The 65,325-nt window shown below is 42.1% G+C and overlaps 1 protein-coding gene across 3 annotated transcripts; it reads left to right on the forward strand.

Moving 5' to 3' along the window:
* The first annotated feature begins 9,115 nt into the window (after positions 1–9,115).
* PDXDC1 (pyridoxal dependent decarboxylase domain containing 1) lies at positions 9,116–60,337 on the forward strand. 3 transcript variants are annotated; one of them, XM_069983701.1, is made up of 24 exons: positions 9,117–9,363; positions 13,615–13,737; positions 25,767–25,840; positions 26,089–26,157; positions 32,184–32,264; positions 33,764–33,913; positions 35,051–35,240; positions 36,822–36,890; positions 38,713–38,791; positions 39,354–39,438; positions 40,741–40,789; positions 41,676–41,777; positions 42,721–42,846; positions 46,728–46,778; positions 47,231–47,294; positions 49,439–49,494; positions 49,605–49,710; positions 52,106–52,277; positions 52,551–52,669; positions 53,852–53,973; positions 54,601–54,693; positions 54,807–54,903; positions 55,033–55,134; positions 56,251–60,337. In XM_069983701.1, exons 3-24 carry the CDS (start codon positions 25,767–25,769, stop codon positions 56,475–56,477), a joined length of 2,283 nt encoding a protein of 760 aa, XP_069839802.1. In that variant the 5' UTR covers positions 9,117–9,363; positions 13,615–13,737; the 3' UTR covers positions 56,478–60,337. The 3 variants fall into 3 exon arrangements, with proteins under 3 accessions (XP_069839801.1, XP_069839802.1, XP_069839800.1); XM_069983700.1 differs by lacking the exon at positions 13,615–13,737 and having other exon boundaries at positions 9,116–9,363; positions 33,767–33,913; XM_069983699.1 differs by lacking the exon at positions 13,615–13,737 and having other exon boundaries at positions 9,118–9,363.
* The last annotated feature ends 4,988 nt before the right edge of the window (positions 60,338–65,325 follow it).

A 65,325-nucleotide genomic window follows, 5' to 3' on the forward strand; every position in this document is an offset into this window, starting at 1 on the left:
GCAGGAATCGCCGGTGGAGAAAGCGGCCAACAAGCAACACAAGTGTAAACAAGGTGTCACTAGTCACCAAACCACCAGTACGTAGAATGGTGAAAAGAGGAGGTACTTACAATATGTGCACAGGTGCTTCCTGCTAATTTGGATCACATGGGTCTTACAAGGAAAGGCTAGCACTCCTTGTAAGACCCATGTGACCCCAATTAGCAGGAACCACCTGTGCACACATGGTAAGTACTTCCTATGTCTCCCATTCTACCTCCTGGTACAGTAGTGAGTAGAGATGAGCGAACCAGCCGGATTTTTGGTTCGTATAAATCAGAAATCTCGGCGGCTGACTCCCGATGTCTGTCGGCTCCGTGCAGCGGGTGGATATATCGTAAGGAACGCCTGGAAAACTGGGATAAAACCATTGGCATTGGCTGTATCCCAGTTTTTTAGGCGTTCCTTACGATGTAACCACCTGCTGCACCGAGTCGGCAGACAGCGGGAGTCAGCCGCCGAGATTTCTGATTCATCCGGCAGGTTAGCTCATATCTAGTGGTGAGTAGTAACACCTTGTTCACTCTCGTGTTGCTTGGCGGTCGCCTTCATCACCGGCGGTGCCTGCAGGGTGTGTGTGTGGGGGGCAGTGGATTTGGTCCTGTGACATTGGGGTTGCAGGGCTATTCTGGGGCCCCCCTCCCGTTGTCGCTTGCCTTGCGGGGTTGGCGTTGGTTTTTAAATGTAGCCGAGAGGCATTAATATTAGCAATGGGTGTGAGGTGCAGCAGCTCCTTTCTCTCCATGTCCTGAATCAAGGGTAAGTTTTTCTCATTGGAAAATGGTCATGTAGCATATCAGAGAAGACCAGAGTTGTCACAGAAATCAATTGCTACAATCACATTTCCAATATCTTTTGCAGTTCAAAAGTTATCATAAATGGATAACAATTTGATCCAGTGCCTTTAGCTCTGGGTTCAGTAGAGCTGTCCCTGGTGCTGAACACAGAGCTGAAGACGCTGGATCCAATTGTTATGATCTTTTGACAACTTTTGAATTTATAATAATTTATTAATCAAAAGGCATATCGCAAATCTGACTGCAGCATCGATTTATGAGATAATTCGGTCTTCCTTGATATGCTACATGTTTACCTTTCCATTGGAAAAACTTACCCTTGATCCGATATAGTGGCTTTCAGGATGTTCTGGACATAGACTTAAAGATAGACCCCCTCACTTATTACTTGCTGGGGTATTTAGATGTGTCATTTTCCCTTTCACTTCTGAAATAAAAGGGTGTACAGAGACTTTTGACTTGCCTTGTACATTTCAGGGGAATAACATATGAACAGCCCAGCAAATTGATAAAAGGTGCTCTAGAATTGTCATTTTAAAGTGTTTATTGAAACTCCAGTCTTTAATCCCTTAAAGGGATTCTTCACCAAAAAAAAAAATCAACTGATCCCAGCAAGTGCCAGAGTTTTGTAATTTACTGTACTTCTATTAATAATAAAATAATCTTGTTTGCCAGTACTTATCTGGCTGCTGTATGTTCTTTAGGACGTGGTATATTCTTTCCAGTCTGACACAGTGCTCTCTGCTGCCACCTCTGTCCATGAGAGGAACTGTCCAGAGCAGGAGCAAATCCCCAGTACTTATGTGGCTGCTGTATGTTCTTTAGGAAGTGGTATATTCTTTCCAGTCTGACACAGTGCTCTCTGCTGCCACCTCTGTCCATGAGAGGAACTGTCCAGAGCAGGAGCAAATCCCCAGTACTTATCTGGCTGCTGTATGTTCTTTAGGAAGTGGTATATTCTTTCCAGTCTGACACAGTGCTCTCTGCTGCCACCTCTGTCCATGAGAGGAACTGTCCAGAGCAGGAGCAAATCCCCATAGAAAACCTTTCCTGCTCTCCAGACTGGAAAGAATATACCACTTCCTGCAGGATATACGGCAGCTGATAAGTACTGGAAGACTTGAAATTGTTTAAGAGATGTAAATCACAAATCTCTGGCACTTTCTGGCACCAGTTGAATTGAAAGAAAAAAATGTGGACGAACTAGCCCTTTGAGACTTTGCATCCTACATTTAGGGTATATTCACAGCAGAAAATATGCAAAACTTCATCACCAAAACAAAAGCACCAAAAATAAAACACTGGGGCAGGTTTATGACAACTGTCTAAGGGTATGTTAACAAGGGCAAAAAAATTTTTGATGAAGAATGTTTTTGCATCCAAAACATTGCAGTGTCGATGTCCAGATCCCAGACAACTCCTTCTCCATGCAGTTCAGCATTGAAGCTTTCACTGAAGTCTATAGGAGTTTCAAGGCTGCCCTGTGATGCAGACTCAGGAAGCTGATCTGTTGTAAAGGCAGCCCCAGGCCTCTGCTACGCCTTGGATGGTGCCATGGATTGGTGGTTGCTACAGGCTGCTAAAGACAGCCTGTGCCGAAACAGTAATCAATGTATGTACTGCATTGATATCGACTGCATTGTACTGCATTGATCTCTATGAGCAATCATGGTATTGCTCATAGAAGTCCCCTACAAAAGTGTGTAAAAAAAATTTTTATATATGAAAAAGTCCATCCCATAATAAGTTTAAATCACCCCTTATCCTGTTTTTTAAATAAACCAAATATAAACAAAAAAAATAATAAACATATTTGGTATCATGCCGAACTATAGAATTATCACATTCCTAATCTCGAATGGTAAGCAATGTAAGTGCAATAGACCACTAAAGTGCAAAATTGCTGTTTTTTTTTTTGTTATATCACATAATGTATGTCACATATATGAAAGTAAGGTACCAACGAAAACTACAGATCATGGTGCAAAAACTAGCCATCAAATAGCTCCATAGACCAAAAGATAAATACATTATAAGGGCCAGAATAGAGCAAATTTTAAACACTATGGGGGAGATTTATCAAACATGGTGTAAAGTGAAACTGGCTCAGTTGCCCCTAGCAACCAATCAGATTCCACCTTTCATTCCTCACAGACTCTTTGGAAAATGAAAAGTGGAATCTGATTGGTTGCTAGGGGCAACTGAGCCAGTTTCACTTTACACCATGTTTGATAAATCTTCCCCTATTCTTTTATAAAATGTTTTTAAAAATAGTAAAATAAAATAAAAGTTATATACAGTGCATACTGTTGTAATGGTACTGACTTGAGGAATATACATTAGATAACATGTCAGTTTTACCACCTGGCAAACAGCGTAAAAAGGAAACCACCCCGAAATTTTACTTTTTTCGGTTTTGAAGCATATTTTATGGAAAAGTTGAACTTTGAGAGAATAATTTGAAATATTGTGCTTGCTCTGTGATCAACAAAACACTCCCCCCTTATTTATTACTGGGTCAGTATCCTAGTCAGACACCAGATCACTCCATAGTGAGGACTAACAATCACAATCAAAACAGGTTAAATATATTTAATTGAAGTTTTGACTTTTTCTTTGTTTAAATGCAGGAGGTAACAGCCAGTGGGGCAAGATGATAACTACAATGGCGTCATCCACCTATGTGGTTGTTATAAAGCCTATGCTGCTTTGGTTGGATCCACTTTGTTTCTCCATGTAAAGAAAGAATCTTTTACTCTTCATATCTTAGCAACAAAGAAACATAGTTTGTAAGACCGGAAAAGACATGAGCCCACCCAGTTCAAGCAACTGCACTGCAATGATGGCTGAAGCCAATTCCTTCCTTACTTCAAATCAGAACAAATCTTTGGATCAAAGACTCTTACCAGAAACTTATTACTATAGGTTGTCCCGTGATACCATGAAAACTTCCTTTGGCACAAAGTTCCAAGGCCCCAGTGCTCTAATAGTAAAAAAAAAAATCAGTTTTCTAGTTTAGAAAGATTACAAAACAATAGAATGAAAGCACATCCAAAGGTCCGACAGCTATAGTCTATTGCTAAGAAAAAGAAAGCACTAGACAGACAGCCTATTTATTTAGATGTGTAATGCTTATGTTCCCCCTGTAGTGGCGCTGCATTGAATTTAAACACTTCGTAAATTCAAACACTTAGCTTATAGCAATGGCTCCAAGCTGGTAGGCACCATGAACGGCTTATTACCAATGGACTTTTCTAGTAAGTATTGATTGTCCAATTCAAGAAAGCCCTTTAACATGTCAGTTCTTAGACAGATAAACAATACATATTATATATGGTTAGTAAGCACATTAATCAGTCTTAAACAGGAACAAATCTAACCTGCTGATAGCGCCCTATTTCACACGGGGCGCTGATGATGAATATATGTCTCTTACCTTCATCCTTGTTACCATTCCCGTTTAATGTAGTCCTGTGTCCGGTAAGGCCATTTGGAGCAGTGACCCGCCCCCAGAGGGCTGATTCGGCTTGCTTTACTGATAATCATTAAAACAGGCGGGCCAGCCAATGGCGGATTGGCTCCCTGGGGACAGGGCAGTGCTCCAAATGGCCTTACCAGACTACATTAAAACTGCAGGGAAACAGCAAAGAGGATAATGGTAAGAGTCATACCTTTATCATCAGAACCCTATGCGCAAAAGGGAGCTATCAGCAGGTTAGATTTGTCTAACCTGCTGATAGTTCCCATTTAATCATGGTGCTAAGTCCCTATGCAGACAACCATGCAAAATCATCTGTATACTATCCACAATTCCTGGGTTACAATTAGAGCCCAGTACATTCTATGGGCCATTGCATATGACTTTGGATTCCATTGTCTGTGCATTTGCCCGGAGCCCAGATATCATAAAAATAGGATATATCATTATATGGTCAAGATGGGTGATCCAAGTTCTTACAGTTCTATTGTGTGAATGGTCCATGGCTGTGGATATCCTGCGACTAACACTCCGTGGGCTGTCTGTGCCAACAGATCAGTTGTTTCTAGAGCAGCAAAACCACTATGGTTGTTTGCAGGAGGCCTAACTTCTGTATCCAGTTAGAAGAACTGTGTGTGCCATGTTAGGCATAAATGGTGTCAAATGTCAACCTTCACTTGCACCAATAATCCTAATGTACACTAACAATATCTTTTAGGCATTAGTGGATAATCCTTGTTTGAAACCTGTGCAGTGTTTGCTCATAACCCAGTTTTCTTTTAAAGAGAGTCTCCTGCCAGGTCTGACAGAAACTGCTTGGATTGCTGAATAGCAGAGGTTAACCCCAAAATCACCTTAACGTCCGCAACAATTTTCAATTTAGCGTTTTTGTTTTTCCCTCCTCGCCTTCTAAGAGCTTCTAACACTTTTGTTTTTCCATCTACATGGCCATGTAAGGGCTTGTTTTTTTTCATGAATAGGTGTACTTTGTAATGGCCCCTTTCCATCTACCATAACATGTATGTCGGAACCCCTAAAATATTATTTATGGGGTTTAATTGGCAAAAAAATACAATTCTGCTAATTTTGGGGGGGCTCCATGTTTACGGTAAAACTGACATGACTACTGACATATTTATTCTATAGGTCAGTGAATAAAGCGATATGCAGTTGACATACGAGGCAAGAGTTTATTTTATTTATTTTTTTTATTCCCCCCCGGCCATCCCATTTGCTATTTTTAGTTTCCATGGGACTTCTCCTTTAATTCCCAAATTAGGCAAATCACTCCGTGTAATAGGGCCAGTGATCAGCCAATGAGTGAGCAGACGTTTGCTCATTGGCTGGTCACTGTCTTTCAACATGTTAAAAGATAATCTGCTGTTGGCTGTGTAATAGCTGATGCACAGCCATTAGCGGAAAGGGCTGCTATGATTATTGCTGTAAACTACATGATCATGCCTGCATGATTATCGAGCCTTGTAATAGGCCTGGTAAGCAAGTGCCGATCTAGCACATTGCTGCTCAATTACCTCACAGTTTGGATCCTTTAATACGGCCTTAATTTCTTCTCATAAAATCTGAACAAAGCAATGTCCCATTGTGTTCAATGGGCACTATCTATAGTGTACCTGTAGCTGTATGAACAATGACCATTGGCTGGCAATACAGAGGCTGATTCACATGTGCGACCCACTGCTTTAACGGGAGACTCAGGCCCCTGTTTTCAAGATTGCACCCAGTTAGACCCTCTGCGATCAGATAGGTATCCCCTACTCTGTGGAAATTCACTATAACTATCACTATCTTAAATAGAGTTATGCAAGCCTTGTAAAATAGTCCGCTTGGCTTTTTTCAGCTTTCCAAACAACTCTAGCAGCAGCAAGCAGGCCAAAGAGGGTTGAGGGACCCTCAACCTCAAGATAAATGGAGGTTGGAGCCATGCCTATGAGACATTTATGGCATATCCTGTGGTATACCATAAATGTTCTATTTGAGATTACCCCTTTAAAGCCCACTATGTATACTGCCCTGAAATGGTGCTATTAAATAATATGAAAAAACCACTGAGGCTAGGCTGACCATGTAATGCAGGATCTCCCACATGTGCTGCACACCAAGGGGCATGTCAGTTTATCATAGCGTTTCTCATCCTACATTCAGTTATTAAAAGCGCTCCTGGTGTAAATGCCTCCGTGTTACATTAGCTTGGTGCATTATTGAGTATATTTAATTATTAAATATGCTTTATTATTTATTACATGCTCCATAACGGAATCTGCTGTTTTTAGATGTAACGTCTACTTCTACCAGTGTACAGATAATACTGGGCAGACAGGAGATCACTGGGCACCTACCACTGACAACAGGACCACAACAGCTATACCTGCAATAGTAAAGTCAAATTAGCTTATACTAGGGTTACATTTCTGATCAACTTTCTATTGAATTGAATAGCTCAGAAAACATCAGATTTGGCTTCTTTTTAATAAGGATATTATAGCAGAGAAGTTAGAATGAAGGCCAACTCAGGACTGCTGTGTCCATGATCAGTGGGGGTCCCAGTGTTCATTCATTTATCACTTGAAGATGATCCCACCTTTGTAATGTAATAAAAGGGTTCTGTGTCAAATTTCAGCTGCATTATGCAGCAATTTTAAAGGGGTACTCTGCAGGAAAGGTTTTCTATAGAGATTTGCTGCTTAAAGACTTGAGATTTTTTGACAGAAGTAATTTACAAATCTATATAACTCTCTGACACCAGTTGATTTAAGTTTGATTAAGTTGATTTTTTTTCAGTACCTCTTTAAGCCTTAAAAATGGCTGCGCAGGCAGATGAAATGTTGTTCTTGGATATACGTTGATGGAATATAGCTGCTTTTTGCTTCTATAATATGGTATGCTGCAAAGATCTGGGGGGACATTTATGAATCGTCCGCCTGAGGTGTACGCCAGGAAGAAGGTGCAGATTTGCCCCTTCTCCCTGGTGTACGCCTGCTGTATGCCCTGCTGACCCGATGGGCAGGCTGGGGGAGATTGGGGGAAGCAGGTGTAGATTTAGTACACCGGGCGCAGGTTCAGGCACCCGGCCGGCCAGATTTACTAAGAGGTGCACGCATCTTAGTGAATCCTGCCAGGGAAAAGAGGGCGGGCCTAATATAAGATCGGCATACTTTTATGGCGGTCTTCATAAATCCCCCATGTGTCTATCTTGCTGACCTCTGATCAGGGTCAAACCTCTGCCTGCACCCATGGGGGGAGATTTATAAAACATGGTGTAAAGTGAAACTGGCTCAGTTGCCCCTAGAAACTAATCAGATTCCACCTTTCATTTTCCAAAGAGTCTGTGAGGAATGAAAGGTGGAATCTGATTGGTTGCTAGGGGCAACAGAGCCAGTTTCACTTTACACCATGTTTGATAAATCTCCCCCATGGTGTATACTTTATATTTGGATGAGCTACTTCCTTAGATAGATAGATAGATAGATAGATAGATAGATAGATAGATAGGAGATAGATAGGAGATATGCTGCGTTTACACGAAACGATAATTGGCCCGATCGTACGATTAACGATGTTGGAGTAACGATTTTTTTTCATAACGATCAGCGTTTAGACGGTACGATATATCGTACGGAAAAATTGTTTTGCGATCGCACGCAGCCCGGGCCTCCGTTCATCTGCAGCCCGGGTCAACCGCAGCCCCCTGCGCCGCCCCGATCGTCACCCCCGCCGCCGCTCCGATCGCCACCCCCCCTGCCGCTCCGATTGCCCCCCCGCCGCCGCTCCGATTGCCACCCCCCCATCGGCGGGGGGGGGGGCGATCAGAGCGACGGCGGCGGGGGTGGCGATCAGAGCGGCGGCGGCGATCGAGCCGGCGCAGGGGCTGCGGATGAGCGGGGGGACGGGCTGCGAGCGGAGGGACGGGCGGCGGGCGGGGCTGCGGGACTATCGCGCACCGAACAATCGGCAACTTTTTCGCGAACGACGATTTGATAACATGTTGAAAGATCAAAATGAATGATTTCTCGTTCGTCGTTTGATCGTTCGCTGCGTTTACACGTACGATTATCGTTCGAATTCGTGCAAATTTGCACAATAATCGTTACGTGTAAATGCAGCAATAGATAGATAGATAGATAGGCGATAGATAGATAGATAGGCGATAGATAGATAGATATAACAGATATGAACAAGATAGACAGATATGATATACATGATAGCTACATAGATACCAAATACATGATAAGTAGATAGTAGATAACAGAATGTGACAGATAGATATAGCTATTAGACAACGATGATAGGTAAATAGATAGATATATAGAGATAATAGATAGATAGGAAAATGATTAAATACATTGCCAGATACATACATAAATATGATATATAGATAGACATAATAGATATGAACAAGATAGACAGACATGATATACATGATAAGTAGATAACAGAATGTGACAGATAGATATAGCTATCAGAAAACAAAGATAGATAGGTATGTAGATAGACAGACAGACAGATAGATAGGAGATAGATAGACAGGAGATAGATAGACAGACAGATAGATAGATAGATAGATAGATAGATAGATAGATAGATAGATAGATAGATAGATAGATAGATAGATAGACAGAGATAATAGACGGCTATAGAGCAGACAGTAAGGGCCTCGGTGCAGCAGCCTCCATTATCACCAGCAGATCTAACAGAGCGGCGCTAGTAGACACGAAACAGTTAAGTGACGTCATCCACTCCATCCCAGCTGTTCCGGCTTCTAGGTGACAGTTCCAGTACAGTGGCCGACAAAGACCATATTATCTGTATTTGAATATTCTGCGCGTTCACATGCTCCGAGCAGTAGGCGCTGTGGACGCGCAGAAGCGCTGCTTGGTAACGTCAGCGCTGCCAGCGTGGAGACAGGGCTGACCGGAGCAGGGAAGGGAAGGCGGAAGTGCTGACAGGGAAAATACGGCTCTGAGGAGGAATAACAGCAGCACAGGCATCGACGGTGAGGAGAACATGCAGAGCCGGAGAGCCTTCCCCCAGGTCGGTGTGCTGTGGTACCTGCTGCCTTATGTGTGATCAGGGCTGGATGAGTCCATGTGTGGGGGCTGGGGGTGTGTGTACATATAGGCGGTGTGTGTACATGTGTGCGGGGCTGTCAGGGAGGTGAGAGGACAGCACACTGTGGTTATTACTAGCATCTCCATGCAGTGTTATTCACTGGGGAAGTTGTGTAGGCATGACATGGTGAGTCAGGATGGTATACAGTATATACATGATATACAGCTGTAACCATACACAGCACTACAGGCCTGGCTGTCACCCATTGGTTTTTTCAAAGGAAGATGTTTCCTGGTTCTGCACCATAGTGCTCCATGAAGCAACAATAAAATGGAAATTTGAGGCTTATTTTCCTTGATATATATATACATATATACATACAATTTTTATTAATTTTTTGAGCATCAAAATACACAGTGCGACTATAGTAAGTCAGGGATGTGGAAGCTTGGGCCCTCCAGCTGGTGCAAAACTACAATCACCATCATGCTTGGACAGCCAAAAGCTTTGGCTGTCCATTTATTATGGGAGTTGTAGTTTTGCACCAGCAGGCGGGCCCAAGCTTCCCCATATGTTTTTAGTCTGTGGATATGGATGCGCTGGAGGCTGCGCCTATGTTTGTATACAGCACCAGTGTCCATGGACAGAGCATCCATTAAACCATTAAATCCCCTTTAGGGTACAAACACACACAGCAGATACGCAGCAGATACGCAGCAGATCTGCAGCAGATTTGATACTGTGTTCAGTTATTTAGATCTAATCTGCTGCGTATCTGCTGCGTATCTGCTGCGTATCGCAGCAGTAAATACGCAGCGTATAAGCTGTGTGTGTTTATACCCTTAAGAGGCGTACCCCCAAGTGGTGGCTTATTACCCGACTATGCCGTCCCCTTATGATCAGTGGCGGTCTGATTTGAGACCCCCTGTAATCCTGAGGACGGAGGGGCTGCAGCGCTGACTTGGCATCGCACCACGGTGGGGGCAGTAGTGGCCATCTCTAGGGGATGCCCCTTCTCTTTCATTAGGCTGAATGTCTACAAACATTATAACCTGTAATTTGCTCCAGACCAGGTAAACCAGTATGGTGGCCTATTGTACATGTTTCCTGTTGAGGTTTGGTGACACTCAAGCTCTTGATTGTAATCTTTAGGAATGTCAAACATTTAAGCTAAACCTCATCACCCCTGACATTACTATTGGGGCATATGGCCATCTTCACCTGTTCATATAGCAGTGACATTATTTGCAGAATAATGTGACCTGGTTAAGTCGATAAATGGAAGCGTTTACACTGACATCATGACTTCCATTTATAACAACCCCAAGAAAGTATTCCTCCATATATACCACCAATGGAAGACTCTCATGTATTGCCTTACTGTGGGGTATGACCCCATTGTATAGACCCTAGTTTTAATATATATACATATAGATCAGCTTAAGGGTGCCTTCACATGTGCCACATCGCAGCATATTTCTTCCACAACAAAATTCGCTGTAATCCTGTGTACTGTCAATTTCTATGGCTCTACATTCCCGCAGCAGATTTTTTTATTCTGCTCCGAGAATGTAGCCCCTACATAAGGGGCTACATTTTCAGAGCAGAATGAAAAATCAACTGAGGGAATGTAAAGCCATAGAAATTGATAGTACACAGGATCACAATGGATTTTGCTGCGGAACTGGCAGAGAGAAATCCGTTGTGATGCGGTACATGTGAAGGCACCTTACAGGGTTATTTCCATCTCAACTAACATAATTATACTTGTAGAACTTATCAAGTTAAATATTCTTACCAATACATTCATTTAGTAAACTTATGTCCATCTGATACGCTGCTCTTTTCCTTACGTTGTTGACAGATCATTGTCTAGGTTACAGACCATCACTCTAAAAGCAGTGGTGTACCTGGTATATAGATGTGTGTGTGTGTGTGTGTGTGTGTATATATATATATATATGGTGGTGCCTTGGATTACGAGCATAATTCGTTCCGGGGCCGTACTTGTAATCCAAATCCACTCTAAAACCAAAGCAAATTTTCCGATAAGAAATCATAGAAATGCAGACAATTGGTTCCATGCCCAAAAACTAAATATTTATTATTCTGAATAACACTAAGTAAACACTAAAACAGATGAAACAAACATTCAGAAACAGCAGAATATGTGATGTTATAAGTTACTGTACAGTAATAGAGAGGATGGTAAACACAAGGGCAGACAGAGAATGCAGGGAGCAGGAAGGAATGAGCAGGACAGATGTGGGCACATACATGCAGTGCTCTCTGTCCAGGGAGAGAGGGGTTACAGCTATGGAGAGATTAGCTCCACAGTCCTGTCCCCTGATGTGAGCCCCAGCCTGAAGTGGATCTGCTATGATTTGGAAGGTGAGGGAGACTTCCTGGGTCACAGTACAGTGCTGTAGACCACGCTATGCAGATCATGCCCCTCCTCCACTCGCCCTCCCACCCAGTACAGGGAGCTCTTAAACCAAAGCAATGCTCTTAAACCAAGTCACAATTTTAAAAAACTGTGAGCTCTTAAACCAAAATGCTCTTAAACTAAGTTACTTTTAAACCAAGGTACCGCTGTATATGCTTATACTTTAGCTATGTATAGACTAGCCATAGTTTTCTCGATATTGATGCAGGGTGCAGACATATCCATGTCTTGGAAGGTACAATCGTAGTGTGAACCCTACCTTACATGTAGTGACCTGTCATCCATATTCCACCTCTCCCGGCTGATGGCCAGGGCCTAAAGGGGCCACGGGCCTGACTCCTGGACATTCTCGCAATTTTTTATTTTTGGCATTTTCATTGTGAATTCTGCAATGATCTACATTACAATTCATGTATGGCTAAAAATGTCCTGAGGCTGCCATCACACATGGCAGTCTTTCTTCTTTTCTTTCTTTTCTTTTTTTAAAGCTAATACTATTGTTTTTGAGACAAAATTAGCATTGAAACCAAAGAGAATGGGAAATATGAAGGACATACGCATAATGAGGTATCATGTATGATGAAACTGTAGTCATAGTCCCTGCTGCTTCCTTGTGATCTTATAAGCGGAGTACTTCCTTGTTACAGTGGGTGGGACACATCATGACACCCGGATCAGTTACTTGTTAACTAAATGCTATTCATAATTCTAGCATATCTAGCCGCTTTGATGCAGTCTACTTCCTGTGTAAGCGTTATCATTCATCACTGGATGGATGGCTTATCAGCATATAATCGTATCGCAGACATAGACTGGAGCTCAGTATATAGGTGTTTTGCCCATATCTTATTCTGCTCAGCTCCTTCTGCTATAACATGCACCTTTAGAGCTGACTGCTTTTTACACATGACAGAGTCCCTTTAGCACTGTATCATACATCTGTTCAGCGTAGAGAACCCTCTGTAACACGTGTTTGTGTGGTTGATCTTGATGGCCTTTTGCACAGGCTGCTTTTATACTGTATAAGCTGCTGACTGTAGATATAGTAACCCTTCTTTAACACACCGCATACCTGGCGATTTTTCTCCATGGTACTGTGTTAATCTTGTGCTAGAGATGCAGTTTTTTATCCATCTAGAACTGCAAAATGTGAATAAGGCTTTACACAAAAATATGAGATCTATAAGGGTGTATTCACATGCAGCAGATTTGTTGCAAAAATTTCGGCGACTGTCCCTTTTATCGAATAGGGCTTGTAGAGGTCCATGTGCTTGCCGCCAAAACAGTCATTAAATCTATTGTCTAGTAAATGATTGTCCCCACAGCACTGTAGTGTAGTGTAGCAGCAGTGCCGCTATTTGATAAAGTGCCCTAAAGTGAAACAACTGCTGCAGACATTTGACTGAACTCCTAAACCCCCATGAACCCTGGCTGTCCTTCTAGTCACATGATCTGGATGAGAAGCGATTTGGCTGTAATATTACACTTGTCTCGATGTATTACATGTCCTCCTCTTCTTCCTGAGGATCCACTTGACTTCATAGGTCCACACTTTCCTGTAGGTAACATTTAGCTGCCAGTTATTGCTGCATATCAGTTGGCACAGACTGCAGATCCCGGAGCGGTAGCCCTGCCAGGAAAGTGCCATGTTTCCTTCTGCCACCCAAGCTGTAAGTGCTAATAATGGGATCAGATGGGAATTTGAAGGGTACAGCTGTGCCCAGTAGTCCATCTCAGATGCCGATGCGTGGGCTACTATGCAAATACTGTTCCTATTTCCTTTCCAGCTTATGCCAGTATCAATAATGGAACCAGGGCTTACTCTTGTGGCTGGAGTGTATTTTTTCCATTTGACCTGGACAAGTACCGACCTCCCATAACCGCCTTAATGCTCCTGACCAGACCCACAGGTAGAGTTTTTATAAGGTGCATACTTCTTCAACACCCTTTCTTTCTGTGAAGACTCTTAGCATCAGCCAGTTATTATAGAGCAATCCGCTGCCTGCTAAGTCGTCCTTCCCAAACCTGTTTTGCTCCATGTTCTGCGGTTTGGATTATCTGCCTTTACCTGAATTATTCATATTTTCCCTCCTCTGTATGTAGGTCACTGTATTTCCTGCTTTATAAAATACCTATGCAGTAATACAGTTTACAAGGCTAAGCTTACAGCCCGTAAACCTGATCACAATGCACACATGATATAGCCTCAAAGAATGAGAGGAGGTTGGCCTCGCCCGGGGTTGGGTCTGTGTGCCCATAGCCGTCCCTCCAGCTGTGCGGCTGTCTTCTTTCATACGTTTCCACCTACATTTACAAGTATGCGTTTTCAGAACACAGCTTGGGAAATGAACGTCTTTGTTCTTATTCTACATTGTGGAAATTTCTAAAGTAGGAACCAGAAAGAAGAATGTACTGTATATCAAGTCGACAATAACTTATGGAGGCCTCGTTCACATGTTCAGGTTTTTTTTGAGGGTTCAGAAACATCAGTATCTGCTCAGAAAATCCTTCAGCACTGCAGATTACATGTCTTAAATCCATGCATTATTGCTATGTGTGTACTTACCCTTAGGCTGGGATCACATGTCATATTTTGGCATAAATCGTAGATTAAATCTATACCAGAGCTGGCAATGATTTTATTGGCAGATTTATTAGGAGGCGTTCACCTCTTAATAAATCTACTAAATATAATAGTAGCGGGAGTTCATTTAAAGGGGCAGTTCATCAAAAAATAAAATTATTTTAAATCAACTGATGCTAGAGATTTTTATTGTACTTCTATTAAAAATATAAAAGTCTTCCAGTACTTATCAGCTTCTGTATGTCCTTGTTTTATGGTAGGTTCTAAGATGCGGGAATAAATATGTCCACACACAATAATTGGTGAATAAAGTTTACTTAAGTATTAAAAGCAAGAAAAATATAATACAAGATACAAAGCTAAGTCAGATACAGAAGATACAAATACAAAGCTAAGTCAGATACAGAAGATACAAATAAAGTGATGACTTGGATTACGAGCATAATTCGTTCCAGTACTGTGCTTGTAATCCAAACCCACTCTTAAACCAAATCAATTTGTCCCATAAGAAATAATTGAAATTCAGAAAATTGGTTCCACACCCCAAAAATAATTTTCTTATTCTGAATAACATGTAAAACAGATGAAACAGACATTAAGTCATAGTATAAGTTACTGTACAGTATAGTAATCAGCATGTGGAGTATAATGTACAGTAAGTGCATAAACCTGTAGAAACAGGATGGAGCCGCAGATCCCCATAATGCAGGGAGTATGAAGGAATGAGCAGGGCAGATGTGGGCACATACATGCAGCACTCTCTGTCCGGGGAGAGAGGGGTTACACTAAGGCTACTATTACACGGAACGATTATCGGCTGAATCGGCCCTATCCAGCTGATTTATTGTTCCGTGTAATAAACACAACGATCATCAGCTGATCGTTGATACAGGTTTGGACCTATAATTGTCGGACACCGGCTGACTATTGAAAACTGCATACATTACCTATCCATGGTCCAGGGCTCTTCCTGCGCTCTGCTTCTCCCCGGGTCCCGCGCTGCAGCTCCAGGGCGGCCTGTCTTAGCTGACAGGCCACTTGGCCAATCACTGTCTGAGCCCTGGACCATGGATAAGTAATGTATGCAGTTTAAGCAAGGGCTGCAAGGACATCGGTAATGATGTCCATGCAGCCCTTGTTAAACAATTATCAGGCCGTGTAATAGGCCCAGTAAACAAGCGCCAATCTAGCAAATCGGCGCTTGTTTACAGTTATAATCGGGCCCCCATTGGCCCGTGTAATAACACCTTGAGGGTATGTTCACACGTACCGGATCCGAAGTGGATTTTCTGCTGCGGATCTGCAGTTGATCCGCAGCAGATCAGCAGCAGATTTTATCTAAATAACTGAACACAGCATCAAATCTGCTGCAGATCTGCTGCGAATCCTGTATGTGTGAACGCACCCTAAGGATGACCAACACTCCAGCAAGGCACTTAGCCCCCTGTAATTTGGGCAAATGTAAATCAGCATCATGTATTCATTGGGGGAGAATGTAAAGACTCTCACAAACACAGTTATAAAACATCTAGTTGACAGGTAGCTAATATATGGAGTCTCCATAAACATTAGGCCAAGAAGAATAGTGAATTGAATGAATTGACACTTAAAAGGGTAGTGCACCCCGTGTACCCGGAAGTGTGGTGCGCTATACATACCTGTCACGTTCCGACTCGTCTGCGATGTCGACTTCGGGCGGCCGGGCCGAATCCCTCCGTCCGTCCTGAGTGCCGACGCCCTCTTCAACGTCATCAGATGCTCAGCCGCGATTGGCTGAGCACAGTTATGCTCAGCCAATCGCGGCTGAGCAGCCGATGACAATGCAGAGGGCGGCCGGCACTCAGGACGGACGGAGGGATTCGGCCGAAGACGACATCGCTGACTGAAGATCGGAGACGAGTCGGCATGTGACAGGTATGTATAGCGCACCACACTTCCGGGTACACGGGTGGGGGTGGTGGGACACGGGGAAGGGGGCGATTCACAGACATAACATACATTACAAAGTTGTATAACTTTGTAATGTGTGTTATTCTGTGAATAATTGTTTACCGCCGCACTACCCCTTTAATCCAGGATGACTGTCTCAAGTTCCTATATACTATACTACACTACACATAGAGCTTCACTGTGCTAATTATTTAATTGATAAAACCACACAAATATGTATAGAGTATACGGTCCTTCCAGGAGGGGTGTATTCTTTCCAGTCTGACACAGTGTTCTCTGCTGCCGTGAAAAGAACTGTAGCCGTAGCAAATCCTCAGAAAACCTCTCCTGCTGTCCAGACTGGAAAGAATAAACCACTTCCGGCAGGGCACACAGCAGCTGATAAATACTGGTTGACGTAATAATATATTTTTTTTAATAGAAGTAAATTACAAATCTCTGGCACTTTCTGGCATCAGTTGATTTGAAAGAAAACATTTTTTAAGACCGGTGTAGTGTTAGTAAATTCCCCCTACATGTGAGCTCAGCTTCATGATGTGGACACAGAGTGCCAAAACTGCACTGACACTGCTGATTTATAATGGCCAAACAATTTTGCAGGATAATAGCAGAATCACCTACAAAACTGCGTTTTCATTAACATTTCAAGAGTTTATGCACTAGTCATGGCCACTAGCGCTGCATGTGTATGCAAAATTTTACTGCTAAAACTATGTATTAGGTCTGAAAAATGGTGATCTGTAGTGAACGCCATCTGTATTGAATCTGTTTTGGAGATCCTCAATCGAATAGAAGACAGAAGTAGGCTTAAAAAAAATCTGTAAATACAGATTACATGCAGATCTATTCTATGGGTGAATCGGTTCCACAAATAGGGAGTGTAAGTACTTGGTCATAGACCACCTAATGCTAGGCCTGTAGTTCTGCATTCATCCCACTTTTGCCGATATGTGTTTTTTTTTTTTTTTTTTTTGTGTTCGGCAGTATGGTGATATTGTGCCAGCGGGTGATATTTGATAGTGTAACCTTATGTGAAGGAATGGACAGTGTCAAGATTACAATTGCTGTGAGATCCTAATATAAATAGCATTAGTCATGCTCTATTCACAGGCTTCTGATGGTGTCAACAATTGCTGTTGAGCGGAGGGTGGAAGCATCGGATAATTATGTCAGCACCTTCTCAAGTTCTGGTGATGCTGCATGTCAGCAGTCCGTATATTGTTCATGTCTGTTTGCTACAAGGAGACCCTTAAAGGAGACGTCTGGGCAAAAAAAAAAAATAGCAGGACTGGTAGGGGGTGGGAGGAACTAGGCAACAATTAAAAATCCACGGGGGACAGAGGGTGGTTGGATCATAATAAAGAAGACCTATCTGCCCATTCCTGTGCCTCTGCTGCTCAGCGTTACTACTCATGGTACCTCGCGCCCCCCGGGCTCCCGATCCTGTGATGTAGTGGCTCCACTCAGAAATGCCCACTCAGCCAATCAGTGAGTGAGATGGGACACAGCTGTAGTCACTGACTGGCTGAGTGTGTAGCTCCTGTGGGGATGCAATGATTCAGGAGCGTGGATGCTGATAGAGAGCTGATAAGTCAGGGCCTATGGCTGATCCCTCTCTATCACTATGGATGACATCTATATCACACGTATCTGGCATTGTTAGTAGTTTTTTGTTTTTTTTTTATGTACGGTGAATATTTAGTTAGAAAGATAGAAGATTGTCAGCAAGAAAAGACCACCTGCTCCATCTAGTCTAGTTCTGAGTTGTTCAGGACATGGAGGCTGGAGACTGGCTGCATCCACTGCACACACACACACAGGAGAATCTGCTTTATATCTTTATATTCACTCAAAAGTCGCCCCAGGATAACGTAGGACATTAGGAAGAAGCTGCTCAGCCAGATCTACTTTACACCAGTGTAATAAATATCTCCCCGTGTGTCTGACCATTTATGAAGGAGCTGCCAGCCTACCGACTCCACAGCCCTGCCTGACACAAGTTCACCATTGAATGCATGGCGAGATTATGTATTATGATGTAAATATATGTATTACAGCCAGATGATGCACACTATAACCAAACCGTCTGGAAAACCTGTCTGAGCAGTGAAAATGGCTTTTATTTGAAGCACGAACCAGTGTTTCCTGTTCTGGGTGTGAAGGGGGCAGAGTACATGGGGAATAGTGGAGATAGTGTCCCTTCCCTTAGCTCTGCACATGTGCTATGGCAGGGGGGTGGTTCTACACCCCACAATACGGTAGATACAGTGTATACATCAATATATATATATATATATATATATATATATATATATATATACTGTGTGTGCTTCTTAGGCCATCACTGGAGCTATTGTGTAATCAGATGGCGAGCAAATACTGACTACATCCTAGATCCTCTGTTTACTGAAGGTGTGAGAATATTGTTTGCGGCCTCATAAGGATATGGCTTCCTTGCCTTGTTCCATGTGACCAGCTGAGTACAGTGTCACAGGAAAGGTCGCATTGGCAAAACCTTATCTGTGATTCAAGAAGAATCAGCAATACAAAGCAGCAAACAGACTAGAAGCCCTGTTATTATACTGTTTGTCATTTTCCCCAAGTTTATTGCTGATGTAACTGATAAAATCTTAAAGGGGTTATCCGGGATTAGGAAAAGCATGGCTACTTACAAAAACAGCACCACCCCTGTCCTCAGGTTGTGTGTGGTATTATACTTTAGCTTCATTCACTTCAGTGGAACTGACCTTCAAAACCCTATACCCGAAAACAAGGACTGGAGAGATGCTGTAAGAAAGCGGCCATGTTTTTCTAAGCCTGGATAACCCCTTTAAATGAACTGGCCCTTTTGTCCTGATGGTTTCATATCTCTAGATGTTTAGAATTAGTTATTTTTTTGTTTCCTTGCAATAAGCTACTGTTGAGAGGTTTGTTGTTTTTCCATTACTATTTTAGTTTTTATTATTGTGAACGAGGTTTAGGTTTTAACCCTTTTTCGTTTTTGCACGATTTGTTTTTTTTCCTCCTCATGTTTACAATGGATTAGCTTTTCCATTTTTTCACCTACAGACCCATATGAGGTCTTATATTTGGCGACACCAATTATTCTTTTATTATTATTTTTTTTTTTGTCCCCCCATAAAATATGCTGGAAAACTGCTTATGTTTATTTTATTTATTTGTAAAATAGGAAAAGGGGGGTGATATAAACTTTTAACATGAAAAGGATTTATTTATTTGTTTATTTTTCTTTAGGGGATGCTTATGAGCAATACTGTGATTGCTTATAGGGATCAATGTAGTACCTATGTATTGCATTGATCAATTTTCTCTTCATTCGAATGTTTCAGGCTGCTGCAGACAGCCTGAAACAATCACAGATTCAGGGACTACGACGGAAGCCAGAAGGGGACCCACACTGTAAGTTTGATGGATTAGCTTGCTACGATGCGATCGCAGCAAGCTGATCCCATCACTAGACCACTGGCTATAGTGTCATTTAAAGGCATTTAAATGGTTAATTATCCGGCACAAACAATTGGGTCATGGCGGCTAATAACTGCGGATGTCATAATGTGTTAAGGGATTAAATTAAAACAAACCTAAACGTGTTTTCTGGGATAAAAATTTTGAGAGTTTATCCTCTTGATAAGCCATCAATATCAAATTGGTGAAGGGCCAACTGCTGGCATCCCTACCAATCTGCTGTTTGAAGAGGCCTGGACCTGTTAGTGGTTTACATGGCTCTGTGCATAGACTAAGGCTGTGCAGGCATAATAGGAATTATAGTTCTGCAACATCTGGAATGAAGATTCCAGCTGTTCCTCACCACTGGTTTAAAGGGTAAATAAGCACCTGTCCCCTTTTCTTGCTTGCGTTTCTTTGTCCAGTCTTTTTATCCTGTTATTCAATAAAATGAGTATTTTTAGATTGACCTGAAAGTCACTTGTGAGTCATTGTTCCTGTTTTAAAGAGAAACTGATCAAGGCTGCAGTGCAGCCTTAGGCCAGGGACATATATAGAGAAACACACCCATCACATAATCACAATCTCAAGTGTCCACCCCTGGTGCCAATTCAATCAACAACATCCTCCCACCCCAGGACAGAAAGGCCAGATTTGTGCGCTACAGTACAGAGGAATAGGTTGAAGCTTCTTGGTCCCAGTGCAGAATCTGTAGCCACCCCAACCCCCTGAATTAGGCTATGTTTGCCCACTGTTTTTAAATCTTTTTGCTTATATAGTGCAGCATGGGATATTATAATGTAGAGGTTCTTATGCTTACCTTTTTCATAGCTGATGTGCTAGGCATGGGTTTTTAGCCATACTGATTTCTATTTCCCCACTGATTTTCTAATACCTACATTTCCCATGAATCCACTGTATTTGCTAAAAGAGGAGGGTTGAGTTTCATCACTGTAGCACCCCTGAAGAGATCATCTGGTGATCTAATCGCTGTCTGCTCAAGCTTGTTTTGAGTTGTTTTTTTTTCTCTTAGGGTAGCTTCACACGGGCGGGCTCGCAGCGAGATTCTCGCTGCGAGCCCGGCAGGTCCTGTCAGTTTCCATAAACTACATACTTGCTGCGGACCGCAGCGAGTATGTAATTGTACCGCGCTTAACCCCTTCTACTCCCGCCCGGCTCCCCCGCTGTAAGCAGCATACATTACCTGTCCTTGCTGCACGGGTCCGGCGTCCTGCTCTCCCGCCCGGCCAATCAGTGGCTGCGGCTGGGCAACACACTAATTGGCCGGACGGGAGAGCAGGACGCCGGACCCGAGCAGCAAGGACAGGTAATGTATGCTGCTTACAGCGGGGGAGCCGGGCGGGAGTAGAAGGGGTTAAGCGCGGTACAATTACATACTCGCTGCGGTCCGCAGCAAGTATGTAGTTTATGGGAACTGCCAGGACCTGCCGGGCTCGCAGCGAGAATCTCGCAGCGAGCCCGCCCGTGTGAAGCTACCCTTATTCAGAATGTTCTTTAAAGAAATATTGCCATGAGCTGAAGTGATTTTACCTATAATCACTATTAACATGTTTTATAAAGTCTCAAAAAGTAAAAAAAAATATGTTTTCAATGTGTGCAATTGCAGTAAAGAAAAAAAAACTATTTCCCTGCAATTCCAGGAAAATCTTGTCAAATACACAATGTGTGAATACAGCATTTGAGGAGGCTGATCCCATAGAGATAGCAGCAGCAGCAGCAGCAGCAGCAGCAGCAGCAGCATACAGATCCCAGTGGAGAGAGCAGGGAAGAGGAGGGGACTTGGAGCAGGTGATTATATCATCCTGCAGTTTACAATTGGCAGAACCTGCAGAGACCACTTCCTCTGACACATGAAACACTGTGATTTTCAGTGGGTCAGGCTGTGATTACATGACCCAGGACTATTGTGCATGATATGGGCAAGAAAAAAGTTGTCTTATAGCCCAGAATACAGTGTGGGGTAGAGATGAGCGAATTTACTGTACAAATTAAGGAAAGCACTTTGTTGGCTCAACAGTCGGCTTAGCAGTTGGTTGCCTTTAAATGCCGTGCCACTCCAGGTGCCTGGGAAAGCTGGATCCAGGGTGAATAGCTCATCCATACATTTTTGCCAGATATATAAACTGTAATAGTGCAGGACATTAAGTTTGTGAACATCCTATCCTGACCGCACATGAAATAAAAATAATAATAACCTTTACATTATTAGTTATACAGTAATGTGACCCAGATACCTGCTACAGATAATCCATCTATTTTGTGAGTACAGGATGGCCTGAGAAAGATGAGCCATAATTACTGTATTATGTAAGCTATGGTAACCATTCTGGTGACTATATATTTAGACAAGAAGGTTCACATTTTATTTTCTTAGTTTTCTGTAGATTATGGTTCATGTGTTATGTGTATTATGAAAAAAACAAACATTTTAGCTTATTATATATGTCAGATTTTTTCTTGTTCTTATAATTCAGCGTGCACACTGATTGAACTGGGATTTAAATGGCACTAAAGATTATTGGCATTGCTTAAAGCGGCTCTGTACCCACAATCTGCCCCCCTCCCCCAAACCACTTCTACCTCCGGATAGCTGCTTTTAATCCAAGATCTGTCCTGGGGTCCGTTCAGCAGGTGATGCAGTTATTATCCTGAAAAACAACTTTTAAACTTGCAGCCAGTGCCAAACGGGAGTATCTGTGCCCTAACTTTGTACCACCCCTCCATCCCTCCTCCCGACCCTCTTCATCATTAGGAATGCTCCAGGCAGATTGCCTCCTTTTCCCCATCTGTGTCAGCCCGGCACATGGGCTGGATCGTTAAGCACCTGTGCAATGTTCAGCATGGAGAAAATGTTCCAGTGGAATTCCTAATGATGAAGAGGGTGGGGAGGAAGGACTGAGGGGTGGTGCAAAGTTAGGGCACAGATACTCCCGTTTGGCACGGGCTGCAAGTTTAAAAGTTGTTTTTTAGGACAATAACTGCATCACCTGCCAAACGGACCCCAGGACAGATCTTGGATTAAAAGAAGCTATCTGACGGTACAAGTGATTTGGGGGGAAGGGTCAGATTGTGGGTACAGAATCGCTTTAAACTAACCAATCACATTCCAGCATTTATATTATTCCTGTTCAGGCATGTCCAAAGTCCGGCCCGCGGGCCATTTGCGGCCCGCGTTCCAAACTTTTACGGCCCCCCCAGGTATCCGGCAGCAACAGATACCTTGCGCCACGCCACTCTAGTGCACAGAAAAGGAAAGCCGAAATCTCGCGATGTCCGAGATTTCGGCTTTCCTTTCCCGTGCACTAGAGCAGTGTTTTTCAACCAGTGTGCCGCGGGCGCCGTCCCCCTCACCTACTGGCCCGGACGTGCTCCTCCAATCAGGGGAGACCAGGAGCGTGGTGCGCCACGCACCACGCTCCCGGTCTCCCCTGATTGGAGGAGCACATCTGGGCCAGTAGGTGAGGGGGACGGCGCCCACGGCGAGCATCTCAAGGAAGGTGAGCAGGGATGGGAGAGAAACAGGAGAGAAGCAGGGGGGAGAGAAACATGGGGATGGGGGAGAAGCAGGGGGGAGAGAAACATGGGGATGGGGGATAAGCAGGGGGGAGAGAAACATGGGGATGGGGGAGAAGCAGGGGGGAGAGAAACATGGGGATGGGGGAGAAGCAGGGGGAGAGAAACATGGGGATGGGGGAGAAGCAGGGGCAGAGAAACATGGGGATGGGGAGAAACGGGGATGGGGAGAAACAGGGGAGAGAAGCAGGGGGGAGAGAAACATGGGGATGGGGAGAAACGGGAGAGAAGCAGGGGGGAGAAAAACATGGGGATGGGGGAGAGAAACAGGGATATCCCTTTTGTGTTTATCGAAACAGGCCCAGGTTTCACACTGAGTGAGTATAAATACATTTAGAATCTATATTATTAACTATATGTATAATATGTACTGTTTTAGTGTCATTTTGTGCCATTTTGGTTGGTGGTGTGCCCCGGGATTTTTTAAGTATAAAAATTATGCCGTTTTCAATAAACTTTGTAAAAAAAAGTTTATTTGCATTCATTTTAATGGTCCAAAAAAATGTCAAGCAAAATGGTCGGCCCTTGCACATGTTCACTTCATCAAATTTGGCACTCTTCGAAAAAAGTTTGGACATGCCTGCTGTAGTTGGAGAATGGAAGAAGGAATCTGATTGGTTAATATAGGCCACAACATTTTTGTTTACATCAGGTTTTATATGTGATGGCTGATATTTCTATACAATCCCAGAAGCCAGACAGCCAACATGCTTAGAACATTGTTACTGACAGCTGGCACCCAACCTGTTTTTTCTTTTAAAGTCTGCGCCTACACAGCAGCCTGGGGTCAACAGTCATTAGGTAAGAATGAGTTTTTCACTTCCTCATGGGAGGTTGAGGGAGGAAAAGATAGGGAGGGGGCAGATAGGTGATTGAAGCATATTAGGTGCTTGACCCCCGGACGAAGGCAACAAACGCGCGTCGGGGTGGTGGCGTCTTGGAGGAGTTACATGACAAACGGACCTCTAAGGTAGTTTACTTGCTGGATCCCCAGAATTTGTGGGGTAATAACAATAACAAATAGGTGGACTATAGGATTAATGTTACGACATATGCTAACTTAAATTATATGCACTAGCACTTTGGCATTGTAATATAACATTTTTTAGCAGTATTTATTGTGTATTGCACGTTATCCATCTATAAGATGACTTATGTTGTAGGTCAGGGATTGCAGCAAATAGTATGAGTAAAATAAATTAAGAACCACCTCCGGGATAGCCACCGTTCTTTTTAATGTTAGGTTTTCTCTCTTTTTATGAATTGTTTTAAATATATGTACTCAATAAAGATCAAATTTTCTTGCTACGTAAGTTCAGCATTTTACTTTTTTTTTTTTTTTTTGTGAAAATTGTTAGTAAAGCTGTAGTAGCAGCAGGGTGGCTGCATGCAAATATCTGACCATAGCATACACAATAAAACACAGGATACTGCATTTAGACAAAAGTGTGAATAACTTTGTAATGTGTTTCAATTACTGGGAAAAAGCTTTTCGCTGGAGTACCCCTTTTAAGGGCTGTATTTCATGGCACAATAATCACTGTAAATGAGCGCCAATCCACTAGATCAAAACTCATTTACTGAGCGCCTATCACAGCTCGACCATCATGCAGCAAGGGCTGTGTGTGTGTGTATAATATATATATATAATCTCGTTGGCGATGTCCATACAGCCCTTGCCTTTAGTGTAAAATAATAAAGTATATACACACCCTTCCACGCTCCCTGGTGCTTATGCCTGCTCCATGGTATCTTCCTGGCTTCTGCCTGGTCCTTGCAGCCACCATGAGAGCTGCAGAGCTGATCTCTGAAGTGACAGGCTGCTCATTCAATCAAAAGCCACGGTGCTGTCCCTGTTGGCCAGTGATTGGCTGAGGGGCTTGTCACTTCAGAGACCGTCTCTGAAATTCCATCAGTGGACAGTGGACAAAAGCCAGGTAGACACCAGGGAGCAGGCAAAAGCGGGGAGAGGTATGTATATACTTTTTTATTTTCTATACTATTTTCTTTACACAATTATGAGCTGTCAACCACACATCACTATTACACGTACCAATGCGCGGACGGCGGCCAATGATTTCAGGCCAGGACCAGAGGGCACAATCAGCCGATGATCGTTGTCTTTATAACATGGAGCGATAATCGATTATCACTCGTGTTATAGGGCTCTAAGGACACCTATCACGTAGAGGCTTATGAGGGCAAAAAAATCCTGCACATATTAAAGAACCTGATAGTGTTCTGGTGATTTGCTTTGCTATTATATTGCTATGCTGTTACTGTACCATATGCTATGATCTTCTTACAAACTATATTCAATTTTACCCTGTTTTTAACCTTTTGTAGATGATGGATCCAACCTTAGCAGAAATGGGGAAGAATCTTAATGAAGCAATGAAGATGCTAGAAGATGGACAAAAGTTTGTATATTTATATATACATGTATGGGTATATATGACTGGGTATAAAATGATTAAGTCTAGCTTTACGTAAGTGTAGTGCTGCTGGTCCGCGTGTTGCACAGTCCATCCGGGATGTATGAAGTTGTCCTTGTAAGGGTAACTTGGGATGAAGTGAAAGGGTCATAATATAAGGGTCTACCACGTACTGAATACTTGCACAATGGTTTTCTTCAGATGTATAATGCATTGTATCATGTTATTAATAGGTCGGCAGAAGAAGAGAGAGACACCAAGAAATACACAAGAAAAGATATACCTGGACCACTTCAAGGAAGGTGGGTAGTAATGCTTACTTCGGGCAGTGTTGGGCACCCTAGAGTCTGGTGACTGTATGGCATATATTGCAGCCTTAAAACACTTTATTGGCATGGGTTTTCACTCTTTGTATCCATCACCATCCAACATTATCCAATCTTCCCATCTTTCCGCTCACCGTGCACATCTGTTTCCTCTGTTTCCCACCAACAGTGCTCCAATACCAGATTGCTTTTTGACAAATTGAAAAGCTTTTATTACAATTCCAAAACTATACAATGCTGATTTCACTGAATACTATGACATACTGTGACAAGCAGATATCATGATCTGTATGTACTGATCTTAGCTAAGCTATAAAATCTAGACTAAACATCTGAAATAGCCCACAGCATTGTCCAAGCTTAAACAGAAAGGTAAGAAGGCAACAGAAAATGAAGAGTCGGCTGACCACCTTTTTTTTCTGTTTTTTTTTTTTTTTCTGTTTTTTTCTTTGAGTTTCCCAATAAACATCATACTTGGATTGACCAAGCATTGAACATGTCTGATCTTTCTCTTTCCTGCATACCACATGTTGAGTGACATTGAGGTGCCCTCTATACATACATTGCAGTATTTTCATGCCAGAAAGGAAAAAAAGGGATGCCATTATTTATTTATTTTATTTCTAATCGCATTATCAAAGATGGTGTTGCTGATGCTTGGATTAGTTCTCCAGTGATCAGATGTCTACCCTATGTACTGCACTGTATTGGCATTACCATGTCAGCACTGTTATGTAATCCCTATGTCCTCATCTTCTGGATTGGCTGACATGTAAGGAAAAAAGTGGATAGGAGAAATAATTTACATGCTAACCATATAGTGTGATTGGATCTGTACTGAATAGCCCCACTATAACCTCTTTTTGCATTATGAAGGCAATAGATTTAGGGAAAAGTCAAGAAGATTTTTAATATGGTGTACAGTAATAACTCAGTGTTCGAACCCATAAATTTTTGTCCTGTACTCGAACATTGTTTAGTATCTTAACAAAATCAGGGGGGATAACTGTAGTTCAGCTGACAGTTATTGATGTGTTCAGACACCAAGGGTACATGAGTGAGGATTCTCATCATAATGACAGGAATGCCTGCTCTGAAAGCGGTGGACTTTGGCCGGGCATTGGGGGGTGCCCTTGGCAAATGGTGACCCAGAGCTCCTACACAGTAATTTCCTCCCTGTCTGTGAAGGGAAAATGTCACTGTGCACAGAGCTCTGTGTTGGCCCGATACACTTGCCAACAGCCACCTGACAGTCCACTGGCCCCCAACAACTAGCAGATATGCATAAAACTGTTCAAGCAGTCTATTTAGTGCAGGAAAGCAGCCTTGGAGCGCCTGTATGGTAAGGTCCTCCCTCTCCAGGCAGCCTGCATGCTGCATAGAAGACATGCCAGCTGCCTGTAGAGGGAGGATGTCATTGTGCAGGAGCTCCGGGGCTGTTCCCCTGCACTAAATGAACTGCTGGTACAGTCCATTTAGTGCAGGAGGAGGAAGGACATCACTCTGCAGCAGCTCCAGGTCACCATTCGCCAAGGGTACCTCAAAATGGCAGGGAGCCCCTCCCTGGCTGCCAACTATTTGGTTTAGAGCGATGATTCCCGTCAATATGACGGGAATCCCCGCTCTGTTGGCCCAGGAGCTCTGCACCTCACCCATGGAGTGTAAAAAAAACGACTAAACACATTTACATTGATCCTATGGTAACACACAGCTCTCTTCTGGAACTGCTTGGTTCTGGAACAGATTGTGTTCAAGAACAGAAGTATTGCTGTGTGTGTGTGTGTGTGTGTGTGTGTATACATACAAACACATATATATACATATAGTATGTGTTTTGGCTAACAATCTAAAGGCTTGTTAGCCAAAAATTGTCCACTGTTTTCAGCATCAGCTAGGTTGAGGGGAAAAAAATATATATATTTCACTCAGCCAACTGATGCTGATAATGACCAACGCTCATAGACTTTAATTTATTTTCATTTCGTACAGCGTAATAGCTATATGGAGGATGTGTTTCAGCTAATAAACCTTCATCAGCTCAATGCCTTCGGCTTGTTTGCTAAAACACGTCCACCATGTATCTATTGGATTTATGCTCCACTGAATAAATAAGCATCCACGAACATTGGTGAGTGCCTAGTCTCTCTCTTTACTACTGTTTGGACTTTTCTACCTCCTGCACCACAGCTCCACAGAGTACTGTCTCTCTCCTATACATAGATGCTAAAAATTAGTCCCTAAAAATTGTGCTTGACTGAAATATCTAATGATCGGGTTGAGGTAAGCGGCTGCTGTGTAACACTAGTCTCCTGTGACCGTTCAGACCCAGAGGGGATATACACCACACAGTAACCAGCAGCCAAATGTTTACTTACAAAAAACACTAGAAAAACTGAAAGAACTTTTCTTTCTCCTCTCTTTCTCTGACGGTGGGTTGTGGTGGGGAGGGTATGGGTACTAATTATGTGATTTATGAATTATTTACAATGTATGTATAATATTTGTGCATGCATGCCGTTTTTAATTTGATTTATAAAAAAAAAAAACAGAAAAAAACCCTGATTTTTAGAGGCTGCTATAAACTATATCACTTGCTTAGTTTTCTTTGTTGTTATGTTTGTGATGGAGGGATAAACCACTGCTGCATGAAACCTTTTACGGTGCTGAATAAAGGCTATATCCACCTTTGCGGACATTTTCTTTCTTCAAGATGAAGCAACCTCGCAAATAAGCTAAATATGCCTATGTAGTCTGATCCTGCAATAATGCTGCTTTTTATATGTTTGTCAGACGAAAAGAGAGCATGACTGCATGATCTGACCGTAATTTCCTGCATGCAGACTCTTTGTACACCTCCTCAGGAAAACTTGTCTCTAATAATATAGTGATTTAAAGGAGAACTCTGGGCTGTAATTCTTTTTGGCAGTGTTCTCCTTTAAAGAGACAGTGGAGGTTACAGTGATTGGGATTATGGGGAGAGCTGGTTAGAGCACACTGCACATTTCTACAGCTCCATCTAGAGAAGAGCGCACTAACTCAGCACAGGTATAGGGAGGAACCAAACATTTATGCCCCTTTCACACCTCTGTGGCCATTTTAGGAAAAACTAATCAGGGCGCCTTTCAGGAGGCTTTAGGAAGCCAACACTGTTTCCTTATTGTAAAAATAGAGGAAAGAAAAACATATTTGTCTGCAGCGGTGACCTCCTCCAGCTTCCTCTGTCTCTGTCTGACGTCACTCTTGCTGCAATGCTGGGGGGAAAAAGTGGCCTCTTGTGGCCAGATGCATAATGCTGCCCCCGACCAGAAGAGTGATGAGAGGGTCGGGAGCCAATGGTTTCTCTCAAACATAGCGCCACATTTAACTATATGCACTCCTGATTAGTGTAAATACAGTTAAAGGGCTGTCCTCAACATTCCGGACAGTTTCCGGATGCGCATCCTATCTGCCATTTACACTTTTTTTTTTTTTTTTTTTTTTTTTTTTTTTTTTGGGGGGGGGGAACCCCTAAAGGTTGTATGTGCCCAATAGAACACTATGGCTCAGGAAATCCTGAAATGTGAAAGGGGCCTTAGAGTTCCTTAAAAAAAAAAAACTAAATAAAAATGAATGCTCTCTATGCAGACACGGTCACAGATTTTTCCTTTTTAGAAATCTTTTTATTGAGTATGTAAATGCACACAATCATTGTGCTACAAGAAATCTGAATCATTTCAATCTCTGCTAATGCCAATAGTGTTTACCCTAACAGGATTACGTGGACAATATTATAGACTGCACCAAAACTTCTGCTTAGCACAGATGGCTACAAAGTATAATTACCTTTTGGTTTGTTAAAAAAAAAAAAATAGGATATATATATGGTCACAGATTTTTAATGACTGAAAGAAGTTGTTTCAGGTGCTTTTCACAAATACTCTCCTTGTATCTGACATTTCAGGAAGCATATTTTAGCCAAATGTCTCCTATATGGGTATGTTCAGTGTGACACTGCTTCTCTGTGGGAGAGATTACGCTCCTCCGCTGCTGCCGCTCTCCATTCAAGGAAGTGACATGTCACTTCCTTGAGCGGAGAGCAGCGGCAGCAGAGAAGCATGCTCTCTCCCATAGAATAGCAGTGTCACACTGAGGTGGTAATGACATGTGATAATACAACAATGCTGCCATCTTGCTGTGTTCTTGGCATCAAAGCCTTTACACCAAGGCCAGGTCATTTTAATTGGGTCAGTGGTTTTCTATTGTTTGAGAAATAAACAAAACCAGAAATGTAATGTTTCTTTTCCTATAGGACATGTCCTTGTGTGATGTCTGCAGAAAATGCTGACTGACTGTCTAGTTGGAGTTATTATATATTGTGTAAAAGCTTTGACGTGACTGATATATGACCCACTTGGTTTGCAGAGTTATATCATTTAGCTTGATGTATGGGATCAGATGTAGTCAGGAGATAGCGGCAACTTCTTTTGTAAGTAATTTTTGTAAGACCTCTGATCTATGACAGGTGGTCTGAAGTCACACAAGCCAGGGGTGTTTTCTATCATGGATGTGGTGCTGTACAGTTTATTTTCACAGGATAGGAGATGACTAGCTGATCAGTGGGAGTCCTCTGTTCTCGGGACCAGTGGGGGTGGCACCCTCACCAATCGACTAGTTATTACTTATCCACAAAACTTTTTGCATCTTTTAATATGCTGTATCTTACTGTATTTACTGTACAGTCCATGGAGCTCCATTTATCTGACTCAAAAATAGACTGGTATTTAAAGGGAACCTGTCACATTGAGTATGCGGCTCAATCTGTCAGCAGCATGTTTTACAGCAGGAGGAGCGGAGCTAATTGATATAGATTTTGTGGAAACGATTCAGCATAATTTTTTACATTTACTGTTCGAAACTCCTGCTCTCTATCTATGCGCACGAGTGGGTGGCCCAAATAAGTGAGTCTTTTCTATGTGAGTAACACCACCCACTGGACTTTTCAGCATAGAAAGAGCAGTTTTATTTATAATGACTTTTTGCACAAAATAACAAAGTTGTATAGAACAGGCTGCTCAGCTTCTCCTGCTGTATAACACGGTTCCAATAGTTTGGATAGCATTTTCATGGTGTCAGGTTCCCTGTAAATAGGAAATGTTCTGGTCTCTAAGATCTGTTACTAGAGAGCGCGTATTGCATGCAATGTATTAAAGAGAGTAAAGAGGCTCTGTCCATCTTCTGACCTGTACTTTGTAGTAAATATGTCTATTCCAAATGCCCTAGTAGACAGCCCTCCCCCCCCTCCATGTAGGCATCTGACCCTGTAGACGGCCCCCGTATTTATAAAAAAAAAAAAAAAAAAAAACACTCGCCTGGCTTGCAGTCCTCAGGCCACAAGTTATTTTCAGAAAGGGGAGCCTATGGCTCCTTGCTTTGTCAATGACAATGCTGCATCATGTCAGAGCTCATTACAAGCGCTTGAAGTTAAAACGCAAGGCCTTGGTTAACAGGGTGATGCCGCCAGTTCTGCTGTCTCCCTTCTAACTATAGGGGCGCCGTCTTAGGCCACAACTTCATGTAGCCTCATGGCAGAATCACCCATTGTAGGACCTACCAGAAATCTACAAGTAAATTGACAACTGGATATCACTAGATGGTGGTTGGCGTCTCTGCATTCTTACATGAAACATGTCCATCTGATGGGGAATTCTCCAATCCATTTGTTGAAAAAAATATTGGCACAATGTAGTTATAATCTAAAAAGATGCTCCAGCATTGTTGTTGAATGGGGAATACCAGTATTTACTGAAAAAAATGGGTCTGCAGGTCCAGTAGGTCCAGTATTTATATGTGTTCTCCGGCTCTCCCTAGCAGTGACTACTGGCAACCAGAATTTCATTTATTTCTGTCTCCTAAGGGATTTGTAGAACTCCTAACAGCAAAAAATATTGGGCATGAAAAGGACCTGATGTCTAAAGTTCGGTACTCATGTAAATAATAATTTTTTTTTTTTCAACCCATTTCAGTGGTCAAAACATGGTGAGCATTCTTCAGCTGGTGCAGACCCTTATGAATGAAGATGAAGAGGAGGAGTCACAATCTTTTCGGTAAGCATGGTGGCAGGTGAAGACTCTTGTGTGGCTGTTATTTGTTTTCTCAGCTAAATTTATTTTATTTGTCCTTATAGAAAACCTAGTTCTCTTAACAGCAGTATAATAATATGGCCTGTTTGCCCTCCTTGCGAAATGGTCCCATCTAGGTCTCACAGACACATACATAGCGGGGAGAGAAGCATGTGGTAACTCAGTTGTCTCCCTGATTGTTCTACTAATCGGTCAGGGTCTGAACACTCACTCTGTCTGATTTAAAAAACATGTCATGTCACTAGGACATGTCAAAAGTTTGCATGGTTTTGTTAGATTATCCCTTCAGATTGGTGACAATGTGATTGGAACTCACTGCTGTTATTGAGCCCCTGGGAGGTCCCCTCCATGGTGCACAGCAATTTCTCATTCTCACCATTTCAGGTGGTAGGACCAGAGCTGGACTGTTTGCCTCTAGCACACACACTTATTCCCTTTCTTAGTTGCCTGTCAAATCACAACACCGCACAGGACCTACTTATCTCTGCTATTCCAGGACATAGAGCGGGAGCACAAAACAGATTGGTACTGTGCTAAGCTGATTTACACAGTACATTACTGTAAGAGGCATGTGGGGGGAGAATGGGTTACAAATGCATTGGCTTTGCAAGTTGCTATGTGAGTAGAACTGAAACAGACAGCAGCACAGCAAGGAATGGGTCACTGAAATGATGCTGAGACTAAAGAGAGGGGTAGGTTGGATGCTCAGTGCAGAACTGATTGCATGTAGGAGCACAGCAAGCAAGGGGGTTACACTAGGCACTAAAACAGCTTCTACTACTGTTGGTGTGTGTGTCTGTATGTGGTCTCTTATTTTCCCTCTGCAGATACTACCCTCTGTGTACATTGAGGGTGCTTTGGTTTGTGCGATCAGATCCTGCTATGGGTTCAGTCCTCTCTGGCACTACACACGATGCGGCCTGTGAAAAATGATGATGAACCAGGCAGCCTGCTAAATAAGCATTGCAGGGAAATCAATAAGGAGTTAATATTCCCCAAACTAAGAAGGATGGGCACTGTAACATATTACCTCTGCCCTCTTATCTGTCTGCTCTCCTGGAGAGGGGGGCTGATTCCAGCATAAATAGTTCAGTTCTGCCACCGTGTTCAGATGGCATAGAAGTGCTTTGTAATCCCATATATTATTAGATTTATGTGTCAGATTTACAGAGCTTATGTGCCACTCTAGTCCTCGCGGGCCTGTAATAGGTCAAGTATTAATGATATATTTGCCGGAGCTCAGAAATGTCAGTCACCGGGGCTGAGTCAATGACTCATCGTCCTATGCTCTTATCGGATGTATTGTTACAGTATAAACCAGGGATAAAAGGAACGTCACACATCAGGTTAGAGCCTTTGGCTCCCTTGTCTTGCCGCCTTAGTTACTCTGAATTTGATGTGTTGTGGAAGCTGGATAACTGCATTCAGGATGTAATATTTGTTACTGTGGTTTTATATTTTAGCAGAATTCAGAATGTCGGTGAACAAGGTCACATGGCGTTGCTGGGACATAGCCTGGCAGCATACATCTCTGTGCTGGACAAAGACAGGCTACGGAAACTCACTACAAGAATTCTTTCAGACACCACTTTATGGCTCTGTAGACTTTTCAGGTACTTTTACTGTTTGCCATTTATATGTGAGATCAGTACCATGATACATAAGGGCACTATTACACTGAGCCATTATCTACCAAATCAGGCAGATATCCCTGTGTAATAGAGATGGGGATCAGCTGATCGATGTCTTTAAACATTTTTAAAATCATCAGCCACCGCCCATGGATCTCCCTGTATGACAGGAGAAGCGCGGGCGACGACTGATTACAGGAAGGCCTGCACGATACTCGGCAAGTAGGCTCGGTAAGCAAGCACTGATCTAGCAGATTGGCGCTTACTAACAGTGCGGGGCTGGGAATTCAGGAAACTTAGGGCAGTGCTGCTCAAACTGTGAGGCGGGTCTCACCAGTGAGGCGTCCCTAGTTGTTGGTGAGACCCAGCTGGAGAGCCAGTTTTCACAAAAGTAACTATGATTTGCTTGGTCCTTTTGCTGTTTGCAAAAATCTCCATTTTAGCAACATTATTAATTTATTTTGTACTTGCTTAATTAGTATATAGAACGTGGGAGACGGGTGAAAGCTAGCCCTAGCATTATTTTTAGCTTTTAAATGGACTTTCACCACATATGGTGAGTCCCAGGCCCTATTAGTCAGTCTGGTGAGGCCCAGGCATTGCCTTGGTCTGTTGGGTGAGGCTCCAGTAGAAAAAGTTTGAGAAGCACTGACTTCCCATACTCAAGATTGCTGGGGGTCATGTAATCAGTTGAATCCAGCTGGAGAGCACTCATTGAAATGTATGTAAGCGAAGATGATGGGTTGGTGAGTATGATCCTTGTGTAATAAACCCTTGAGCCTCATAGACAGAAGAGTTAAAAGTAAAGCTTTGTAAAGAATACCCTATATTTGCAAAGCATTTACCAGGCTGCAAGCACTCCAGGTAACTATTTCTAACAGCATGAATGTTGGTGGGTTTTGTTGTAACAAAGAGCACAATGATTACTCAGGCTGGAGCTACTCATGATAAATTATACGGCAGTCCATCCTGAGTGCAACCCTAAGGTAGTATTATATAGTATGAAATAATTTGGTAAAGCAGATAAATATATGTAGCCACTGTATATAGGTATTGTGGATAATTCATGTTGGGTTACCGGGAATTAGGACAATTGACTCACTTGTTACTGTTTTACAGGTATGAAAATGGATCTGCATATTACCATGAAGATGATCGAGAGGGCCTGCTCAAAGTGTGCAGACTTGTCATTCACTCCTGCTATGAAGACTACACAACAGAAGGATTCAATGCTCTCTATAACAAGCAGCCTGTTATTTATATGAGTGCTGCTTCACGACCTGGACTGGGCCAGTACATCTGTAATCAGGTGGGAAGATGAGCTCATGGATCCTTTTCCCCCCAGTTGCATTCATGGCTCTTATGGGGCTTATAAAGTGAAATCTTCCAGCATCCATCACTAATACAAAGTTACTGAGCTTAGACTGGGTTCATAAAACACATGGACAGTACTTTTCTGGTGCATGTGGTGTTATGAAGCAAAAAGGCATGCCATTGTTTGAACATTTACTTGTGATTTTGGTTCTTTAAAGTAAATGGGTTTGCTGACCAAGTCAGTCTTGATCATGTGCGTACATTTAGCCTGCTCCTTCTAGCAATTGGTTGGGGTTTGAACACCTGGACTCTGACCTATTAAAACTTTTGACATGTCTCTGTGAAATGTGAAGGGTTATTAAAGGGACTGCACCCTTGTTAGTAGTCAGAGCTGGATGCATCATGTAGAAGTAAAGACATAACATATTTGGAGAGATTTACTATTGCTCACATCTCTGGCTTACTCAGGGGTGTAACTGTGACCTAGAGTAAGCTTTCTCATACGTGGTGTAAAAATTAATATGCAAAAAGAGAGCGCATGGAGCCTCATTCAAGAGTCTCAGGACTAGTCAGATATCCTTCTGGGAGGGACCCAGCCAAGGGGTGGCTCCTGTAGGGAAACCACCATATTAAGTGGTCCTACAAGACGAGGGAAAAACCAAGGTCAGGTATCTATCCACAGACAGCTGTTTCAGGGTGTTGCCCCTCATCCGCGTGGAGCAGAATTCTGACTAGGTAGGAGCAATGCCTAGTAGAGCCATAAGAGAAACAGATCACCGATCATAGGTGGTGTGACCTGATATTAGTATGAAGTGCACCAAATTTATTGAAAAGGGTCTAGTCTAAGTTTACACTGTCTAACCGAAGCAAATCTTTTGTTATAGTCTTAACTTGGTGCTTCTTGCCAGAAATGTTATGGTGCCCATGTAAGCTACTCCCTAGCCCTTCCAAACCAGTTCTTCTCAAATTGTGAGGCGCCCCCAAGTTGCTGGTGAGGTGCAGCCAGGGAGGTGGCTTTCATAAGTGACTATAAGCTGCACAGTCCTTTCCCTGGCTGCAAAAATCTCTTGTTTAGGAACATTTTGACCCATTTTGTACTTATTTAATGTTCTACAGAGATTAGGGGACATGAAGTGTAGACTGATCAATAGTTATTATTTTTACATGGACTTCGCCTACAGATGGTGAGGCCCCATTATCCTCTCAGTCAGTCTGGTGAGGCCCAGGTATCACTTAGCTCTGTTGGGTGAGGCTCTAGTAGAAAAGTTTGAGAAGTGCTGCTGTAAACCAGGCCCTCTTCTCTAAACTCTTTCCAGAACTGTCTAGTAAGATGCATAAAGTTTCTAATATATACAAAATGAATCTGACACAAGGCATGTATACTGGCTTACTTGGTACATATTGATCGAGATGGAATTCTCCCGCAATTTTTCATGAACCATGAGGAACAAAGGGTATGAAGAGTGTGTAAAAGGCTACTATAAAGCTACATATTTTAGATGTAGACATATAGGTGACATACATATACCATAGCTTTTTAGTAACAATACTTACATTTTTTTTTTGTTCTTTACAGCTTGGACTCCCATTATCATGCTTGTGCCGTGTGCCTTGTAATACAATGTTTGGATCCCAGCATCAGATGGTAAATTCTTGGTGCTTTCTATTAATTGTAGTACATATTTTGTTCATCTTTCATGTACAGTAGTATAGGGTCTGTTTTGGGTCCTGTTTAGAGATGAGCCCAACTTTCACATGCTTTGGTCCGTCTGAGCCTGAGTGTTTTTTGATTACTGGTGACTGAAGAAGTTGGACGCAGCCCTAGGGAGCCCTGGAAAACATGGATACAACCATAGGAAGAACTCTCAGGCTCGGACAGACCCCAGCATGCTTGAGTTGTGCTCATCTCTAGCCCTGTTTATTTTTATATGTTTGTAAGTGACATAGAAGGTTTGGTAGTTAAGGTTTGTCTGTTTGCTGATGACACAAAAGTGTGCAGTAGGGTTGATATTCCTGGTGGTGCCAGAAATACAGAAAAATTTTTAGCTAGTTTGCATCGGTCGGGATCCGGGTGCTGAGATACAATCTGAGTTCAGTTGGGGGAAAAAGCTGAAAATATTTCTTTACAGAAATAGTAGTAGATGCTGGAACTTCCAGCAGAAGTGGTTGGTAAATCTACAGTAAGTGAATGTAAACCTGCCTGGGATAAACATATATCAATCCTAAGATAATAAGAAGGGAAATACTAAAAGGGCAGACTGGATGGACCAGGGGTTCTTTTTTTGCCAACAGTCTTCTGTTTGTATTCAACCCATAGAATCGCAATTCTCTCTGTTAAAGGGGTTATCCAATGCTACAAAAACATGGCCACTTTCCCCCTACTGTTGTCTCCAGATTGGCTGGGGTTTTAAAACTCCATTAAAGTTCCATTGAAGTAAATGGAGCTTAATTGCAAACCACACCTGAACTGGAGACAACAGTAGGGGGAAAAAGTGGCCATGTTTTTGTAGCACTGGATAACCCCTTTAAAGATAATATAATGGTGAGGAAGCTGTAGGTTGGTATAAGGTGCAGGAATATACGGTTCCCTCCCTTTCTGCGCTATTCAGTGATTTTTGAGAGGGGATGCCACTAGTACAGCAGCAGATATGTGTATAAAGTGTTAGGAGTGTATCCTGTGACCTTACAGAGCCGGGTATAGTTCACTTTACAGCTTGATGGATGGGGAAAATGGATGTTTCTCTTGTTGCTTGACCTTTGCAGGGATCAAGCTGCAGAAACCAGTTATGCTTGGCAGTGTTAGGTCTCAGTTGACTAGTAGCCACATCTTATATTTGAACAGGTCTAAAAACTTAGAGGGAATCTGTCAGCTGAAATTCATGTTCAGAACTGCTTAGGTCAAGGAGACACAAGGTACCTTTTATACATCCAGCTGTGCTTCCAGGATGTATAGACATGCTTATATTCTGTGATACAAAAGGCTTTTCCAAGCTCCTGAATAGCTACAAGCTGGAAGGCCTCCTCTCTCCCTTCAGGATCAGATATGGGAGAGAGGAGTAAGGAGGTGTGACAGCTGGCTGAACTTGAGGAGCTCCAGGAAAGTCTCTGACTCTTTGTTCTATACTCTATTGAATAAAAGCATATCTTTATGTTCTGGAAGCATAGAAAGATATATAAAAACATTATATAGATAGAACAATTTGGAATTGTAACTTACAGATTTGCTTCAATGTCAAAGTTGCAAATTAAATGAATAGAAGTGTGATACAATGGACACAACTACTAACTGAGACTACATACTGTACAGCTAACGTTTCAGTTAAATTTGCTGGTATGCAAGATTTAGAAGTAGCTTAAAGTTTTCAATTTTTTTTTCTTTTTCACATATATTTATGGCAAAGTTGAAATGGCAAAGCAATCATTTTATTAGTCATTGATTGATTTCTTTTATGTCTCTGTTATTTTAGGATGTCGCATTACTAGATCGTCTTTTGAAAGAGGACTGTCAGTCTGGCAAGTTACCTCTCCTACTGGTGGCCAATGCAGGTGAGTTCACTTTAGGTCCTATACACTTTATACTTCTGTCGACAGAACCTGCTACTAGTAGCGTGTTCGGATGTCCGTATAAAGTGTGTGGGGAGATGTGGATATAGCATCGGAGGGAGTGATGGAATCATTGCTTGACCCCTTAGTTCTCAGAAAGAAAAGCTATTGCCAGAGTAGTCTGGCTGCAGCTTACTCTGCCCCATATAGAACACAGGCATATCCGTCTGTGTTGATTGTTCATGTGTATTGTATGTATTTGTGTATAAAGCCCTATTTAGAGACCTAGGTATGTCTTTATCCCACAGACTTCTCTGCATTGAATGTGTCTTTTTCGTGGACACATCCTAGCTATTTTCCTGATGCGTAGTGCATACAGTTAGTAGTAGTAGTTGTTGTTGTTGTTTTTGTTAGTGTGTAGCATTGTGGCCGTGATGGGGAAGGTGTCATTTATTGTATTAGATATCATGTCAGGTCTTTGTGGGAAAACTGGCTACAGGCCTGGGCCAATGATCCATTTTGTACACAGTATCTTGTAGTCACTTCTACACTTTGCATTTTGCAGGAACCCCTGGTGCAGGACATACAGACAAACTGGCAAGACTAAAGGAGTTGTGTGAGCAGTATCGTATGTGGTTGCACGTGGAAGGGTATGTCACATACATGGTATTTTATAAAATTTTTTCAGTGATATTGTCAAGATAGACTAAAAGAAGAGTTAGCTGAAGTAAAACACAAAAGGCCCTTTAGCTTACATTAAAGAATGTGAAACTGCTCCCTTACTGTGCTTGTTGTCTCACAGCTGCCTTGCTTTGGTCATATCAGACCAATACTTCCGCTCACTTTTTGTGATGACAATGACATTTAGACTCCTAAGAAGACTCTGCTTAGACCACATTTATTATGCAGAATAGGAAGTAATGGCACAATATCGGTTGGCTCCCGCCACCCCAACCAATCAGCTGTTTGAAGAGGCCGCAGTGACAGCTTGTTCGTACTGGTAAATGCCTGCTGTTTTGTAGTGGTAGTGTAAGGTATTACAGTATTGTCCCATTCACCCTCTTACACAGGCTGATTACCAGCTGAATTAGCATTCATAGATACCTATGTTGGTGCCTGCTTCCCTGCTCCTAGCCCTACTGTATGGGCGATACAGAATAGCCCTACTGTATTTGTACTTTGTTTGCATACTCTTCAACTACTAATGATGCACTTATTTATGACAATTAAAGCACATTATAAAGTAAATAGTACAATCCAAAGCCCTGGACTTTTATTGCATCTTAGTTAAAAATTACATGCAGCACCAATGTTTCAGCCAGGGACTGACTTTTTTCAGGCAATCAAAGTGCACATTATTTATATTATATAATATTTATGAGGGGTAAGATTGGTGGTCATCTCTGTGGCCAGTTACTGAGTTAGTCTCACTTGTGTTTCACTGCCTGGCTGGCAGTGACATCTGACTCATTGGCTCCATAGGCTAAGGGCCCCTTACATACACAAATTATCTGACAATTTTTTTGCAGCCAAAGCCAGGAACAGACTATAGACTTAAAACCGGTCATAAAGTAAAGACTGAGATTTCTCTTCAAATCCATTCCTGGCTTTGGCTGTAAAAATCTTTCAGATAATCCGTGTGTGTAAAGGGACCCTAATGAAGCAAACAAGTTGAATTTGATTGGCAGCCTGAGAGGGAAGCGCTTTGCTGCAATAACACAATGTTGTATAGTTTAGGTAATGACTGCTGAGCTTTTCAGGGACTTTGTCTTGTACTAAAAGCAAGCAATATATAGCTTTTTCTCCAGATTACTGTGAAAAGCAAACTGTTTCATACAGGAACTACATTTCATGCAAAATCCATGAAATATTTACTGCAAAAAGATTAGAGTCGGCTGGTAGGAAGCAATGAATATTTAATTGACATAAATATATTTTCTTTTCCTTTGCAGAGTAAATTTGGCTACATTGGCTTTAGGTTTTGTCAATGCTGCTGTGCTGGTAAGTGCATCCATCTTCACAGGTTCCCTTGTTGGTGAGACAAATGTATGTAATGGAGAAGAGCAGAATGTTTACTATGTTTAAATGTTATATTAGATGCTTTCAAAACAGAAAAAGCCTCCTCACTTGATCCAGTCCCCCACAGCGGCCATTCTGATGGTGCCTGGTCCCTGCTGCCCCCCACTTCCCCTCATGTGTCTGCCCTGCAGGAAATGCCCACTCAGCCAGTTGCTGACTAAAGCGGGTAAGGCTGGGTTCACACTACGTTTTTGCGTGTGTGCATCCGTTTTGATCCGTTTTTCTATTTATTTCCATTAAAAAGTACAGATCCGTTTTGATCCGTTTTTCTTTATAATGGAATTCATTGGATGGAAAAACGGATGCACACACATGCATCTGTTTTTTATCCATTTTTTGCTAAAATGTAGTGTGAACCCAGCCTAACTGCTACAGTCAGCGATTTGCTAATCGGGCATTACCTGCAAGAACAACATATCAGAGGAAATTGGGAGCAGCAGGGACCCAGCACTGTCAGAACTGCAGTAGGTATACTTTCTTTTTTTCATTTAGAAAGCATCTAGATTCCAAGATGAAAATTTATGTGGCTAGAATACCCTTTAAAATAAAAACTGGACATTAAGACTCCGCATTGTTAATATGGTGTGTTCCCACCCAGATTGACACTGTCCAATCTCTATTGACAAGACAAGAGAATGGTTTTCAGTTTTCTCATACATTTTCAAGAGGGATAAGAACAGCCTATGCAAAAGCTCCTACAACTAGGACTAGTATTATTGCATATAGTCACTGTGGTTTGTTACATTTTCATATTGAAATCTAATTTGATTTGATTGGTTAATTCCCCTTTTGTATGTTTATGTGCCAGGCTGCTACAAAGTGTGACAGTATGACATTGACCCTAGGACCATGGTTGGGCCTTCCCGCTGTCCCTGCTGTTACGCTGTACAGACATGAGGATCCTGCCTTGGTAAGATACTCCTCCTTGAGGATCATTACTAAATCACATTCTTTACATTTACTTTTTACCTCTTGACCTCTTTTATTCCTTAACTTTTATTTTGTACAGTATATTTATGAGCCGTCTGCTTAGCTCTTCCATCAAGTTGACCATGTCTAATTCTACCTCTAGTGCCAAGTGTAATTCAGTTAGTCATGTTCTCACATACCCAGCACATACCTGGGAATGCACGTACAGTGGCTCAGTAGGGTCGTAGGTTTAAATCCCACTGCATCTGCAAGGAATTTGTATGTTCTTCCCATGTTTGAATGGGTTTCCACTGGGTACTCCAGTTTCCTCCCACAATTATACAGACATGTAGAATTTAGATTGTGAGCCCTAATGGGGGAAGGGACTGATTTCAGTGCTATACATATAAAGGAATTTTAAAAGGTAAGGCCAAACTCACACCCCCATATTTTCACTGATAGCTGTGTGATGTTGTGTGATTGGCAACATTGCATGGCTATTGGTGAACGAATGGGCATGGTTTGGGCCACATGCATATATATGTATTTAAGAACGTGGCCTTTCATTGAGTCTCTTGGCTCCTTACCAAGTACAGAGCTGCATATCCGAACAGATACTAGGGAGAAAAATTAACCATGTCTTTTAAGTGTTGATGTTTTGCGAATGGGAAAAATACAGCTCAAGTGTCATACTAATGGGGCTGCCGCAACATCAGTCATGGAGGAGACATACTGCTGGAACTCTCCACCACCAGTTTGAGTTCTCTACTAACCAAGAAGGCATATCAATTCCTTTAAAAACTGATCTGCAAAACTAAAAGTATTGGTTAATTTTATCCCCCTATCAACTATCTGCCTTTTTTCTTTCTATTGTACAATAGCTGCAGTCCTTTAATCATTATGTATGCGTCAATGGTTTGTCTTGTGTTTTTTTTTCCCCTCAGTCCCTTGCTGCTGGGCTCACAACAAGTCAGCCTGTGGAAAAGCTTCGAGCTCTGCCGCTATGGCTGTCCCTGCAGTATCTTGGCCACAATGGGATTGTTGAGCGAATAAAACATGCATCTCAACTGGTATGTACACAACCATTTCTTGCATGCTTCAAAGGATTTTTAGGAATGTTCTTACGTGTGGTATTCATGTGCACTGTAGTGCTGTTCTACAGAATACTGATGTATTAAATATGACACTGTTATCCCCTATTATCATCTTTTTTTTTTTTTTTTTTTTTTTTTTTTTTTTTTTACACTGTGTTTTATAGAATTTGTAACTGCTTTGTCAAACTTATGTCCAGTTGCTGCACAATCTCTTACATAAGTCCCGGTACACAAAGAATGTGTAACTTTCAGGGGCTGTGCAGTTAAGCAACAACATTTTCTTACACCATATTGGGTCTCCCTGAGATCAGTGACACAACTAGAGGAATGGCTGCATACATTGATTGTCAGCATAATGCTGACAATCATAGTATACTGCACCACAATAGTAGTAAAGTGTATTTTATGGACTAGTTAAAAAGTAAAAAAAAAAAACTAAATAAAACCTTAATGAAATGATTACCTCATCCCTAAAAAAGCACTTGTTCCCTTTAAATGATAAAACATTGAATTTATAAGGAAACAACACCGCTTCCCGGCTTCATCAATCTACTGTATACGTACAACTTCATAGCTCTTAGAATGTGATGATGACAGAGTGAAGAAAACTGAGCAATAAGGCTTGAATAGACTTGGGAAAATGCTTTTCAAGGGTGCGTTCACACGTACAGGAGCAGCAGCAGATTTGATGGCCCAGATTTGATTTGCTTAAAATCTGCAACTTCAAATCTGCTGCAGATCCTGTACATGTGAACGCACCCTAAACCATTAATGCAATGCATATTGCATTGTAAGGAGTCCATAGCCTTTACCAGTGTGTTTCAGTGAGGTGTTAGAATGGCACTGTTTTGTATAACTTTTCCTTTGATCCCAGCATCCATGGACACTGGTGACGTTGCAGTCTATATTTCCACAGTTGTGTCACAGTGTGAATTCTCAGTGTACTTACAGTCACTTGATTGTTTGTGTGTGAAGAATGGAAAAATACTATTGTATTCTGCCAGTGTGGGAGGGGGACATTGATTTTCCTTGACCTTGTATAATAAATTAAGTTTTTGTTCTAAAAGTCGTACCAAGTCAAGTCCCCAACAGTGGGCAAGAACTAAGCTTATGTTTGTCTTCAAACAGGAGGTGGCATGCCAGTGTATATAAATAGATGCCAGTCTCAAGGTGCCCTGGTGAAAGCTGTTCACTGCTTTGTGATTTAGTCAGAGTGGATTGAGTACCTGGCACTACACGGACTCCACTAATAACTTTGCACACAGTTTCCTCCATACACCAGCTTTAGTATAAATGTCCCTCCCTCCTTAGGCAGCTGTACAGGTATACTAGATGTAGTGCAGCTTGAACTTTATCCTCTGTGATCAGCTGCTAAAGGAGTTAGCCACAAGTGAGAAATGGATGGCCCTGGGTTAGTCTATCAATGTCAGATGGTGGCAGCCTGATTCTCAGCACCCACACTGACCTTGCCAGACTTGGGACTAAAGGGGTTATCAGGATATATTAGATTGGTTGGGGTCTAATTCTCTAAATCCCTATCACTAAGCTGATTGTTCTTACCTGAAACAACTTAATATTGTATTATTGCTGAACACTATTCACTTGTGTGTATGTAGTGAAATTCGGACCAGTATTGATGGGGAGGACCGGCACTCTTTTTTTTTTTTTTTTTTTTTTGTCCTGGGTAACCCCCTTAAAGGGGTACTCTGGCACTGATTAAAAAAAATCAATCAATCATAAACATAGTTTTTACATTTACCATCCCTCCTGAGTCTGTCTCTGTTTGAATTTACAGCTGTTTTCAGGTCCCTGAAGCTCCAGTTGGTGGCTTCATTTTCTCTTTAATTCCTGGTTTGGGCTTTCCCATGATGCACTTTGTCTCATGTGATGTCTAACTGACTCTGTAAAACTGTTAGATGGCTTACATCTTGCTCACAGCATCTGACAAAGGGAGGCTGGTTTAACAGGGCTTAGGCCCTCCTCCCTCTTGATGATGTCATTGTCACAAAATTGCTGCCACAGAGCAGCCTGGGGTCAACAGTCATTAGGTAAGAATGAATTTATTTTACTTCCTGGTGGGGGGTTGAGAGGGGAAAGCTAGGGAAGGGGCAGATAGGTGATTGAAGCATATTACAAAGTTATATAACTTTGTAATGTGTTTCAATTACTGGGAAAAAGCTTTTCGCTGGAAGTCTATTTCTACACTGGAGGGGAAAATTAAGCATTACATGGCATCCTACAAAATGAATATGCTGCCTGCACAATGCATGGACAGATCCAGTCCTACAAGATGCTGAGCTACCATTTGCATTCATTACTGTTCCCACACACTTGTGATGTCCTTAAAGATCACATCAGGGGATGTCATAAAAGTCAGGTCATCAAATAATGGAAGCTGAGAATGAAGCTGCTGTTTGAAGGTCCTCTTGCTGCCTGTGAGCCAGGTTGCCCAGCTTATCGCCTGGAGATTAGTCACTTTGCTCTTGTCAATGAAGGACGGATGTTATTTGCTGAGAGATTTCATTAATGTCTGGTATGGTACATTGCGACCTCTGCAGCGGCAGTCAGGATGATCTCCTTGTCCTGTTAGTGTTTATTTCTGGGGAAGGTTCTTTCAAGGGCAGTAAATTGGTCACTATGGGAACATTTTGTTCCTTTAAGACTCCTCACAGATACTTTTATTTGCACAGCATTGGCCGTGGCCTGAAATGGTTCTCCGGGATTATAGGAGTATAGCTAAAAAATATCACATCAGATTGTGCTCTCTTCCCTGTTTGTGAACACATCCTATACGTACAGAGCACGCTGCTCCATGGATCCTTCCTAGAGAGACATGTGGACAGTCATCTTGGTCCCCTGAACATTGAAGCAATGTCCATACATCATTTTTTGACCTGTATTTTTGGGGCATAAAACTTATGTTTTTTACTTAAACATACATCTGCATTGTGTAATTTTTTGACCATTGAATTTTGTTGAGTTTAATGGGAAAATGTCTTGACAGGTCACCTGTAGTTTTTATGGCTGTAAAAAAAAATTAAAACCACCTGTAAAACACCAAAAAGACAAGACAAAAACATGCATACAAGTACATTCTTAAGCCTCAAAATACATTGGGGAAGATTTATAATTTTTGTTTGTAGGTGACTGTATATGTATAGATTAAGGTGTCTCTGAACATTACAGATTTACCACTCTGTCTAATAAATATGTCCCTTGGTGCCTTTAAACAGGGGGATTATTGGGCACTCCAGTATTGCCTTGTGTATTAAGGCTAGCGATCAGCCAACAAACAAGCAAAAGCATGTTGGACGGCTGATTGGTTCAGAAAAATCATCGGCCGGACTAATCCCCATGTAATAGGAGATGTGCGGCTGATGGCAAGTAAGGGCCGTGTGACTGAGCGGACCTTGTGATCAGGCCATGTGATACACCATGCCTCTCTGACAAAATGAAAAAAAGCAAAGTTCAGCACCAGGAAACAAATTCCCACTAAAACCTGAGCAGTATGTGGATGCATGCCATGATAGACTCGAGAACTGGAAGGTCCAACAGCATCCATGGTGAAATCAAATCCAGTTTTTTATTCACATAATCCAATAAACAAATGCAACATTTCAACTCTATGGGTCTTTGTCAAAAAAGTTTTTCTAACAGTGCCTCTTTAAGCACAGCCATGTTGTGTTGCGATCCACCATTGGTGCTTACCTATAGGATAATACTGAAGGTGTTCTATAGATTGATATAACATTGGGTATATGTTGTCACTAACCTCTGAGACTGGTGCAGTCACCATGATCGGAGCATCGCTCAGCTATGTACACTCATACTCACAGCATACATTTGTTTCTTTACAGAGTCAGAGGCTGCTGGAACAGCTGAAGGATTTACCTTCCATCAAAACTTCGGTACAGTATACCCTGTTGTGTCACTTGTGTTCTGCACTATACCTGCTGGTGTATGTACATGATTTTCCCATCTCATGAATGAGGCCAGTACATCATTCACTAGAGGCAAAAAATAATTTTCTTGTCTCTGTTCATTGTTTGGCTCAGCTTCTTTTAGTATGGATATTTGCTGGAAGTGAGTATGTATAATCTGTCTCTTTATTGAAGGCTTTGCTAAGTGCCATCTATTAAGCTTTCATGTATTCTGATTCCTATCTGCAGAGCTGTCTACTCCCCATGTGTGTACTTGACTCTGAAATCTATTGAAAATCAAAGTATCTTAGAACAAGTGTCCTCTAGATCAGCATCTTGCATCTGTTCCCTCCCTGTTCCACTCCTTTTTCCTCCTGGTCTTATCAGTTAATGTATACATGTGGATATATATTAATATGCATGTTTCTTTTAAATATAAGGTTGAACATGATGGAGAATCACCAGTAGTCGTGTTCAAGTTCTTTTATGAAGGCTCTGGATCAGGTTTGTAACCCATGCATCCTATGGCAAATATCATGAGTTAGCAAATTATAATAGCAATGGCATGTACTAGTAATTCCTCTTGGGATAGAGCATTGCTTTGGTTTTAGAGCCCCCTGTACTGGGTGGGAGCGCAAGTGGAGGAGAGGCATGGTCTGCAAAGCTGTGTATACAGCCCTGTACTCTGACCCAGGAAGTCTCCCTCACCTTCCAAATCATAGCAGATTCACTTCAGGCTGGGGCTTACATCAGGGGACAGGACTGTGGAGGTAATCCCTTCATAGCTGTAACCCCTTTCTCCCTGGACAGAGAGTGCTGCTATACTGTGCCCACATCTGCCCTGCTCATTCCTTCATACTCCCTGCAGTCTCTGTCGGCCCCTGTGTTTTCCATCCTCTCCGTTACTGTACAGTAACTTATAATATCACATATTCAGCTGTTTCTATATGTTTGTTTTTTTGTTTTACATGTTGTTCTGAATTTAAAAAATCATTATTTTTGGGGTGTGGAACCAATTATCTGCATTTCAATTAGTTCTTATTAGAAACTTTGCTTTTGGTTTGAGAGTGGATTTGGATTACAAGCACGGTCCCGAAACGAATTATGCTCGTAATCCAAGGCACCACTGTGTATGTATGTATGTGTGTGTGTGTGTGTGTGTGTGTGTGTGTGTATATAATATATATACACACGTATATATTTTATTTTTAATTTTTCCCAAAACTTTATTGTGTGGGTGGCCACTGAGGACTCCACTACTGGAACCCCACCAGTCACTAGTATGGGGGATCAGCTCCGCTGTGTCTGTAGGTCCCTTAATGGAGCATTTATATGGGACTACTGCTGCTTAAAGGGTTATTCCAGTGAGAATTGATTCATAGTCTATCTACCGCATAGGCCATAAATAGCTGATCGTCAAGTTGCTGACACCTAGCACCCACCCTGCCCCCTACTGATCAGCTATTCTACACAGTCTGGATTTACAGAGACAGAACACCTGATAGGTGGTTGCTGGGTGTCAGCATCCTGCCGATCAGCTATTAAACACTTTTTCAGTGAATGCCACTTTAATATGACTCCTCCTCCCAGGTGGTGAGGATCAATAAGAGATTTGTGTCCCCTGTACCATCTAATACTCTTTAGCTATCGTCTTGATAATAGAAAAGCCTCTTTAAGGCCCCCTTCACACGTCCGGAAAAACCGCCCGGATTTCCTATCAGGAAATTCGGACGGATTTCCGGACGCATAGACTTTCATTGGACACGGACACCCTTCCGGAATTTTCCGGAGGGCTGTCCGTTCCGGAAAATAGGAACGGATTTTTTAGAACCGGCTCGGACGCCCCCATAGGAGTCCACCCATAGGGGTGTACCCCCGCACCCCCCCCCCCCCCCCCCCCAGCGGCACCCGCGCACCCCCCCCCCCCCCCCCCCGTGGCCGCTCGCGGCACCCCCGCGGCCACTCCCTTGCTGACAGGCCATGATGGGAGTTGTACTTCTGCCACCTGGATGGCCACAGGCTGCAGAAGTACAACTCCCACCATGCCTTGCTGACAGGCCATGATGGGAGTTGTACTTCTGCAGCCTGTGGCCATCCAGGTGGCAGAAGTACAACTCCCACCATGCCTTGCTGACAGGTCATGGTGGGAGTTGTACTTCTGCAACCTGGATGGCCACAGGCTGCAGAGGTACAACTCCCATCATGTACTGCAACCTGGGTGACCACAGACTGCAGAAGTACAACTTCCATCATGACCTGTCAGCCAAGCATGATGGGAGTTGTAATTCTGCAAGCTGTGACCATCCAGTTTGCAGAAATACATGTCCTATTTTTTTTTCTCATCAGGAAATCCTGAAGGTTTTTCCTGATGGTTTCCTGATGGTAAAAACGGATTACTGTCAGGAAATCCTGATACTATCCTGATGACATTTAAGGCCTCCTGATCAGGATTTCCTGACAGTAAAAACTGACACGGACGTGTGAATGGGGCCTAACTTAGCAATCCTGAAAATTTGCAGAAGTGACACCTTTATACACGTGCCTCACTGGTATTGGAATAAATTTATCTATCTATCTATCTTTGCATTATTTGTATTCCTAGTCATGGTGCTGGTCATAACCACAAAGTGTTTTGGGCCTTTTTGTAGATTCTACAATAAACTTGAACACTATTGAAAGGGAGAGCGATGCAATGAATCAATGGGTAAGATGTTTTCTATCTTCTTGTGCCAATATGGCATTAAAGAGCACTTTGTGTGTTCAGTGCTGTTTATTTGCTGCATCCGATATAATATTTCCTATGGTTTCCTTCAGCTCGGAGAACAGTTGGCTGCTCTTATTCCGTCTTGTGGTGTGGATATAGTGGAACTGGAAGATGAAGGCACATGTGTACGCTTCAATCCACTGATGACCTCTGCAGGTAGGATGGCAACTTTTTTAATGTTAATATTTATTCTTTTTTTTAATGGTCGTATACTCTAACTGTATGACAACTGCAAAGAAGTTTTGGGCCTGGTGTTTACTCGTAGCCAAAGCTCTGAACACTGTGTCTCCAGGGGGTGCTTCACAATACGATTTACTGTCCTTCAGTTAAGGCCCTATGACACAAAAGTATTATCTGCTGTATTTGGCCGATTATTGGCCATTACGGCCAATAATCGATTTGTGTAATAAAAGGCAACAATCGGCTGACATGCATTATTTCGGCTGATCATTGTCTTTCAGTGTCTGTCAACATGTTAAAAGATAAATGACCATGATAGCAACGATCTGCTGTCGTCTCCCCGAGTAATAGGAGCAACGGCAGTAGACCGCTGCTATCTGCTATGGGCTGCCCTTGTGCCTTGTGACAATCACCATCACTTGTCTACTGTTTATTCCTATCAGAATAAGATAACACAAATTGTCTCATCTGGGTATTTAACAAAGAATGTATAGTCCAAGGACTGGGCAAAGGTATACACTCTGGCCGGGATCCCTAGCGGCACCGTGAGAAACTGACATGCCAGTTTCCTGCGGCCACCATTCATTGAATAGCGGCCGCAGAAAAAGGTCAGTGCACACTGTGGAGCGAGTGGCTCCGGTCGCATGCTCCATAGTGCGCAGTGGAGAGTTCTGATGCGGGCGCACACAGATGCACCCTCATCAGAACTAAGTGGCGCTAAAGATCATCCAGCCGGTACTGTAGTGATGATCTTTTCAGAGACCGGCCGTTTCGTGACCCATCCATCTCTTACAGTGTGTGAACATAGCCTATTAGTGTATCTTCTTCCATTAAAGATAGAATTCACTGCCTGCAACGACACTGTGACATGGTATAGTCATTGCGCTCAGTATTGTTGTTTTTTTTTAATATTTATAAACTTTTATTGCACGTAATCCATTAAATACATTCCATAACAACTTAGTAAAGTATATAATACCTAACCCTACCTCCCCCCACCCTCTCCCACCCCGGCAGCACACGGACAAACAGAAAAAGAAAAAAGATAAGTGAATAAATAAAGAAAGAAATAAATAGAAATTAACCATTAATTCTGCAGCCCCTGCTTGTTCCGCCACTTCCATATTTTTTGATATTTCCCGTACCCTTTTCTCCCTTTCCTGGACGCCAGCTCTTCATATACTCTAACCCTTTCCACCAACCCTCTCCACTCCTCCACCCCCGGGGAGCCCTCCTCCACCCACCATCTAAGAATAACCACCTTAGCGCAGCCAAGAATTCTGTTGATCAGGGTATTAGTTTCCCCATCCTCAATCAATGCCCCCAATAGAAGTTCCACCTCTGAGTATGTATCAGTTATATCCATCCCCATCACTTGTCTAACATATCGGAAGATCTCCCTCCAGAATTGTGCAATTTTAGGGCATGTCCATATCCGGTGCACGAGATCTACCCCTACCTCTTGACATTTCTTACATCTAATCTTGTCTTTCCAAACTGCATCAGCCTTTTAGGGGTATAATACAACCAATAAAAATTAAAAAAAAAAATTAGTCTGTGCGTCGGACTTATGGACGTGCACCTCAAATGCAGTATTGTTAGTGGACACTTCTGAATAGTTTGACTTTCTTAAGATGTTATTCAAACACTTCCACACAGATATGCTGGCAGATGAACAAAACTCAGGTTACCATGACCTACAGAGCCGTCAGAACATTAGTGATTAATACAGGGAGCTGAAGTAACACAGGGGCACGTCTCTGTGGCCTGGCCGGTAATGTCAGTGCCTACATATAATGGGCAGATTGTGAATCGGAAGCACTGACATCCGTTACCTAGCCTATCCTCAGATCTACCAAAAAAATACATGGCTGGTTATGTCAGCACCTGCAAATTGTATGGTTAAGGCCAGGTTCATAGTGGTGCCTTGTGAAGCATAGATGTTAAAATGTGAATGTATTCAGCTAATTGCTAAGTTTGGGTCATTTTCCAAGTATGTACATAAATTACATTTTACATAGTAAGGTTGTAAAAAGATACATGTCCAAGAATTTATCAGTTGCAACCAAACAGTTTGAGTGGATACAATCAACGAGCAGAACAACACCAAATGTCAATTTGCTATTAGCGATCTGGTTAGTCCGAACTCAAGTGTGCAGCATTTAATTGTTGGGGCTGAAGAATTCAGCCCTAGGGAGACCTTCAAAACATGGATACATCCTAGGGCTAGCCTTATGGCTGCATCCAACTTTTTCAGCCACCTGTAATCATATGTCACATGCTCAAGTTTGAGGTTTGCTAATCTTAACTGGCCTCAGAAGGCACAAACATAATGTACCAGGTAAATTCTAATACTGTATATGTTCACTAGTTCTAGGTACAACAGCTGAAGATGTTGATCAGCTTGTGAAATGCATAAAGGTGAAGATCCCGGTTATATACAACACTTTGCAGCTGAAAGAAGAATTCAGATTAGAAGTGGAAAGAATAGCTGGACTGTCATATGTTGTTGACCACAGCTGGGCCGGACTTGGCGTGCTAAGGTATTGTACCAACTGCGTATCTTCCTTATATCTTACCATAAATTACATTTTACATAGTAAGTAAGGTTGTAAAAAGATACATGTCCGAGAATTTATCAATTGCAACTAACTTGTTTGGGTGAATACCTTCAACAAGCAGAATAACACCAAATGTACAGAAATTGGATCTATAACCTCTATACAGTAGCAGTACACCTGGACTTGAGCCTTTCCTCTCTGCTTGTCAAGCTGTGGAACAGAACATAATTTTCACTTCTCCTTTCCACCCCCGAGGTATGAACATGTAAGCGAGGAACTGGATGTCGGCAAACGAGAAGCCGAACTGGAGAAGATTAATGTGTCGCTTCTGAAGAAGCTAAATGAATTGGAGTCCGATCTCCTCTTCTCTTTCGGTATTGATTTTGTGTCTAGCTACAGAAACTAGTATGTTTGCCTTCCCAAAATAGCAAGCCATTCATTTCCCTCTTTACATTTAACCCCACATTTACCAGCTCCAACTTTCAGCCACCAAATCACTGTTGTAAATCACAAAAAGATCCATCTATCCAGATTTTTATACAGGTCACTCAAACATGCTATATTAGGGTAGCTTCACATGTAATGTATTCACAGCGGATGTCTCGCTACAAATTCACAGCGAAACCCGCTGCGGATACTTGTCCATTCACTTCAATGGGCTGACATACTTGCAGTGGCATTGTCATCCCGCTGAGAATATGTCAAACTCAGTGCCATTAACCCCTGTAGCCCGGGACCATACTGTACCAGGTCCCCCACCAGCTTGCCTCGGGGGCTCCCGGCGGTCAGCCAATCAGTGCACTACCCTGCTGCAGTGCACTGATTTGGCTGACAACTGGGAGCCTGCGAACCAAGACAGAGAGGGGACCCGGTACAGTACGTTTCCAGATCGCGGGGGTTAATGGCGCTGAGTTTGACATACTGTCATCCCACTGCGAGTATGTCAACCTATTGAAGTGAATGAGCAAGTATCCGCAGCGGATTTCGCTGCAAATTCGCAGTGAGAAATCCTCTGCGGATACATTACGAGTGAAGCTACCCTTATTGTACACTAGCTGTTCTTGCCATCAAAAATAATGGAAACAAACATGATGGACACCAAAGAGGAATCCATCTTGACTGTCATGGCTCCTTTGTGAACCAAAGATAAGCCCTGACAAGCTTTTTTTTTTCTGTCCTTCACTCCCTTGCACCTCTGCTTTGAACTGAAGACCTATGTAGTATGTGGCAGACTGGTTTCTAAGCATGTGTAACCAGACAATAGCTACAAGTATGCATTTTAACCCTGTGTGGCCTAATAAGGTCTCAGTATTGTACAATATATATAGTCCAATAAATTCACTTGTTTTTTTTCTACAGACACTACAGCTTGCCTCACAAAAATAATCCATCACACAGCAACATAAAAAATAAAGCTATTGGTGATGGAATGTGGCAACACAAAGGGGTGTCCTCAAGGGGTTAAATGTGATTATTATTGCAAATTTTGTATGTCTGCAGCTAGGCCCTTAGACTTGTTTTTTGTGGTGTAAAGTCCTGTCTCCCTTTGATTGCAGGTCCGGAGTTTGGAGCTGAGAAAAACTGTGTTTATATCGGAATGGCAACTGAAGACTTAGATGTGTCTGAACTGGTAGAAACCATTGCAGTCCTGGGGAGAGAGATTGTAGAGAACTCAAAGGCAAGGAAATTTGTTATAGTCTATGCTTAGTGCAGATCAGCAAGGTTGCAATCTTTTGCACAACCCACCTGGTTTGCAAATAAATCAGCGATTTTTGCTCATTTGCCAAGTGGACAGGGCTTTGTACAGAGGGAGTGTGGCTTTGCACACCAAATTTCTTACAGTTTATGCCTGCAAACAAGTGTAAATAGTTGTGGAAATCTATGTTGGCTTGGAGCTGGCGTTGGTTTCTGAAGCTGCTGCACAGGTAGTCTCAGTTTTGATGGGATCTATGTAGAGCCACTAGATAAATCTAGAATGACAGGACAAGGAAAGGGGTTTACTCAATACATTTTAATAAATTCCCACATAGTGGTAAACCTTTGGACTGCTTACCCATTCCATAGCATTTCGTCAGCCAGATAACTAGATTGCTTAGAGATGATGGAGGACATAATGGCAGGTTGATATTCCCATCCTAGACCCTAGATCTAGAGTACCTAGCCATGTCTTCATCCATTTTATCCAGGGTTTCAGGGTAACTTGATGACCTCCGTATGGCTGAACCTGAGGTCACTTGTTAGTGTGCAGGTGCCAGTATTGGGATGCTTTCAACCTAATTTTAATGAAATGTTTTCATGTGTGCAGCTCCTTGAGAATATGACTGAAGTAGTCAGGAAAGGTATTCTGGAAGCTGAAGTAGAACTGCAGAAGGCCAATGAAGAACGACTTTTAGAGGAGGTAAGATGAAGGTTGATGAATATTGAATGGCCACTGGCTATTGCAGTACTGTATGTGGGCTTGAAGAGTTTAGTTACACCAGTGACCTCTGCTGGATGCTTTGTTGTTTTCAGGGAGTCCTACGGCAGATCCCTCTAGTTGGATCAGTTCTTAACTGGCTTTCTCCTGTACAAGTAACACCGAAGGGTAGGATGTTCAACTTAACAGCAGGTAAGAACTTTTTTTTTTATTCCATGTGTACATTTACTTTACATTGGTTTGGATATTATGCTCCCACTGTTGAAAGGCATGAACTTGTAAAAGTCTCATGTAAAAAAAAAAATTCTTCTTGTTCTTTAGGATCCTTGGAATCAACAGAAATAACTTATGTGTCCAAGGTGCAGGCGACTGGAACCAGTCCTCCCCCAACACCAACCCTAGGATATGCAAAAAGACATCCAGGTGAGCAGCTAAATGTCTATGTACACACTGTGTTAAAGCAGTGATGCCTAGCTATACATCAGAATCCTGTCTTATTTAACAAGACTTAATAGCATAATCTGCTGCGTTATTGTGTCCCTGCAAAGAATCTTATACCAGTGGAAAATGGCTTGAGTGTAGTCTTTAGCTGACTATGTTTAGGCCATTGATGGTAATGGAGCCTGCTGCAGAGTTTTGGTTGTGGACAAATACCTAGGATGTACTGCTTTAACACAGTCCTTAGGGTAAATTAAGGATTGAAAGTTAAGACAAACATTATAACAGGGCAAAATACAAAAAATGTGCAGTGTGATACAGCCATCAACATTGAGCAGCAAGGTTTTTGTATGTAGGTGACCCATTTACTGATATCTTCATCAATTCATAGAATTAACATTCTTGTGTGGCCAAGACATAGCAATGGTGTAGCTAGGCAGCTGAGTTATAGTCACATGGAATGATCTCATGTCTGTTGCAGAGCTTAGGCTACCGTTCACATCAGCGTTTGACCATCCGGCACCATTCCGTCTACCTTTTCCGTTTTGGAGTAAGCAAAATGGAAACTGTCGGATCCGTTAAAATCCCCATAGATTCCCATGATATTTTAGTGTGCTCCGTTTGCATGCAATCCGTTCAAGATCTGTTTTTTTTGAACGGAAGAAAAAATAGTGTTTGCAGTATTTTTCTTTCCGGTTAAAAGAACGGATCACGAACGGAAAGTGCACTTCCGTTTGTTTTTTACATTGTAGTCAATAAGGACGGATCTAAAACGGAAGGTATTTCCGTTCACATCCGTTTTTTTTCATCCGTTTTTGCACTGAGCATGCGCAGAAGCAGCAAGAAACCAAAGAAGAAAAATAAGCGGATAAAAAAAACGGATGCTGACTGATGCAAACTGATGTACAAAAGTCCGTTTTTGTTAAGCCAAAATACAAACGGACCGTTAAAAAAAAATGAACATTTTGCAATCAGTCTGCTCATCAGTTTATGCTCATCCATTTAATTAATATAGACGGATCCGTTAGAAACAAAGAAAAACGCTAGTGTGGCTGAGCCCTTACACTGGTTAATCTCTGCATGTTCTTACGGCTTTAACAGGTCAAAAGTTGTTTAAAAGACTGTCCAGAAATTCTGACGCGATGAGTGAGACAAGCTCAATAAGTCACCTGGAAGAAGTGGAAAACCTTGAGGCTGCACCAACACCAGAGCCACAGATCTGCAACCCGATCGAACCCCCCACCCCATCTGTGGAGTCTCAAAGCGAGGAGTCTCCTGAGCCCGATGCGCTGGACATTAAGACAGTGGAGTCTGAGAGTCTAAGATAAAGGCGAGCGTTTTATAATTAACACTCGACCTGACATGAACTCTTTTTAGATGTAAGGGTGTTAACTGATCTCAAATGTGAACAGTGCCACGCAATCTTACAGTAGAGATACTGTACTAAATTATTAACCTGTCTGCACAAATCTAAATGAAAACAAAAGCTTTTTTTCCAGTAGGGAGAGGTCACAGTCATACAGTAAAACTACTATTTTTACCAATGGTAACCTGAGTTTACTGCACTTCTTGTAATTTCCAGAGTTGGATTTTCTAATCAAGCCTTTTATTTTCTAATCTTTTTTGTTGTAGAGTTTGTTTTTATTGTTTGTTTTAAAAATGAAACCCTCTAAATGTAAATAGGAGAGATCAACATCTCACCCCAAGATATTTACATGACTATGTAGAAGTGAAATATCATCCACTTGAAATGAATCTGTTAGCGGCTCTGCACATTGCCTTCTGAGGCTTGCTATTTGCACAGTCAATGTATTTTTAATGAACCATTCGGCTGGATGAACTGTGAAGCCGTTTTTGTAGGTCCTTTTCTTAAACAGACCTATCCAGTTAAGAACCTGATTTGATAAAAAAAAAAAAAAATGGGCTTCCCCTTTAAACGGTTCATTCTAACACAAGGGGCACTTTGACATTTGACAAAAATATTTCATCAGCAGGGGTCTGGGTGATCAGACTCCCCCCACCTATTGATAGAATGAGCCAAGGGAAGCACTCGGCTGAGTGCTACTCTCTCCATCCCACTGGATTCTATAGTAAGTCTCCTACAGCAAGCAGGGCATAGAAGTGCTCAGCCGAGTGCTTGTCCTATCTCCGTCCAGCAGGGTCTGAAGGTAGGAACCTAAACAAGCATGTTTCTCTATGGAGAAAAAAAAATGTAGCGTCTTCTTTTAAAAGCACTGAGAAAATGGAGCATGCAGCGTTTAAATCTCTGACTCACTTGACTAAAGGATTTTTAACAGATTTTCTCATTCCTATAGACATCAATTTTTAGATATTTTGAAACACCTGATCCAATCTGTTTGTTCTAAAGGGAGGCAAGCCACTTCCAGAGGATTCTGGCAGCAGCTGTATACATGGGTATGGGGAGGACAGGTAGAATAGCGGTCAACAGAACAAGCATCGGACAACTGTGTATAGCCAGCATTAGTTTTGTCCCGATATAAGAGATACAAGTTCCTTTCCTGACAATCTGTGTATATGAACTTTTTGAACTCCAGGCTTCATCTTTTATCATGATGCTGGGACCTCCGAAACAGCTAATCTTCTTTGCTGTTGGACTGATACGGTAATGTCAATACAGTAGCACAGAGCTTCAACTGTTTCGGAGATCCCGCAGTCATAATCGTTATTACGATGAGAGTTCCATAAAAGGTGCCGTCCATGGTATACAGTCAGCTTACAGACCGTATATCACATGTGCAGAGAGGTACATACACAGCCTTGTCTGCAGCAGCTGTCAAGGGTCAAATTCTGAAGATTGTACCAAGTTTTACCAAAAGTTAGATTGGTTCCCCTTTACAATAACTGGACACATGGTTACATTTTTCCTGTGTTATTTGTTATAGTTGAACTGCCAGTACTGTGTGAAATGTTTTTGCACTACAAGGTCTTGGTCACACAGAACGACTCTGGTCTGTATTGTATATCTATATTTTTAGCCTAATACATCAGAAGTGCAACTCCATGATACTTTCCTTGTGCGGTATTGGCTTATAAATGCTGACGCAGAATACTGTAGTGTGAATGAGACCGAAGACCTTGAATTGTGAGACTATAGATCCCCGTCCAGACATTACAGGCAGCATGCCAGTATATGCACAGGTTCACGTGAGTGGCAATGCTTGGGCTGAGCTGTCAGCGTTATCACATATGTAGACTGCTTAATAAAGACACATTTATTCTAATGACTCCAAAGTAAAATGTACTGTAGAAAGCTGAGCACAGTGGTCTGTGTAATGTGTATACCCTCCAGGGAGTTCCACCATATGCACATATCTATAGCTAGACAGTTGTGATATATTCCCACAATGATTTATTATACACTGGCAGCACAGTTCTGTAATTAGATTTGATTTTTTTTTATCATGTTTTTTGCACTTAAAACCTGACTGTTCTTGGATACACTGCTAAAGACTTTACTCCTATGCTGTCCATTTAACCTTAAGGAGAAGTTCCATTCTAAACTTTAACCATTAGCAGAAATGTTCTTACCTATAGGCTACAAGAGACAATTGACAGACAGGAGCATAATGGAGACAACGGTTCACACTGCCTGTCCTGCAGACAATGGCCCAGATTTTCTAGGACAGTGTAAAAGAAGACAGTCCAAACTTCTGCTAAATGTATCACTGTGTTTCATGCTGTATGGTAAATGGTGCATCTTTAGACCTCTGTCTAACTAAAGAAGTCAATCTGGTAACAAAAATAAATATAATATAAATAATAAAAATATCCCTGTCGCTTAAAAATCTTTTAACATGCCAAAAGTTTTTACCAGTTTGGGACTAGATGTTCAAACCCTCATCCAAGAGTAGCGCTCAGCTAAGCGTTTAATTCTCTTTTTCCGTATACTTTGGGGGAGATTTATGAAAGGGTATAAATATACACCTGGTGTAAACTGTTCACAGCAACCAATCACAGCTCCTGTTATATTTTACCAGAGCTGAAAGCTGAGCTGTGATTGGTTGCTGCAGGCAGTTTACACCAGGTGTATATTTACACCCTTTCATAAATGTCCAGCAAGACAGAAAAGGCAGTAAGTCCAGGAAGAAAAGCAGTCAGCTTAGTTTCTCCAAACTTTTCACGTGTTTCTAGATGTCAAAAGTCTTTTTTTGTTGTTGTTTTTAAAGGCCAATGCCCATTTACCATATAATGCACAAAGGTAGAACTTTAACTTTTTCATGACCATTAAAATAATTTTTCCCCCCAGAAATGGTGCCGCCTTTGTCTGGTGTTCTCAAAGCATGATCCAATTTCTGCATGGTTGGACTCAAAAAAAAAAAATCAACTCCATCCACTTACAGTATACTGCACAACACGCAATACAGATCTGCTGCATGTAAACCCAGCTGGTGGTTTTTCAATACTCTGTAACATACCTGCGCTACTACCTACATTCATACTTCTTGTAATGTGATATTCACACACAGCAGGTCTGTTGCAGAAAACATCTGTTCCTTTCATCTTAATAGACTTGTTTCAGAGACAAGCACATGGATTTCTGCAAGTCTTCAGATAAATGGGTCAGTTGTAGGGATGGTCCGAACCCGCCGAGGTTTGGGTTCGGCTGAACCCGAACGCTCGGCATCGGATTACCGCTGTCTGCCCGCTCCGTACAGCGGAAGGACCGCCTGGAAAACTGGCATACAGCCTATGGCTATATCCCAGTTTTCCAGGCGTTCCTCCCGCTGGATCCGCACGCTGCACGGAGCGGGCAGACAGCGGTAATCATTGTGGATGGTTCGGGTTCGTACGAACTCTGTTCGGACCATCCCTAGTCAGTTGCATACATTTCTGCAAAAATCTGTCATGTGTGAATGTACCTGAAAGTCTTTGCTGCTCCTACCATCCAGTGGGGTGCAGTTTCCTTTAGAATGATTAAGTGCTAATACAGTCAAGTCTTCCGCCTTCTGTTTTCTGTCTACTGGTGCAATGAAGTCTACAATGAATTTTTCTTTTGGGGAGTAGGGAGGGATAAATTTCAGTCTGTATAATAATAATAATACTACAAATTTTTACTGTTTGTTTTTTTTTTTATATATATATGAGATTGTGGACTCCGGTTTACCTTTGTTTGTTGGATTATAACTGTTTATGCTCAATGTTTGAATAAAGTTGAGATTTTCATCTGTGGGGTAACAGATATCCATTCCATGTGCTGTGCTTCTATCATGCTTCACCATCTGTTACTTTTTCTTTTCAGTCCATACACTAATATCAGCTAACTACAGTAACAACCATCATTACATGGCTCATCCATGATTGTAGTATCCTCCATTGGCCCCTCTATTCTTCATGTCTATAATCACACACTGCAGGATCAGGAGTACCAGTAATGCAGAGCTCCTTTATTTAGTAGACTGTGGCTTTATTTACATTCTGGTTACTATTGGATAAAATCTTAGGTATAACATACATGCATTGTTTGCTGACCCATAAACCTATAAATAATACTAAATAGGAGAGCCGTAGAAGTGACTTTACATTTCCTGGAGCTCAGCCCATTGGAGTACTTGTTAAGTCACATCTTCAACATAATAATGCTGGATGGGAAAGCAGTATCTCACATGTGGAACAGTTCTGTAGTTGAGAGGTAAGTAAAGTAATCTTTGTATATAGGTGCTGTCTATATAAGGATTCATAATACTTATGAGGACTATACATACAGTATAATTATATAAACTCTCTTTGATCTGAGCCTTCTAAAACAGTGAAGTCAAAGCTGAGATCAGGGTTCTGCTAAGTTACTGTAGAGATGGACAGGTAATTTAAGCAGCCTGTGCGATTGACACTTAGTCCTATGCTGCAGAGAGTACCTGTTGCTGCCAGAAATCCTAACTGTTCGGCTGGATTGCCCATAGGTATATACGGTATACAGTTACACAAGATGTATCGTGCAGTTTGAATGCCAAATTTTATCATAGACTTAAATGATAAATAACTTCTTAACTCACACAAAAAAGCAGCATTTTAATGTGGATGATGTGGGATATTTCTGAACTTAGAGTCACTGTCGTATTTTTATTTTTTTGCAGAAATCAATAGTCCAGGCGATTTTAAGAAACTTTCTAATTGGGTTTATTAGCCAAATCTGCTATTATCTGCATTTAAAAAGCTTTTCCAGGCCCCCCCTCTTTTCCATCCACTGCAAAAAATCAGGAAATTGTGACTTGTTGCACCAGACATACCCAGTCTGTTCTAGGGAGAGGGGAGGAGGGAGTTAGCCCACAGCAGAATGCTGAGAACAGAGGATTACAGGCACAGAGCTGGGTGACAGCTGTAATCAGAGGTCAGAGAGGTCAGTGCTGACTGTCAGAGGAGATAAAGGGTGAGGTATTTGTAGATTAACTCTTTGTTGTCTTGTTTTGGTCTTTTATTTAGCTTTCTCTATAGGAGAACAATGAAGACGGGGGAGAGCTTCAAACAGCTTTTTCATGATAAAAATGCATTTTTCTGCTAATTAACCCAATTACAAAGTTTCTTAAAATCGCCTGGACTATTGATTTCTACAAAAAGAATTTTCACGACAGTGACACTTATATTAAGTAGCTGTTGCCAAAAACAAGAGTAGAACCAACAATGTTTTTGCTATAAAGAAATACCCTCCCCAGGTGCTCAGAAAAGCTGGATTTAGTTCTGGGAAACTTCTCCCAGGTTCCAAGGACTGGATCCAGCTTTTCCTAGCACCCGGGGAGGGTCAGTGAAAAGGAAGCAGGCTGATGAGTGGATTGCAGAGATAATGAAGTGCTTTGCTTTGTTATTACTGTAAATTTATCTCAAGTAATATGTGATGTTAGCAGATCACATTGACAGCACAGTTAAACAATGGGTTTTTAGGTAATGCTGAAGTTTCTGAAACCTTGATATGCCCCTTACCCATCCTGATGTTCACATATGGCTGATATGTACCAAAGAGATGCAGATGTAGAGCTGCTGCATCCAAAGTTGTGGGTTTTGCAGTGAATCTAGTATTTCCACATTTTGTGAGGATTAGCCCAGAATATGGACAATATTTCTACAACTGGCAGCTACTATGATATGCTATGGATTTTCTGCATGTGAACCCACTTTGAAAAATCTGCAGTGTAACCACCCTGTGAGAAGAGTAGATATGTAACACAATAGAGCAAATTTACAAACCTATCTACTGTACTACAGAATAGAGCTAAATTTACAATTCTGGTTGCTATTAGAAATAAGATTAGTAATACAATAAGGTGGTTAGTTTAGTTCCTTTCATCAGAGTAATGCAGAGTGGTTAGTGCAAAGAGGTGGTACTGAGCTGCAGCATGAACACCACCTCTTTGACTGAAAGACATGCATGCCTTGTCAAGGTAGGGAAGGGAGGAGGTATGTATGGTTCCCTAATGTCCCAGTGGCAACACAACGCATGGGGTGTTATTGTCCCTATGAGCCTGTGGGACAAGGGAATATTTTTTTGAAACAATAAAGAAATGATCATAACTCCTCCCCAGGAAATATATAGCTGATCTAGCCACTATGGCCAATATTTTTTTATATTTCATCCTATATAGCTAGCTGAGGGTATTATCTCCTAACTCATTTGTTGTTTACTTACATTTCACATTACGGCCTGTGGAGCACTATTTAGGAACGGGCAGTATTGGGGTTTTAGATTGTGGACCTGTGTATCGCTCCCCTCCGTATCCCACCTCCATTTCGCAATCCAGTCTCGCTGGCGGCAGCTCCCAGCTCTCCCGGTGTTGTTCGTTTGTATGCATGTCCTCAGATGGTGTGTCCCTCTCCCACATGGGCACCGCCATTTTGCTTGTAGTGTTTGCCAGAGCGTAAGAGGAAGAGCATGCTCTGTATTCTTTGGAAATTCGGGCCACGTCCGCTGGTGATTTCTTATCTCTAGATAAGTAAAGCTTCCTTTTTCTCCGCAGACCAGCTCATAGCATTTCCTTTGGAGTAACGTTCATGGGGTGGGGCCTCCCTGTTTGTTCCGTTTTCCTCCTATATAAACCAGTCACATTATACTTGCTACTATAATTTTTTTTCAGATGTCATCCATGAAGCATTTGGCCTGCAGACAATGCAAAACTCCCTTCCCTGAAGGCTATGAATGCAGTATGCTCAAAACATTGCTTCTTCCTCCGCTATCCCTTTTTTTTTTTTTTATTTATGGTTTGTATTTCCTTACAGCCCTGTCAGCCATGTTACACTAAAGATAAGGAAGAGCCCACCAGAACAGATGTAATTTGGGTGGAGTACTCTGTGCACGAATCTATATCTGATTTAAAGGGGTTTCTGCATCCTAAACTTAAGAAGACGGCTAGAAGTTTTTCTTCTACTATTCCTCATAAACATGTAATTCCTCATATGGTTGCTTGAGACAAAGCAGATCTTAATAAATGGCAATTGTTTGTGCTTGTAGTGATCAGAATATAAAATAAATGATAGAGTAAACATCATCTTCACATGAGCAGGGGGAAGTTACTAAGGGATACTGTCCCATGGATAGAAATCATAGGATTTTTCAAGTTGTGCAAGTAGAGCACCCTCCTGAAGAGGGGGAGGGTGTAGAAGAAATCTAAGAAAGTGCCTGTGTTAGGTAAAAGGTTTAAGACTCTTATAGGGGAGATTTATCAAACATGGTGGAGATTTATCAAACATGGTGTAAAGTGAAACTGGCTCAGTTGCCCCTAGCAACCAATCAGATTCCACCTTTCATTTTTCAGAGAGTCTGTGAGGAATGGAAGGTGGAATCTGATTGGTTGCTAGGGGCAACTGAGCCAGTTTAACTTTACACCATGTTTGATAAATCTCCCCCTATGTCCTTAAAGGGTAGGACTGGCTTGCTCCTCCTAACTAGAGATCGAACTTTGGAAAATCTTAAGATTCTATAGAATTCCCGCTCCGTGGGGAAGGAGGAGACAGCCCAGGTACTGCCTGGAACTCCGGGATTCAGCCTAGCTAATAGGCTGAATCCTGGAATTCCAGACGGTACCTGGGCTGTCTCCTCCTTCCCCACGGACCAGGAAGGCATCGGGAATCAAATGCGGAGGGTTCAAGTTCTATAGAACCTAAGATTTTCCGATGTTCGATCATCTCTACTCCTAACATCTCATTACTCATTACAACTATATGGACAAGAGAATTGAAGTGGCCTCAAAGAGACCATATACCTCTGCTCAGAGTCCGGTGGCCATTTCTTCACACAAAGTCCCCAGCAGCCTCAGAAGATCGCTTGCCAGAATTCGGGATGATGTTGAGTCAGGAGTAAACAGAGGTCAATCTAGAGATTGATTAATTATGCAATGCTTACTCGCAGCAGACTAGGCTGTCCTCCAGAGCCAGGTTCCTCTACACTGCAGCATGCAGGGCTCTCCAGCTCAGACTTTGGAGTGGGGATAACCCATCCAAATGTCACCTAGGCAATCTGGAGTTTCAACCCAGAAGGCTCTTTGGCCCTAAACTAGACAAGATCATGAAGAAGCTCCCAGATGAAAAGGGTAAATAGTAAGGTTGTAAAAAGATACATGTCCAAGAATTAATCAATGGCAACTAAACTGCCTCTAAGTGGATGCCATCAACAAGCAGAATAACACCAAAGGTATAAAAGATCTGTAACCCCTACACAGTAGCAGTACTTGAGCCTTTCCTCTCTTCTAGTCAAGCTGTGGAATGTGTAATTGATTTTATGTTTAGTAACACAAACTAGTATGTTTGCCTTCCCAAAATAGCAAGCCATTAATTTCACTCTTTACATTTAACCCCTCATTTACCAGCTCCAGCTTTCAGCCACCAAAGCACTGTTATAAATCACAAAACGATCCATCTATCCAGATTTTTAACATGCTAGATTATTGTACACTAGCTGTTCTTGCCCTCAAAAATACTAAATACTAGAATAATACTAGAAACATGATGGACTCCAAAGAGGAATCAATCTCGACTTTCATGGCTCCTTTGTGAACCAAAGTTATGATGCTCCTAATAGACTGGTAAGTCCTAATAAGCTTCTTCTGTCCTTCACTCCCTTGCACTTCTGCTTTGAGCTGAAGACCTATGTAGTATGAGGCAGGCTGGTTCCTATGCATGTGTAACCAGACAATAGCTATAGGTATGCATTATAACCCTGTGTGGCCTAATAAG

Source organism: Dendropsophus ebraccatus, chromosome 9 (genome assembly GCF_027789765.1).
Source record: "Dendropsophus ebraccatus isolate aDenEbr1 chromosome 9, aDenEbr1.pat, whole genome shotgun sequence".
NCBI lineage: Eukaryota > Metazoa > Chordata > Amphibia > Anura > Hylidae > Dendropsophus > Dendropsophus ebraccatus.

Bases quoted from the DNA above. Each gene is read 5' to 3' on its own strand.
- PDXDC1 (XM_069983699.1), top strand. From the start codon at position 9,337: ATGCAGAGCCGGAGAGCCTTCCCCCAG. The intron at 9,364-25,766 runs GTCGGTGTGCTG...AACCTTTTGTAG, and splicing joins GCCGGAGAGCCTTCCCCCAG to ATGATGGATCCAACCTTAGC. The intron at 52,670-53,851 runs GTATTGATTTTG...CTTTGATTGCAG, and splicing joins CGATCTCCTCTTCTCTTTCG to GTCCGGAGTTTGGAGCTGAG.